At 42.1% G+C, this 72,089-nt stretch overlaps 3 protein-coding genes and 1 pseudogene across 4 annotated transcripts; 1 reads left to right on the forward strand and 3 right to left on the reverse strand.

Moving 5' to 3' along the window:
* Positions 1–32,558: 32,558 nt before the first annotated feature.
* Positions 32,559–34,927, reverse strand: LOC147459188 (uncharacterized). 2 transcript variants are annotated; one of them, XM_086510506.1, is made up of 3 exons: positions 34,603–34,927; positions 33,168–34,147; positions 32,559–33,087 (listed from the first exon to the last, which is right to left on the reverse strand). In XM_086510506.1, the coding sequence occupies exons 2-3, from the start codon at positions 33,881–33,883 to the stop codon at positions 33,084–33,086; spliced, it is 720 nt and encodes a 239-aa protein (XP_086366632.1). In that variant the 5' UTR covers positions 33,884–34,147; positions 34,603–34,927; the 3' UTR covers positions 32,559–33,083. The 2 variants fall into 2 exon arrangements, with proteins under 2 accessions (XP_086366632.1, XP_086366631.1); XM_086510505.1 differs by having other exon boundaries at positions 33,178–34,147; positions 34,603–34,926.
* Positions 34,928–35,285: 358 nt separating this feature from the next.
* LOC147459189 (uncharacterized) lies at positions 35,286–37,802 on the forward strand. Its single transcript, XM_086511560.1, has 6 exons — positions 35,286–35,706; positions 35,788–35,807; positions 35,929–36,093; positions 36,179–36,503; positions 36,604–36,742; positions 36,847–37,802. Exons 1-6 carry the CDS (start codon positions 35,286–35,288, stop codon positions 37,049–37,051), a joined length of 1,275 nt encoding a protein of 424 aa, XP_086367686.1. The 3' UTR covers positions 37,052–37,802.
* Positions 37,372–39,238, reverse strand: LOC147459190 (uncharacterized; annotated as a pseudogene).
* A 22,488-nt stretch (positions 39,239–61,726) lies between these two features.
* On the reverse strand, positions 61,727–65,695 carry LOC147459191 (pentatricopeptide repeat-containing protein At3g09040, mitochondrial-like). Its single transcript, XM_086510507.1, has one exon. It carries the CDS (start codon positions 65,389–65,391, stop codon positions 62,446–62,448), a length of 2,946 nt encoding a protein of 981 aa, XP_086366633.1. The 5' UTR covers positions 65,392–65,695; the 3' UTR covers positions 61,727–62,445.
* Positions 65,696–72,089: the final 6,394 nt, after the last annotated feature.

The raw sequence follows: 72,089 nt of genomic DNA on the forward strand, positions 1-72,089 counted from the left end.
TTAATGGAGTTTTCAAAGGTTCTGTGTTTATTCTCTGTGTATTAAGGTAGTTAGTTTTCTTTGTTAATAGAGATTTCAAAGGTTCTGTGTTTATTCTCTGTGTATTAAGGTAGTTAGTTTTCTGTGTACAGTAAGTAGGAAGTAGATTAGTGAGAGTTAATAGAGTGTGTTAGTGTGTAAGAGTGGGTGTATTAGTTAGAAGTAGGTAGAGAGAGTGTGTGTGTACTCTCGTGCAGGCCGCAGCGGCCTTATCCTTTTTTTTTCTTTTTCTTTTTTTTTAAAAAATTAATTTTTTTAAAAAAAATTAAAGGTAGGACCGGGATCGGGAATATCTCCCAGACCCAAGCCCAAGCTCACGCTCAGGCCTAGGCCTCAGTCGCCTTTTAAAAAAACGAATTTTAGCTTCACACGTAGCTAAAAATTGATTTTTGAGGACCAACGGAACGTCAGATGCCCGAAAATTATGTTGTAAAGCACACAGCGACCCATTAAGTGATACGCTCGTTTCGAGCTATCAGACACTTCAATCAAAAAAATCAAACATTAAAAAAACATCAAAAACAAAAAAAAATCAAGTAGAAAACGGGGTACAAAACACCCACAAAACAAAGCAAGTAACCTTTGAGGGTACTTGCCGACACTTGTAGGGCACCCAAAGCACACGTATCTACGCTCTGGTCGTATGCTAGAGTCCGAACAACTAGCTAGTGCTTCCATTTACGGGGGTACTCACTATCCTTCCACGCTAGGGTCTACGCCCTCGGCGGGGACCCAAGGTAGTGCAACCCAAGACCCAAATATAGCGGCTAGCAACTCTTCCTCTGACTACGATATTATGGAAGAGCATCTTACACAAAGCCCCAGGGGAACAAATGAAACCGTGCCTAGATGGGCCCAACAACATGGAACTAGTGTTTTTAGCCGTTTGATGGAAACTTTTAGTAGAGCTACGCGCTCTGAACATACGGCTAGTGAAGTAAATGAAGGGGGTGGGGAAGTAGAATCACCATTCACATCTTCTGTAGACCCCACACTCCCTCAGAGTGTCCACATGGATATTCTACCTACCTCATTTAATGAGGGCCCTACCGAGCTACCACCTTCCAAAGTCGCCTCTAAGGTAGCGGTGACCAAAAGTCAAAACACGGGAAGCAACAGTGCATCCACCTCACGGCAACCCTCTAGTACACCAAGTTTGGATGGGGTATTTGTCAATGAAAATTGGGAATATGACCTACACACGGAGACTTTGACCGACCTATACATGGGCTACACATACCATGTGGGTTGATTAGAAGTTGTACAATCCACATCTAGTGCCACTAGTCTAGAGGAACAACAACACATGATCTGCAATGTCATCCATAGGATTATCCAGGCCGAGAGACAAAATCGAGGAATAAACATACCTTCGACGGGTCCTATGCGATTTTTAGACACGGGCAAAGGGAAACAACCCACTCTATCACAAATGGAGACTCTCCCAGTGAGTCCCATCGATCCCCCATATGTTGTTTCGCCAGGGGTCTCAATGCAATCTGAGCCCACAAGTGATAGCTTTACTTTTCCAAGTCTAGCTCATCTTTCCGTTGATGACACCACGGCTACCATGCCTACCCCAATGATGGGCATGCCAAGAAACACGCCATGGACCTCGTTTGTTAGTAAAGCACCGCTACATGGTAGCTCAATGCCTGCAATAGGACCTACAAGTGCGAACCAATCATATGCACCTATGGGTCCACGTACTAATGTAGTCCCTACCCCTCCCATTGTTTCAACTACCTATGCTCCACAACCACAACACCCAAGTTCTTATTTCCATGGGACTATACCGGCTAGCATTAGCATGTCACATCCGACATCTGCTATGCCTAGGGCCACTCATATGAACTATGGACCACCACATGGCACAACATCGTACCCAACGTGGAGCCCAAGGTCTTTCTATGCGCCAAGCCCAATGCCAATACCTACTCCACATGTAGTCTCTGAGGCACCTTCACCCACGGTGCCTGCTCACTTAGGTGACTTGGCAACATTTTCTCAAGCTATTGGTCGATCTATTGCTGAGAATATGCGTAACACGCCTGATAGAGAGCCTAGAAGTAAAGCAGTACAAATAGCCAAGCTCACACAAAAATTTAGTGGAGACGGGGATGTGAGAAAGCATATCGAAGTGTTTGAACAAATATGAGATTCTCTAGGAGAACACAATGACCTACATAAGAGCAATGCTTAGAGCCTAACCTTAAGTGGAAAGGGTGGGGATTGGTATAGAACCCTAAGGGTGGAAGAAAAAACGATTTACCCTACTCTTAGGAGACTGTTCTTAAAGGAATACATACGAGAGGGAGTGCTTTGGGGTGTAGCCTCTTAGCTCCAGAAAGCCCAACGAGAGGAAGGAGAGTCGGTGAGATACTTTATAAGTCGCTTGAAGCATTTGAATTCTCGTTGTAATCCAAATGAGCGCTTCAACAATAACCAATTGCTTGATAGATTCATTAGGGGGTTACGACATGAGGATATCTACAATGGCCTAGTCATTAGAGGTATCACCACTTGGGAAGCAGTCACCACCAATGTGATCCAATTGGAGGATAATTTAATGATTCAAGGAGAAAGATTGTCTGTTGAGCCTAAATCTATTAGCTCGCAAGCATCAGGGCATCAACCAATGACCCTAAAGCCTATTGCTAAGGAGCCAAAAATATCTGAGATGACTTTAGAAAATCTCACCAAGGCTATTCAAGAGAGTCTTAGAGACAATCGTGCTCCGCAAAACAATCATATGTATCCAAGAAGGGAGCAGCAATGGTGCTTAGTATACTATGGACCGCATAGTACCAGTGAATGCCCTACTTTTAGAGTAAAATTCAATGGGAACTGCAATGCATGTGGGAGGTATGGTCATCAAGCTAAGGATTGCATAGTATTTAAGTGTGCGATGGCCAATAGACCAACCTTAGCATGGACAGACACACCTCGAGTGCCTACCTTGATGCCGGCCCCACCTCTTGAAAAAACAGCACAACACATGGTCCCTAGGGCCCAAAATGTTGTTCAAACAACACCCTTACCACCTCCAGTGCTAGGACCGCAACCACCACATCCGAGAATCACTTCTATGAATCAAGTGGATTGTGAGTCATCTATTTCTTGTTTGGAAGGCTATGAGGAAGATATAGATCCTAATATCGCCTATGGGATGGATGTGGTTGAAGAAAGTCCACAATACTACATGGAGGACTATTGGGGACAAGTCAAACCTGTATATCAAGTAGCTGTTCTTGCGGCAAGAGGACAAAATATCAATTACACCGCTAAGAGACCACCTCTTCAATGCTATGAGTGTGGAGGTCCACATCGTGTAGCCGAGTGTCCTATTAGGCTACAGAAGAACGCCACACTAATGCAAACCAATCAAGCGAGCACGTCTACAATGCCGATACTCATGTGTAATCAATGTGGCATAGATCATTTGATTGCCCAATGTCCAAATAATCCAAATGCACCGACGATCACGCCATTAAATTGATTGAAGTTACCGAGGAGCCATCACAAAGTACACCCGTGGTACCAGTAAACGTACTCACACGATCGATGCTCCAAAAACAAAATTATATTCTTGAGGAAAGAGACACGGCATCAATTTCCCAATCTCAGAAAAAGAAGAAAACACGAAGAAAGAGATCGCAAAAAGTAGTGAAGTCAGACCCCAGTTCAAAGACCAACATAGGGACTAGTGACGACCCCGTATATATGAACGACGCTGAAGAAGATTCTGATTCAGGTGAAACCATGGAGACCAAAACGACCACTAACATAGAAACCAACAAGGAAGATCTTCATGAGCCACAATGGCTAGGATCCAAAAAGAAGATAGGAACTTACCCAAATCCTACAGAGGAGATTGAGCGAGTCAAGCAATTAAGGAGTTTGGTAGAAGATACCCAAAGGGATCTAGAACCAGCATCTAGGAAGATCCAAATTACAGACACTGTGTTCCCTACGCAACAACAACCTCACCAAGTCCATAGACCCTTGGACATACCTAGTGTCATCCAAGAAGAAAGTGACTTAAAGTCATGGGAAAGTGGGCGTACTCACTTCTTGATGGAAAGAATGTTTATAGAGGGACTACCTGATCCTATCGAAGAAATGGAGATCCCATCTTCCCCACGTCAAGGGACTCAAGGCCAAAAGGTGCCGTTAAACATTGCCAAATTGATGGATTTCATGTCTTCAAAAGTTAGAACCACCATCATATCCAAACTATATAAAGACCCCGAGCTAGTCTCAGCCCTTCGAGCCTTCCTCAATGGAGAACTGAAGTTTGGACTACCACAATTTGCACAGATGGATGGAGCTGGGGAGATGCCAATAGAGGAGGAACACTTAGATCCACAACCCAACTTAGATGAGAACCTTGTTATAGAAATACCTGTTAACAAGTTGGGACAATACTTTGAGGGTGATGAATCTAATGCGACTATACCAATCACTACTAAGGGATTAACTATGAAGGGAATCCTTGATGGTGGCGCTGGGGTTAGCATTGTGACTAAAAATTGCTGGGAAACTATGGGAAGACCACAACCATAGTAGTGAAGATGGCCAATGGGTCTATTATTAAACCTATTGGGATGCTAGAAGATCTCAAGATCAAGGTCTTTGGACATAAAATAAGGATTACCTTTATTGTTATGGATTTCTCCAAACACACTATGGCATCGGAGATGATCTTAGGACGTCCTTTCATGAGGGAAGAAAAAATGGTGCATGACTGGTCTAAAAACCATGTCTACTTGCAGTTCCAAGATTCTGTCATTCGAGTGGATCTTGTGACAGGTCGAGCACATCCTCTAGGAAACAGGTTTAAAATTGATCATAGATCTGACACCACAGTTCACTCGGCCCCATTGCAGTATTGTTACACGTGTAAAGCGGACACTGATGTTGGGGAAGATTCTCCTTATATGGATTTACTACCTGGGATGACTGAGTCGGACAATGTGGATTGGGTCCACCTAGCAGCAACCATAGACACTTGGGGAAATAGGGGGACGACCTGGGTAACACCTGAGGGGGATAAAATACCACCACTTGTACCCTTAAACACGCTAGAAGCAATGCATATAGCTTCTGATGATCTACAAGATGAAAGTTTGACTGGCATTGAAACCAGTAGCGCCTCACAAAACTATAGCCCACACGATTTGGGGTCAGAATCATCAGTTGAAATTGACTCTGAGGACAAAGAATCTGAGTTAAATCTTAGTGCAAATGTGGGGACAAACCATTCAGGGCCCAGTGGTAACATAGATGATAATCTATCCAAGGGAGCAGAAGACACAAGTAGTGATTCATCTAGTGAGTCTTCACTAGAAATCGACCGTAATTGAGAATTAAACAAGAAGAGTAAGAGATATAAGAGGTGACGATATCGAGCAAATGTGCGTGCTAGAATAAATTAAAAGAAATCTACCGCAGAATGGCTTAATTATATAGGGGCATGTGATGCTCATCGAAAGTTGGTAGATAACTGGGGTGAATACCTTCAAAGCGTTATGTGGTGTAGTCCACAACCCATTGACATCGCACAACTAGAGGCTACAGAGAAGCCAAAGTTGAGCCGTACCGTAAGGAGACGACAAAATTGAGAGTTAGCTCAACAACAAAAGGAATCAGAAGTTAAATCACAGTCCACAGAACAACAGGACCCCACAGACTTACACCCTGCACCTGAACATTTCAAATCCTATACCGCAGAGGAACGTAAGGTTGTGTATACAAAGGTTCAAAGAAAACCTATCGATGGGAGCAATGGAGTCTATGATGGTCCAGCGATAGTTAAGGAAATAGAGTTAGCAGACCCAAGAGAAGAGTCTAAACCTGTTTTCATTGCCCAAGATCTGACCGAGATTGAGGAGTGTGTACTTAAAGAACTTCTCAAGGAATTCAGGGATATATTTGCCTGGACTTATCATGATATGAAAGGTGTTCCACCTTCCGTGGTGCAACACACAATCCCCATGAATAGCATGGCTAAACCAGTTCAACAACAACCCTACCCAATGAATCCTAAATATGCAAAGATCGTTCAAGAAGAGATTAAAAAGCTTGTGGAATGTGACTTCATATACCCTATTGAGCACTCAGAATGGGTGTCTCCAATAGTGATTATGCCAAAAAAGAATGGGAAACTCAGAGTGTGCGTGGATCTCAAGAAGGTCAATGCCGCCACTAGGAGGGACCATTACCCCTTGCCATATTCAGAACATGTGCTTGAAAGAGTTGCAGGGAAGGAAGCTTATAGATTTTTGGATGGGTACTCTGGCTACAATCAAATCACAATTGCGCTGGAGGACCAAGCTAAAACAGCCTTTATAACCGAATTTGGAGTGTTCGCATTTCGTGTTATGGCTTTTGGCTTAACCAATGCCCCGGCTACCTTTGAAAGATTAATAAACACTGCTTTTAGAGAATATTTGAGGGAGTTTTGTGAAGCTTTCTTAGATGACCTTTGTGTTTATTCCTCTTGAAACGAACATCTATCATGCTTACGAAAAGTGTTTGAGAAGTGTAGATTGTATCGCATCTCCTTAAACCCTTTCAAATGCCAATTTTGGGTTAAACATGGAGTCACTTTAGGGCATATAGTGTCCAAAAATGGGATTTCCACATATGAGAGCAAAATTAAAGCCATTGCAGAATTGCCACCACCTACAAACTATAAAGCAGTTCAAAGGTTCATGGGCCATGTTGGTTATTACCGACGGTTTATTTTAAACTTTGCCGAGATAGCTCGTCCTTTGTACAAGCTTCTTATTGAGTTCCAATGGACTACGGAGTGTGACCATGCTTATGAGTCATTGAAAAAGACCTTGACTAGCACTCCTATTCTACGAGTGCCCGATTGGAATGTAATTTTTCATGTGCATATTGATGCATCGAACTTTGCTATTGGGTGTGTTCTAGCTCAACCAGGAGAACATAAACTGGACTACCCCATTAGCTTTGCAAGTCGTCAGTTGAATGATGCCGAAAGAAACTACACCACTACAGAGCGAGAAGGTTTAGGTATGATTTATGTAGTGAAGAAATTTCGCTACTACCTTCTGGCCAACAAGTTTGTGTTCTATGTTTATCATCAAGCCTTGTTGTATCTAGTAAATAAACCTTGTTCCACGGGAAGAATTACAAGATGGTTGTTAATTCTCCTTGAGTTTGATTTTACCATTGTGGTGAGACCTGGTAAAAGACATGTCATGGCTGATCATTTGTCTCACATAACCAATGGTGAAGCCCCTACTAGAGTCGATGATGAATTGCCTGATACTTCTCTATTCCTAGTCGAAACCATACTTGAATGGAGTGAGAAGATTGTGAACTTTCTAGTTAATGGTTTTCCACCCAAAGAGCTTCGTAAGGACATAGCTCAAAAACTGTTAAAAGAATGTGAACCTTACTCTCTCATTGCAGGGACTCTCTACAGGCTAGGGAAGGATGATATTCTTAGACGTTGTGCCCATGAGGATGAGTATTTATACATACTGCAAGAAGCCCACATGGGTATAGGCGGAGGACATTTCTCAGGGAAACTAACAGCTAGAAAGGTATTGCAATGAGGCTATTGGTGGCCAACCTTATTTAAGAATGCATCACTTTTTGCAAAAGGATGTGATGAATGCCAACGTTACAAGATCACACAACAAAAGGATAGGATGCCCTTACATCCTGTTAAAGTGACTCAGCCATTTGAAAAATGGGGTTAGACTTTGTAGGCCCAATTAGTCCGGTAGCTCGTAGCACTCAATCTCGATATATTATCGTTGCCACTGACTATGTGACAAAGTGGGCGGAAGCCAGGGCGACACGTAAGGCCGATGCAAGGTCAACTGCCAAGTTTCTCTTTGAGAACATTGTTACAAGATTTGGTTGTCCCTTTGAGATTGTGAGTGACAATGGTACTCATTTTATAAATGGAGTAATAAAAGAACTCACCACCAAATTTATGATAGCTCACCATAAATCCACACCTTATTATCCACAAGCAAATGGCCAAGCTGAGAGCACCAATAAGACCTTAATCTCTATCTTAACCAAAACGGTGGAAGCTCATCGCACAGATTGGGATTTAAAGCTTACATCAGCTCTATGGGCTTATCGTACTACGTATAAAGTTGCCATTAACTGCACACCATTCAAGATGGTGTATGGCCAAGAAGCGGTTATGCCATGTCGTTCCTAGTCTTCAAGTAGCTTCTCAAGAAGGTTGGGATGGTAACCCCTTAGTTGAGCGATTATATATCCTTGAAAGGCTAAATGAAGAGAGGCAATTAGTTGTGAAAAATGCACTTGTGGAGAAAGATAGGAGGAAGAAATGGTTTGACCGTCATCTAAAGAACAAAGATATCAATGTTGGTGATAAAGTCCTTATGTATGGAGTGCGTAACGAAAAGAAAAAGTTGAAATATGCAGGAAAAGGACCATATAGAGTATGTGAGATCACCCCACAAGGAACCATTCGTGTGGAGACTCTTGATGGAGTTGAAACCATTGGATTCCTCAAGGGGAGCAAATTTAAAAGATACTATGATCCTTTAAGCCAAGAGGAGTTGCGTGCCATCCATACAAAAAAGGCAGCCAAGACACAAATAGAATTGAAGAAGATACAAGCTCAAGCTGAGGCTAAGGAGCGACAACAACGTATAAGACAACAATGAGAGGCTAACCTTGGAGTCACACATGCATTCCACGTTGAAATCGACGAGGATTGGTTGGACTCTGACACACCTCTACGATACCCTATTGAGCTAAATAGCACCTATGGAAAAGTGCTATATAACGCCTTATTGGACATGGGTGCTAAATATAATCTGCTATCATATGGGGTGTGGTGTTAGTTAGGGAAGCCACCTCTATCTGAGAGTATTATCCAAGTCAAGGGTGTCAACAAAAAAAAAAACTACGGTTTTTGAAATCTGGCATACTTCTGTCAGTTATGACAATGGGTTTGTAGCTCAAGACTTTTTGGTCATGCCTGTTGGAACTATGGAGGGTAATATAAACCTAGGACGTATGTGGATGATAGCCACCAAATGCACTATTGATTGGGGGACTAGGGGTGTCACAACGCAAAAACCAACTCTTATCCCTACCACTCAAGCCATAGTCCCTGAGATATTGCCTAAGGAAATAAAACCCAAGACATTGCATATCCAAGAGGTTGAACCATACGTCCCCATAGCCCAACTCTCTAGAGCTTCAACTGATGTAGTTGAAAGAAAGCTTGAGACACACAAGAACCATCCTAATATAACAAAGAAAACATACAAGTGGGTCCCTAAAGCCTCTTTAGTAACCATGGCTGATGCTAAAAAACGGAAGCCTCGTAAGAAACGTCCCCCTCACTCCAAGAAATGTAAAGAAACATTGCGTTGGATTCCTAAACGACTATTGGAAGCCCAAGGATACTATGAAGGAAATGATCAAATCTAGGTGCCCAAACGTAAATTGTACTCTTACCTGTCACCGAGCCCATGTGAGCTCAATCCTGTGGCTCCAAAACAAATTGAAGATCGTAGAAAGGAAAAAATCATAGAATGCGACACACCTGCTCCAGAGCTAGTTTGGGTACCAAAGAAAGAACGATTTTTCCACATAGCTCAGGAACAGGGAAAAGCTTCTTGCTCTTCATGTAGTTCCTATACGGAAATAGAAGCTTCGATACAACCTCCACCTACCATTGTACATATCCATACAAGCAAGAAAGAGTTTACACCTCTCGTTGTTGCAAATAAAATCATGGGAGAGTACCTTACCACCCTTGCAACTAGATGAAACGCATAGAGCGGTCGAAAACTATTGGTTAAAGTCTTCACCTATAACAACTTGGAACGACTGGTTTCAAAGGGTGACGACATCATTTCAAACGGTATGATCTACCCAAGGAAGGGGGGAGTGTTTGTTGACATCCATCATTCACTTGCTTCCCTCTCAACCTTTCTCCCTGACCTCTTAATCTCCAATCTTAGGGAATGTATATTTAAAGCCTTATACTCACAAAAACAAGATAAAAAAGTAAAAGAGCAAGAGCGACTAGCAACGAGAGAGCACCCTATTAGATCCTACACATAAGTCTAAATTCACCATGTCACATCAAGCAACACACAAAAACAACTCATGTTTTAAAGACCTGACCAAATCTATTTGTATTCTCAGAGATGGCTAGTTCACCAGAGGCATGCACTTCTATTTTTTATGAAAGGTACCCTTTTTATTTTTCTCAAGTGTTTCACATCTGCTACCCTGTACTTTCTTGCGAATGGGATTTGGTCGAGAGACTTGCACGTGAGCGAAATTTTGAGGAGTTAGAATGTCTGATACGTCTATGGATAACTAGTGATCCCTACCCAGTAGCGAATGTTTCTCCGGTGGCACATGCTTATTCTTTTGCACAGGATGAGTATCCACGCATCGCGAGGTTCTTGATTAACACGCTTGCGCAAGAGGATGATGAAGAAGAAATAATAGAGACCGAGGAAGACTATGGCCTCACGAAAAATGATTTCATTTATCTAGATGATGAGGATAGAGGCCTAGCCTTAGGGTGGCCACCCGGCTTATATAATATCCTCTTTCCTTGATTCTAAAAGGGATGACATATAGGTAGGTTAGGGGTCTAGATTGTGTTTTGAGTTTATTTTCTAGGAGTTTTAATTTTTTCACACTAACATGCCTCCTAGAGGTATAGTGCTTATTTTTTGGATGTGTTAGGTAGGACTTATATGGATCTCCATCCACATGACTGAGGACATCTGCTTCGACGAAATGAGCAACTCCATACCTCCAGGTGTACAGCTTTCCATGATTCATGTTGGTGGATATGTATAATTGCTAATAATGATTTTTCATGGTTTGTTTGAGTGCAATAGTTATGTTTGTTATCTGCCATTATAGATGTTTACATTTGTCTTTGCTTAAGTTGATGGAACTAGAGTTTAATCTTATGGATGAGCCTTGAGATTAGGAGACCGTGACTTTAGGTTAACTCACTTACTTGACCACTAGGCCTAGCTGATAAAATTATCTGAGTATTTGAGACCTTAGGAATGTTTAAGGTATAGAGAAGCTTGCTCACTTAAACAACAAAACACTAGTGAGAATACAAAGGAAATGGAAGCAAAAAACATAAGTGCCACAAATGAAAAATCTAATGCTGGAAGAGAAATCCTGGCTTGATTTGGTACTTCACTCACATGTATTGTCTATGGTACTAGAGCCCTAGAGGTTCCCAGTGTGGGCGCTTTTCCTTGAGAAGCAAAAAGCCCCGGACATACAAATAAGCACACACGTCAAATGATTGTGAACCAAAGTAAAAAAGAGAAAAAGAAAAAAATGTATGACATTTAAAAGACTTCCATCGAGCTTATAGTTAACATTTCAAGCTTTTTTTTGTAGCTGTGAGAGCTAGTTGGCTAATCAAAGCTAAAAAGCACAATTAGGGAATCTTGCATTTAGATAATCTTCTTAGCTTAGCTAGTACTAGAGTAGTACTAGAGTAGTTGTTTTAACCTTAGTCATAGCTAACTAATTGATAGACTCACCCATAAGCCCAAAACTCTTGATTAATTAATTTACTCAAAGTGCGATTTATTTGTCCTTAATGGCAGTCTAACATCTCATAAATCTGGCATTTACTCATTTCCACATGTACTGTACATTCCCCTCATGATTTATGGAAATATAATTCCGAATCTTGCATTTACTCATTTCCACGTGTACTTTACATTCCCCTCATGATTTATGGAAATATAATTCCGCTTGCTGAAACAGTGACTTTGCCTTGCAGATTCAAATGCAGATGCTCTACAACACGGACATAACAAGCTTCAACTCAATAGCTTCCGAGGACGGAATCTACATCAGGAAGGGGGGCATGTTAACCCTCACAGCTCACGGACACCCTATCACCTACGACGGACGTTCTAACCTACGGCGGACATTGTATTATTTATTTGGTAGAGTCAGGTACCAGGCTTGTCGGTCCAATAGGAAAAGGGTAAGAGTGATGGCCGATGAGAGGCGCACTCTAACTGGAACATTCAAGGGATTAGTTGGCTAAGCATGGGTGCCCAAGTGTGAATGGGGTGAGGCGTAGAGGCATCTCCTTCTTCTTCGCGGCAAGGAATCCTCCACGAAGCAAGTGTAGAGCGGTGAGTGACACACCATCGCCTTCTTTGAGCTTACTAGTTTAGGCTTGTTGTGTGCTTGGAGCCATTTGTGGCTCGCACACGGTGTATCGGCAAGTTCCTTGCATTGACACGTGCGACATACGCGCACACCATCACTTGACGATCGTTGGAGAGGAGAGGGACCGCAAGAGGGTTCTACACAAGAGGACCTCAAGACGACTCGAATGCTAGAGGAACACAAGAGGTAAACTTCTACAAAATCTCCCCTCCGCATTGTCTTAAACACACACACACACACACACACACATTAGAAAGTTAGGTTCAAAGATTTTGTACCTCTTTCATGTTTGATGTAGGTGCTTCTTGCTTGCTCGATTGACCTCACTTTGCTTGTTTGATTGATTGTTGTAGGTGGGTGATTAGTTCGTAGATACTTGCTTGCTTGCTTGGTGTGTAATGAGGGAGAGAGAAAAAGGAGAGAGGAAAAGAGAGGGAGAAAGAGAATTAGCGTAAATTTAATAGTTGAAGTTAATTAATGTTAAAGTAGAGATTAGCATAGATTTCATGATTAATGTTAAATAGATGTTTAAGTAGAGAGAGAAAAAGTCAAATTAAACATCACACCTACACATTAAACTTCTTGTATGTTTAGTGTTAAACTAGTTTTAACTTAGAGTGAATTGATATGTGGAAGATGTGTATATTAAATTAGATTTAAAATAGAGAGACAAAAAGAAAAAATTAAACATTAGGTATTAAACATTAGAAAAAAAAAGTGATAGAGTATGATAAACTGCACATTAGAAAAAGAGTTCTTGTATGTTTAGTGTTAAACTAGTTTTAACTTAGAGTGAATTGATATGTGGAAGATGTGTATATTAAATTAGATTTAAAATAGAGAGACAAAAAGAAAAAATTAAACATTAGGTATTAAACATTAGAAAAAAAAAGTGATAGAGTATGATAAACTGCACATTAGAAAAAGAGTTCAAAGAGAAATTAGAGAAATATTCAATTTAGTGTATGTGAAATTAGAGAGTGGAAGAGAGGAAAAGAAAGAGAGAGAGGAGAGAGAGAGAGAGAGAGAGAGAGAGAGAAGAGAGAAGAGCGATTAGGGGGGAGAAAAGAGATGAGAGAAAAGCAATTAGAGATGTTAAAATAGTGTAGATTGGATGAGAGAGAGAGAGAGAGAGAGAGAAGAAGAAAGATTAGAGAGAGGAAAAGAGGGATTGAGGGTGTAGAGAGAGTGGAGATAGAGAGGAAGTAGGGAGAGATTTGTAGATTAGAGAGATAAACAAGGATAGAGGGTGTAGAGAGAGTGTGTAGAGAGGGAAAGAGAGTAGATAAAGGGTATAGAGATAGAGATTATGTGGAGAGAGAGTCAAGATTAGAAGATAGAGAGAGTAGAGAGAAGGTAGAGATAGATATTAGGTAGAGAGTAGACAGATAAGGTTAGGGTTTATAAAGAAATTAGAGTGTAGAGAGGTGTACATATATTAGACAGAGAATACGTAGAGAAGGTGTAGAGATAGAGATTATGTAGAGAGAGAGAGAGAGAGAGAGAGACAGAGGTTAGGATGTAGAGGGAGATTAAAGAGAGGTTAGGATGTAGATAGAGAGCCAGAGGATACATAGAGTGTAGAGATAGATAGAGGGACAAGAGAGAGTGTAGAGATTTACCTCTATTTTAGTGCTCTCTCTATGTTTAAAAGATAAAGAGTCTGAGGGTAGATATAGAGATTAGGTATAGAGTAAATAGATAAGATTAGGATTTAAGAAGAGATCAGAGAGGTGTGGATAGAATAGATAGATATGGTGTAGAGTTTAGGTAGACTAGGTAGAGAGGGAGGATGCGTAAAGAGTGTAGATAGAGATTAAGTAGAGGGGGAGAATATGTAGAGAGTAGAAATAGAGAGTTTTGAGATTAGGAGATAGAGAGAGTAAAGAGAGGTTAGATATAGAGATTTGATAGATAAGATTAGGATTTAGAAAAAGATTAGGGTGTAGAGAGAGGTGTGAATAGAGTAGATAGAGAGGATTTAGAGATTAAGTAGATTAGGTAGAGAGTACGTAGATAAGGTGTAGAGATAGAGATTAGGTAGAGAGAGAGAGAGAGGTGTGGATAGAGGTTAGGATATAGAGGGAGATTAGAGAGTGGTTAGGATGTAGATAGAGAGACAGAGGATACATAGAGTGTAGAGATAGATAGAGGGACTAAAGAGAGTGTAGAGATTTATTTCTATTTAGCTCTCTCTCTATGTTTAGAAGGTAGAGAGTCTGAGGGTAGATATAAAGATTAAGTATAGAGTAAATAGATAAGATTAGGATTTAGGAAGAGATCAGAGAGGTGTGGATAGAGTAGATAGAGATGGTGTAAAGTTTAGGTAGAGAAGGAGGATACGTAGAGAGTGTAGATAGAGATTAAGTAGAGGGTAGATAGATAAAGTTAGTATTTAGCAAGAGATTAGGGTTTAGAGAGAGATACGGATAGAGTAGATAGAGGGAGTACAGACGGTGTAGATAGAAAGCAAACTTCTATTTCTTGCAGTTTGGGCCCTCATTCATTTTTGAATTGTAGCTCCATTAATCTGTAAATCATGGCGGAAGTGGAGCAAATGTTGGATGCAAGAAAGAATACACCGGAGAGTGTGAAAAGCACACTAAATGCAGCCCAAGTTCAACTACAAGTAAAAAGTCGGAGCATGTGGAAGATAGAGGGAACATCTTCAGATGCAGCAATGCTTCAAGGCCAATTGACCGAGCTTCAAACACTGAAAGACAGCATGGAGGGAGGAGCATGTGGTGCATCTGATTCTAAGCTAATGGTAATTGATGCAAAGATCATTGCTCTCTCAAGTGCATTGATAGCTCTATATGGTCAACATCGTCTCTAATCTTTGAGTTGCTTGCTTCAGCCATGCAATCATTAGGAAAGAAATGGACTCATTTTTGGGCCTTTTAGCTCTAGTGAGAGAATGCTCCTTAGCCAATAGGAAGAAGGCTAACGTTACGTTGAAAAAACCTTTTTTCTCATTTTGAAAATGTCCATGAAAACATTTTGGTAAAATGATCACTATCATCAAAAAAGTAAGGCGCTTGATAATGACGTCTTGCACAAGCACCGAATACCTTTTTATGACCCGTGGTTGCTACCCTATAAAGTGAAGCACTTGTACTTGTGCATCTCGCACAAGTATCAATCACCTTATTATGAAGTACTCGCAATTTAAATTCGAACAGATCGTACTTGATAGTGATTGATAGGTACTATTTAAAACTATGAAGGAGTCAGAACCAAGCGAATAGAGGCCCTTGAGGGGTCTTTGGGACCTCTATTTGCTTGGTTTTGACCTCATGAGGCCTTAGGATTAAGATATAGCATTTTTTAAGCCCACGGATGCATACGGAACGTCCAAAAACCTTAGGAAATCTCTTCAAGGGCCTCTATTCACTTGGTACTGACCTCATGAGGCCCTAGGCTTAAAAATGCTATATCTTGAGCTAGAGACGCTGAAATCTTAAAACGCTGAAATCTGACGTCTCTAGCTCAAGATATAGCATTTTTAAGCCTAGGGCCTCATGAGGTCAGTACCAAGTGAATAGAGGCCCTTGAAGAGCTGTCCTAAGGTTTTTGGACGTTCCGGATGCATCTATGGTATTATGTTTGTATTTTGAAAACAACTCTTATGTGTTTTTTCTCATCGCACATCACTACTCATTAAGATTCACAAACATGGATTTTTGTGTACACTTAAGTTGGGCTCTCGAAAAGCATTTTGTACGAGCATGCATTTAAGTGATTGAGCAAACTTTTACGTATGTACTATGAGAAATAGAATTCCAAAAAAAAACTTTTTCATTTTTCATAATTACCTCTCTCTATGCTGAGTTGGCGTTTCTTACAGGGCCCAAAATTGAGTCCAAGATTCTCCTAATGGTAAAACTAAACCTTGCATTTAGGTTTTTAAGTGCAATGTAACTACCATGTGAACTTTCTAAGTGGTTCATAGAGTTTTGGGATATTACCTGACACGTACAACTCTCAAGATTCAACACTTGACTTTGATTATGTTTTGCATGGTACTTTCCACAAGTCCCAATGGAGTTTTTTTGGTACTTAACAAAAGCACAAGTAGATAGAACTACACAAACTCCATCATCTAACAAGGATTAAATATGTCATGGTACTTTATATAAGTACCAATGAATCCGTATGGGTGCTTCATGCTATTACCCAGATGGATCAAATTAAGATTTAGGAAGAGATTAGGGTGTAGAGAGAGGTGTGGATAGAGTAGATAGAGAGGGTGTAGAGTTTAGGTAAATTAGGTAGAGAAGGAGGATACATAAAGAGTATAGATAGAGATTAAGTTGAGGGTAGACATATAAGATTAGGATTTAGGAAGCGATTAGGGTTTAGAGAGTGGTGTACATGGAGTAGATAAAGAGGATGTAAAGATTAGGTAGAGTGTTAACACAACCTTGTCCTCCCAACCAACACCGCCTTGCACACACATCTAATCATTCGTACGATTTTGACTTTGTTGAAGCCTCGGGGGGTTCACTATGTGTAAAACTACCATATCACGTGCGTTCAAGACATGTTTATAAAACCCTTTATCTATGAATTTTGTTAAGAATACAATGTACCTTTTTCTTTTAAAGTATGTAAGTTTTTTTCAAATTTGAAAAAATAATGCCCTTCTGTATATATATTTTTGTAAGTTTCAAGAACTTTAAATACCCTTCTGTTGAACTCACATGATAGGTTACATTTTTGTTAGGTGAGGGACTAGCCCAACCTCAACTTTTCCTGAGCTGCCCTCAACTCTCGACTCGTCTTGAGTACCAACTTTGACTCTATTCAAGTTGCCCGTGACTCTCTAGAAGTGATGCTTTGAGTCTCTTCATATGAAGCATGTGCCCATCATGGCCACTTGAGCCTCATCTCTCAAGGCAAGTCTACATTCTCCGGGGTCGTGGAAACACCACCAAAGACAAACAACCTAACACATAGGTCTTCAAAATGAAGTCAAGAAGCTTCCCAAGGAGAATGAGGAGCTGAAGTATAGACTCGTTGCCATCGAGGCTCGACTCACCATTGTGGAGAATTACAAAAAGGAAGAGATGGAAATCAAGCTCAATAACACAAAGGTGGAAGTAGAGACCACCTTCACAAAGGAGGTCAAAACCCAAGTGTAGGATATCGCCCTCAATGTTCGCATTCGTAGGCTTCCAAGTGACTGGAAAGAGAAGGGGGGCCTTAAGCTTAATAACACAAAGGCGGAAGTAGATACCACCCTTACAAAAGAGTTCAAAACCCAAGTGCAAGGTATTATCTTTGGTAAGGTTGAATATTGTGTAGTGTCCATGCTAGGTGAATGACAATGCCAAGAGGATTCGCCTTCAATGTTCCACAATTCCTTTGCTCACATCTAAACAACAGCCCACATGGTACAATGGAGTCAGCCATAATCACCTCTCTTACACACGAACATCGTACCAACCATGCGATCCTAATTTTCAAGACCAAGGCAAATCAAATCAAACTCCTTGAGCAATTGTAGCTTCTCAAGGACACCAAATTTTGGTTTGCAAAAGACCTAACGTCCGCCTAACTCAAACAGAAGAAGGAAGAACTCTAAAAGATGTGAGAAGCACACTCAATAGAGAAATGGTCAGTTTATCAAGAAGGTCACACCTCATCCATCCTTACTCCAATTGAGATGTTCCAACACTGATCCACAAAAATACCTATAGCACGTGCATTCAAGAGGTATTTTTAAAACCCCGGCTATACACACACACTTTATCACGAATTAAAAGACCCATCTTCCTTTATTCAGAAGGAACTTTGTAATGTTTTTTTTTTTGGTCCCATAGGTCATATCTGACCTTCATGAATGATAGTTAAATCTATTTGTCTATCTATATCTACCTATCATAGATGTCATAATGAGCAGAATTCATAATCATTGAGAATGCCAAATGGACGCCAACACAAACATGGCAATGGCAATGGAAATGCTACAAAGTTTCAAATACTATGCTTATCTTAAAGGTTATGAGTGTGCTCCTAGTACTAGAACTATGATCATGCACAAAGGTTCTTAAGTCAATCATCAACTCCATCAGCTTCCAAATCAATGGTTGATTTGGCTCACTCTTCAATGTCGAAGATGAGTATACAAAGCCCCTACAACAAATAGAGCTCCGTGTGAGAGAAGAGTATTAAGAAGAAGCGACCAATATTTGTTGATGTGAACTATGTGCTTGAAGAACACAGTCATAGACTAGATAACTTTATACAGGTCAACAATAAAGATGCTCATCTGGGCCATCCAAATTGGATGGACCAGATGAGCATCTTTATTTTTTGAAAATCCGTATGGCGGTAATATGCGCGGTAATATGTGAGGTAATATGCAAGGTAACATGTGAGGTAATATGCGCGGTAATATATACGGCAATATGCACGATAATATACACGGTAATAATCGCCGCTATATTACCGCTTCTGTTACCACGTATATTGTTCTCAAACCACTACCGCGTCCTTTGCCGCTATTATTTCCGCACATGTAATATTTTCTCTTTCTATTTTTCTTCGTTAATCCGCGGCAATGCTAGTGGTTTGGATTTTTCCTCCTATAGTGTCTCTCGTCTGACATCTACATTACAAAGAGCAATATAAGATTAAGCTTTCTATCCTACTTACTCATCTATAAATACGTACACAAGTATATTAGCACAGAAACACGTAGATACATATACATACTAGTACTAAGTAGACCTGAGTAGAGGCTAGTAGTGCCAAAGGTCAAGTGCACCTCTTTAGATATCATCAAAGTCTCAACAGTGGTAAAACCAAAGGTACACTGCGATAATCCATGCATGAGTGGATCAATGACCGCAATGCCACAATTAAAAAAGGACTATACCCAAGAGGAAGCATCTAACGTTTGGGTGCTATGCTCCCGTACTTAGTGCCTACATACATGCATAATCAAATATATATACATATACGTAATGTAGTCATCGTTTTGAGTAGAGATAAAGAGTTATGGTTGTAAATGTAGTCATCGTTTTGTGTTGTGCACAGTGCGGGAGTACTCTTGCTTCTGTAGAGTCTCTGTCGCACTTTGAGGCAGAGGATGAGCACATGTTCGACATGTGTAATGAGTTACTAGCTCATGAGCGCGACATGTGCGAGGAGGATTGTTAGCCCTGCACTAAGCAGACTGCCAAAATGGAGGATATATTGATGATGAGTGTCCAAACACCTCTTTACCACGGTGCACGATACTAGATGCTCCGAGCATCGTTGGAAGTCCTCAACTTGCAAGCAAAATTTGGTTGGAGTAATGCAAGTGTCAGTGCACTACTTTTGTAAGTATGGAATGTGGCTTTTATATACTCTCCACTTGCTTTATGGTGCCGTCTTCTAGCAATTATACTAATATGCATGTTTGTTGTAGTTTGATGGGAAAAACGTTACCAGAAGATCATCACACGCCTCCAGATCGTCGACGAGCTAGATCGTATGTCATTGCACTTAAAATGGAGTATGAGTGCATCCATGCGTGCGTGAACGATTGCATGCTATACCGCATGAGCATGCAAATGCTACCTCATGTCTGGTGTGCGGGGAGGCATAATACAAGACAAAATTGAGCAACGTGCACCTACCCCACAAGGTATTGAGACATTTTCTATTAATTCCTCACATCCAACACATGTTTAAAAGCAGGTCTATCGTGGAGCTTCTCGTGTGGCACGCGAACCATCACTCAAATGATGGAATGATGCGTGTCCCTGCCGATTCACCGTCATGGAGGCACATCGAAACTCAATGGCCAGAGTTTGGGATGGAGCCTCGACACTTAAGGCTTGGGTTAGCAAGTGATAATTTCAACCTCTTCGGCACTAAGTCTACTTCATGGAGCACTTGGCCTGTGATGATCGTCAACTACAATATTCCACCATGGAAGACAACCAAGAAGGGCAATATACTTCTCCCTTGCTTGTGCCAAGGAAGTACAAAGTGTCAAATATTGACGTCTACCTCGAGCCCCTCATCAAGGAGTTAGAGGAGTTATGGAGAGGCATTCTTGTTGTCGATATCTCACTTGCAAAGGGGGTAAGAGAGGCCATTGTGAGGGGAATTCTTATGTGGACTATGCACGACTATCCTGGGCTTGGAGAGATTTATGGTAACCCCCTTTCCTCTATCTCTCTCTCCATCTTTCCCTCTCTCCCTTTAGTTCAATTTAGTTCACTCATCTCCCTAACCATATGATATGTATGCAGGGTTGTCCACATTGGGGCACAATGCATGTCCTACTTGCGGGCCATCATTGGTGACGGAGAGGCCTGATTCCTTGCGCAAGGTAATCTATCCAAACAACCATCGTTTCTTACCCCAAGGGCATAACAAGCACAAGGCTCCAAAAAATGGGAAGACCCCTTTAAAGCTCACGATGGCAGATTGGGAAACCATTTGGGAAGAACACCACAACAACAATCCGGCTATGTGTCCTCCACTAAAAGGTATGTCAAGGTATTCCATATTTTTAAGGCTTGCATATTGGAAGGACTTAAAAATACAACACCTCTTGGATCCCATGCACATATTCAAGAATGTAGCCCAAACACTATAGGACCACAGTATTGGCAAGAAGGACTCTTTAGGTGTGAGGGAGGATCTGAGGCTTTTAAAATGTCTCTCCGCCTCTGCTACTAGGGATTTAATATTTACGTAATTACATCAAATTTTGTGTGATCACAAGGTCTTATTGACACATTTACATGATCATAGTAAACATAATCACACAGAACCCGGTTAATGGTGACCTGCAAACCCACAAAATTCCCGTCGGGCATTTTAGTATCCCCAGCGGGCCCGTTGGGATTGACCATTTTCCCTGCGGGCCCGTCAGGGATACTAAAAAGCCCGGCGGACTCTTAGCATTATATATGCGCGGTCCCAATCGGGCCCGCTGGGTGTATTTTTGTCTTGCTTTCATCTTCTAAGAGAGAGAGACAGAGAGAGAGAGAGAGAGAGAGAGAGAGAGAGAGAGAGAGAGAGAGAGCTTGCCACCACCTTTGCAGGTACGCCGAGAGGAGAGAGGAGAGAGGGAGAGAGGGGGTCGTGTGGGAGCCTGCTCTACATTGCAGTGCGCGACAGCAGCAGCAGAGTACCTGACCACACGATTCGGGTATGTGTTGTGTTGTGTGTGTGTATGCGTTCTGTGGTAGTGTGCCTTTTGTCGTAGTGCACGGCAGTAATAAGGTACCTTACCACACAATGGGAGTGTGTGTCTAAGCTGTTCTACGGAACAGTGCTTATCACGGGGGTATCACCTCGGTGACGCGGGGAAGATGGTGTTCTTGTGGTAAGTATTGGCTTACTGTCTGGGTACTACATCGGTAACGCGGAGAATCTAGTATCCTTATGGTAAGTCAACTTCCCTTCCCCTTTTCCAAAAAACATATGGGCATCGGTCGATAACGCGGCTATATGATGTTCGTATGTAGGCTATTGTTTTTCCTTAGATTCAGGCGGCACTCGATCGGTAACGCGGCTGATAGAGTGTCGTTTGTTAGAAGCATCTATTTTTGCATAAATGTGGCGTTCAAGTTGTTAACCCGGCCATATGAATGTCATATAATTTGTATGTACATGTGCAGTTAATTTTTTAAGTATTAAGTATATGAAATACTTGGTCGGTAACACGGCTGTGAAGAGTATTTCATATACAAACTGTATGAATTGTTTGATTTTGTTGTTTTTAACTGTCCATTTGAAATTATATACTAGCTAATCATATTCAAAAGAATACTTTATTCATCAATCATTGCTATTTTAAATGTTCCATTAATAAAATTACATGTAAAAAAAGTATTTGCCCACAAATTGCATGTTTAATATTCTTTTTTAATCTTTTTAAAGGACTCTCAAGCATTATCACTATTTTTAATGCTTCATTTACATAAATTCTCTGTAAAAAATCTAAATGCACACAATTTGCATGTTAAATATTCTTTTGTATCTTTTTAAAGAGCATCAATTATCATCGCTTTTTGATTGCTACATTTACATAAATTCTATGTAAAAAAGTGTGTGAACACAATTTTCTAGTTCAATTTGTATACTTCCAATGTTTTAAATGTTTTTGAAGTTTTTAAGTCGGTGTGTGCTTTGTTTGAATTAGTATGTGCGCACGGAGAAAAATATAAGTTAAAAATTCGATATATGCTGAAATGTGCCAGACTGTTAACATGTATTGTTTGATCCAAATTAAGTTCTTATAAACCACTTGTTTGAATTGCATTTTACACGTGTAACAGATTGCAATTTTAAGTGAAGATTATTTTCAATTTTTATCAATGTTTCCTTGCACATTTGTTAAAGTCTCCAAGTGGTGGTTAAGAGTTTACCTGAGATAGTATGAGAGTGTTAGTGTCATTAGCAACCATGAATTTGTATTTGATATGCTGTTTTTTTATTGTCCAGTGCAAATATGACGCCAGATCAAAAGAAATGAGGATTATGCGTGCCATTCGTAAAGAATGTATTTTGGCAATCTCATCATGTGCAATTGAACGCATACAGCAGATTAGTGAAAGCAATGTCTATATCAAAAACATCACTAGCGCTATATGGGAGAACACAGAGTGCGGGTTGCAACTTGAAGGCCAATACGAGTTGTTGCTTCCAGCTGGGATACGAGAATTTGACCTCCACCACAAGGGGTGAGGACAGCGTTAGGCAATATGAAAGTATGTTGCAGAGACTTAAAGGAAGATATCCCACCTACCTGCGACATGTCAAAATTAGAGCTCTGGGATAAATTGTGGGAAGAGAAGAAGGTAAAGATGAAGCATGTGAAAGCGCAAGACCAAGCAGTCTTACCCAAGAGATTGAAGATGGCCCAAGATGTGCAAGCAGCTTTGGGAGGTCGATCCGATGCTAGCGGCACCGCACAATCATGCGTACAATCTATCTCTTAGAAGATGAAAGCAAGACAAAAATACACCCAGCGGGCCCGATCGGGCCCGCATATATATAACACTAAGAACCCACCTCTTTTTAGTATCCCCGGCGGGCCCGCAGCGAAAATGGTGAATCCCGGCAGGCTCGCCGGGGATACTAAAAAGCCCGACGAGAATTTTGTGGGTTTGCAGGTCACCATTAACCGGGTTCTGTGTGATTATGTTTACTGTGATCATGTAAATGTGTCAATAAGACCTTGTGATCACACAAAATTTGACGTAATTACGTAAATACTAAATCCCTACAGATGGTGATGAAGCCAGGTACTGCGTAACTATTGAAAGGATACTAAAGGTTAATTTTAGAACCTTTCATACCTTCATCTTTGAGTGCAACTAGTTTGCAAATGTGTCTAGACGACATGAGAATGGCCTCTACATGGTGGAGTCTAGTGTGCATCACACAGGGAGGTATGACAATTTAGTTTTACCGCGCAATTGTGAGCAGGTGAGTTACATGTACCTTTTTTATTCTTATTTGCTTGTAGCGTTAGTTATACCAATGTTACTCACTTTGAGCTTCTATTTTATAGGTCATCTATATCCCAGCAATCCACCAACCAAAACCTTGGTTCGTAATTCCCGTAACACCTCGGGGGAGAACCATTTTTTCCACTAATGAAGTGGAGACTATCTTTTAACCCTCTTCCACCTCCGACTTTAAATGAGGTGGAAACAGAGGAGAGGGAGGTCGATGAATCAAGTCCGGCGGCAGCAAGTCTTAGCAAGGATGATTGTCATGATGATGAAGATGATGAGATGGAGGATGACGAACTCGAAGATAATGAAGGCAATGCATCCACAAATGACAATTCCGTTTCTCTCTTTATTGATTCAGGATCCATGGGTTTCGAATTGTATGATGCCTCATGTAGAGATCTTTTGTCAGATGATTCATAAACATTTTGCAGTTATGAAGTTTTTTGGTCGTGTAATCCATCCATCTCTCTCTCCCCCCTCTTCCTCGCTTTAGATTTGGGAATATGCTCAATTATGTTAATCAATTGATAGTGATTATTTTAGTTTTAACCAAGTGTAATCTTATATCTTCCCCCTCCTCCTCCTCCTCTCTCTCTCTCTCTCTCTCTCTCTCTCTCTCTCTCTCTCTCTCTCTCTCTCTCTTTCTTTCTCTTCTTTTTTAAATTTGAAAATTCTATACAATATTCTTTAATTTTTATTGAGAGGAGGGAAACACCAAAATTTGAAGGGGGAGGGAGGGTTAAGCCAAAATCTGAAAGTTTAGGCACTAAATTTGGTTGTCGGATATAACAGCGGTAATCTGTGCGGTAATAACATCGGTAATACACGTGGTAATAATAGCCAAAACAGTCGCGACAGTATTTTAAACACAAAAAAAACCCCTCGCCCTCCTCTCTCTTGTTTCTCTACTTGAATTTGTACCTTCTCTCTATAAAGCGCGGTAAAACAGTGCGGTAAACACTTGGAGATTTTCATAGTGTGCATTCCATATGGACGGCATCCCGCAACGCATTTGGCATACATATCTACCAAGGCATTGCGAAGCATAGAAATTTGTTACAACAACCCCTGACAAACAATTTCATAAGTGAATTTTTAAGCCCAAATCAGCATCTTACGTACAACCACATGCCTTCAAGATTCACGCTTATGTGATTGCATCTTGAGAGAGACCCTCGCCTTGCATCCGCTGAAAACAGTAGAGAGCTTTTTGGCCCTGCTCTTGTTGCGCACATCCCGCAATCAATGCTGACATTCCAGCAGGAAGGTTCTGAAGCAATTTTTGTGCTTTCTCAAGTGCACCACACTTGGTGTACATATTGACCAAGACAGTGCCAAGTATGACATCATTTCTTAACAATGTAATTGTGAATTTTTATGCACATACCAAGATCTTCCGTAGTTTTGTGCCCGGCATAAGGACCTATGTATAGGCATCAATATCCATGCTGAAATCATTGAATCCTAGCTACTTCTCCACAACAACGAGTTTAGTAGAGGCAGATACACGATGTGATTTTCCTGCGATTAAGAAAGCTTGTGATGTAGGTGATTGCATCTGGAGAGAATACCTCATTACGCATTTGCTGAAAATAGCCTAGAACTTTCTCGCCCACCCATATCAGCATCTTGAGTAGAGCAACATGCCTTCAAGAGGCATGCGTAGGTGATTGCACCTAGAGAGAGGCCCTCGCTTTGCATCTACTGAAAACATAGTAGAGCTTTCTAGCCCTGCTCTCAATGCCCTGCTCTCATTGAGAGCATCCTATAATTAGTCTAGATAGGAAGCTCCTGAAGCAATTTTTGTGTTTTCTCAAGCACACCACATTTCACATACATATCAACCAAGACGGCGCCAAGCACGATATCTTTTTGTAACAATGTGTATCAGCATCTTGCATAGAGCCACATGCCTTTGCGATGCCTATGTAGGTGATTGCATCTGGAGAGTTCTGGCCCTGCTCTTGTTGCACAATCATGCAATCAGTGCTTCCTTGCCACACGATCTTCATCAACCACAAAAACTAATGCGCAGTGAGCAAGCAAAAGCTGAGTACGCAGACGGTAAGGATAGGCGAGCTTAGTGAAAGTATAGGTGACTAAATTTGGAGAGATACTCTTGCTTTACACCTGCTGAAAACATCCTAGAGTTTTCTGGCCCTGGGCTTGTTGCGCACATCCCGCGATGAGTACATTCCAAGAGGCGACATTCCGCATAGGAAGCTCCTCAAGCACTTTTTGTGCATTACCACATTTGGCATACATATTAACCAAGACAATGTGCCAAGCACGACATCTGTTTACATCCCACAATAAGTGCATTCCAAGAGGCGATGTTCTGGACATAAAGCTCCTCAAGCACTTTTTGTGCTTTCTCTAGCGCACCACATTTGGCATACATATCGACCATGACGGTGCCACCCACACCATCTCTTTTCAACAGCCTCTGATTAACAGTATAACTGTGAATTTTTGTGCTCACATCAGCATCTTGCGTAGAACCACATGCCTTCAAGATGCATGCATAGATCCACATGCCTTCAACATGGCTACATAGGTGATTGCAGTTGGAGTACGTAGGTGATTGCATCTGGAGAGAGCTGGCCCTCGCTTGGCATCTGCTGAAAACAGACTACGTCCTTGCTACACGATGTTGCTTGGCATCTGTTGAAAACAACCTAGAGCTTTCTAGCCCTACTCTTGTTGAGCACATCCTGCAATCAGTCTAGACAGGAAGCTCTTGAAGAATTCTTTGTGCTTTCTCAAGCGCACCCCACATCAACCAAGAAGCAAAATTTGAGCGAGCAGATGAAAATAGCTGATAGCTAATAAAAATTAAAAAAGAGGACAGCCACATGGACGCTTGTCTTGCTCTCGTTGTGCACATTCCGGAATCATTGCATTCATTGGAAGTGGTGCCATTCCGGACAGGGAGCTCCTCAAGCACTGTTTGTCCATGCCACATGATGTTCATCAACCAGGAAGTAAAAGTTGAGCGCGCAAATGAAAATAGCTGATAGCTAATAAACGTTAAAAAAGAGCACATTCACATGGACGCTTGCCCTGCTCTCATTGTGAACATCCTAGAATCATTGCATTCATTGGAAGTGGTGGCATTTCGAACAGGAGCTCCTCAAGCACTATTTGTGCTTTCTCAAGCACACCACATTTGACATTCATATTGACCAAGATAGTAATAAGCACAACATCTTTTTTCAACAGTCTCCAACTAATTGTGAAGCTTTCTGCCCATATAATCATCTTGAGTAGAGCCACATGCCTTCAAGCGGCATGCATAGGTGATTGCACCTAGAGAGAGGCCCTCGCTTCGCATCTACTGAAAATATCCTAGAGCTTTTCAGTACTGCTCTCGTTGAGCACATCGTCCAATCAATGCATTCTAAGTGGCGACGTTCTGGATAGGAAGCTCCTCAAGCACTTTTTGTGCTTTCTCAAGCGCACCACATTGGCATACATATCGACCAATACAGTGCCAAGCACGACTTCTTTTTTCAATAGCCTCTTATTAACAATATAATTGTGAATTTCTGTGCCCTTATCAGCATCTTGCGTAGAACCACATGCCTTCAAGATGCATGCGTAGAGCCACATGCTTCACCATGTTGCATACATGATTGCAATTGGAGTACATAGGTGATTGCATCTGGAGAGAGGCCCTCGCTTCGCATCTACTAAGTGGCACACATATCGACCAAGATAGTGCCAAGAAAGACTTCTTTGTTCAACAGCCTCTGATTAACAATATAATTGTGAAATTCTGTGCCCACATCAACACCTTGCGTAGAACCACATGCCTCATGCGTAGAGCCACATGCCTTCACCATGCTGCATAGATGATTGTAGTTGGAGTACGTAGGTGATTGCATCTGGAGAGAGCTGGCCCTCGCTTGGCATCTGCTGAAAACAGACTACGTCCTTGCTACACGATGTTGCAAAAGTTGAGCTAGATGAAAATAGCCGATATAGCTGATAAACGTTTTCCCGTTAAAAAGTGTCGCCACGTGGACGAACCTCCAACCAAAATTTTAAATTTGCGTCTATGCTAACGAAGTAAATAAAATAAAGAGAAAATTACCAAAATACCGTTTAATTTGTGGAAATTCCCAAAATACCCCTCAAATTTTTAAAATTCCCAAAATGCCCTTGTATCTATTTTGGTTGGATTGTTCAAGATTTTTTAATCTTTATTCCTTTTTTAGAATTGAGATTTGTTTTTGCATGCTTAGCATGTAATTTGCCACAAATTACCTAGCAAAAAAAGGCAATTATGTCTAAAGATAATGAAGCAATTCATCTCCAAATTTTAGATTTAGCATGTTATATTGATAAGCAATATATTGATAATCAACTGAAATTTTAGATTTAGCATCTTATATTGATAAGCAATGAGTCTCCTTATGAAAAGCTTTAAAAAAATTAATCTTTGGAGAAATTTAATTTCACAACCAGGGATATTTTGGGAATTTTGAAAAATTAGAAACGCATTTTGGGCATTTATGACAAAATATTGTGGGTGTTTTGGGAATTTTTGAAATTTGAAGGGTATTTTGAGAATTTCCACAAATTAGAGGGGTATTTTGGTAATTTTCCCTAAAATAAAGAAGGCCTTGGCATCCACCTATAGATAGCGAGCATGCAATTGAGCGCCTAGCTGAGTTACACACTATCGAGAGGATATTCTGCACAGCTGGAAAGTGGAGCATGACTCTCATGAGCGGAGCACACTAGTGTTGATTGGCGGCAACTTCTTCCCCCATATTTGGGCAGCCTTGAGGTGTCGTCCAAAACCCTCCAAGTCTACATGCAAAACTTTAATTCACTTGGATTCTAAGAGGGCTCCCCCATAGGCCCCTTAAAGGGTGGTCCTATTAAAGGGTCCTTGGCCATTTAGCGGGCCCTTCATTTTGTGTGGCAACTCCCCATATACACATTCCACCTAATACGAGCCGGTAGTATTTGCGACGTTTGTCAAGCAGACCATCAGCACACTGGCACTACCTACGTCGCTCTCTCTGTCTCACACTCTCACTCTAGCACTTGCACTACCTGCACACAAGCAATTGACGTAAATGAAGGGCCTGTCACTCACCCACCAGCTATGTTGAACTCGTGCCTGCAGGGCCTTCTGCCAACCAAGAAACGAAACCCCATCACAACGTTCGTCCCCACACTGGGTGCAGAAAGAGAAAATTACCAAAATACCCTTTAATTTGTGGAAATTCCCAAAATACCCCTCAAATTTTTAAAATTCCCAAAATGCCCTTGTATCTATTTTGGTTGGATTGTTCAAGATTTTTTAATCTTTATTCCTTTTTTAGAATTGAGATTTGTTTTTGCATGCTTAGCATGTAATTTGCCACAAATTACCTAGCAAAAAAAGGCAATTATGTCTAAAGATAATGAAGCAATTCATCTCCAAATTTTAGATTTAGCATGTTATATTGATAAGCAATATATTGATAATCAACTGAAATTTTAGATTTAGCATCTTATATTGATAAGCAATGAGTCTCCTTATGAAAAGCTTTAAAAAAATTAATCTTTGGAGAAATTTAATTTCACAACCAGGGATATTTTGGGAATTTTGAAAAATTAGAAACGCATTTTGGGCATTTATGACAAAATATTGTGGGTGTTTTGGGAATTTTTGAAATTTGAAGGGTATTTTGAGAATTTCCACAAATTAGAGGGGCATTTTGGTAATTTTCCCTAAAATAAAGAAGGCCTTGGCATCCACCTATAGATAGCGGCATGCAATTGAGCGCCTAGCTGAGTTACACACTATCGAGAGGATATTCTGCACAGCTGGAAAGTGGAGCATGACTCTCATGAGCGGAGCACACTAGTGTTGATTGGCGGCAACTTCTTCCCCCATATTTGGGTAGCCTTGAGGTGTCGTCCAAAACCCTCCAAGTCTACATGCAAAACTTCAATTCACTTGGATTCTAAGAGGGCTCCCCCATAGGCCCCTTAAAGGGTGGTCCTATTAAAGGGTCCTTGGCCATTTAGCGGGCCCTTCATTTTGTGTGGCAACTCCCCATATACACATTCCACCTAATACGAGCCGGTAGTATTTGCGACGTTTGTCAAGCAGACCATCAGCACACTGGCACTACCTACGTCGCTCTCTCTGTCTCACACTCTCACTCTAGCACTTGCACTACCTGCACACAAGCAATTGACGTAAATGAAGGGCCTGTCACTCACCCACCAGCTATGTTGAACTCGTGCCTGCAGGGCCTTCTGCCAACCAAGAAACGAAACCCCATCACAACGTTCGTCCCCACACTGGGTGCAGTTTTGATCCATCAGCTCTGTCAATCCCCTGCAAGGCCCCACACTTTGAAATCTCCATCAAGACATCCCCACACCTTTCACACCTACACAGCCTACAGTTGTGCCGTAAGATGAAAGATCTCTCTCTCTCTCTCTCTCTCTCTCTCTCTCACACACACACACACACACACACACACACACAGTCACTCAGGAAAACAAAGCAAAGCGTGTTCTTCTACTGTTTCGTGCTCAAAGAAACACATGCCCACACAAATATACTTCTCTGTCCGACCCTAGGCTCTCAAGAAGTCGAACAACCTGCCTTATTGGTGCAAGCTTGCACCTCGGGTCTTCACCAAACGTATTTTAATCAAACTGTGGAGCAAGCCATTGGCATTGCCATCATGGCAGCAACTATAGCCCTCATGTATTGGCTCGAGACCATGGAGGTAACAGTTATCCTTTCAATGATTTTGATGGTGAAGAAGAAGATGAAGAGATAATTCACATGGTCCTCTCCAAAGTGATTCACCTATCTCTAGCTGCTTCTTCCCTCACCCAATGCCACCGCAAGAGCTCCGCAGTTGGAGTTTGGTATGGCAAGCCAAGGAGTCGGCATTTTTGGCAGACTTTTCTTCAATACACTCCGCAGTTGGAGTTTGGTATGGCAAGCCAAGGAGTCGGCATTTTTGGCAGACTTTTCTTCAATACACTCAGGGAGATGAAGTTCGCTTTGAGGAGAATGCCACGATCCTGCTTCTCATTTGTCTGCAACTTGGTGGCCACCGACTTGCAACAAAAACCTATCCCGCTACAAATTACTGAATCCGTGCAATCTAGAGTTTTGAGTGTCAAGAGGAAGGTGGCCATGTCCTTGCACCTACTTGGCATTGGTGGTCCTCTACACAATGTTGCAAACATGTATGGCATGGGCCGCTCCACAGTGAGCAAAGTGTTTTGTCAATTCATTACAGGGATCGTCAAACACAAATCGAGCTTCATCCATTGGCCAAGAACCCCTTTGGAGTTGGAGCAGGTGAAAAGAGGCTTTGAGGGAGCAAGGATTTCCCAATTGTTGTGGTGCAATTGACGCTACACACATCAACATGGATCTCCCACCGGGAGAAGTGCAGGCACATTGGTTTGATAGAAATCACAACTACTCCATGACACTACAGGCCATTGTCGATAGTGACATGCAATTCATGGATATCCTTTGCGGCATGCCTGGAGTTTGCAATGACATTCGAACTCTTAGAAACTCCACTTTCTACATGCCGGCTCAAAGTAATGTGATCTTGAATGAGATGGCAATTCTATATGGCCGGATACAGGAGTATATTCTTGGCGATGGTTGGTATCTAAACCTCCCCTGGCTGGTTATACCATTTCCTGCATCTGACATTGATGAGCACACAGAAATTCAACTTCAAGCTCTCAAGCACCAGAATTGTGGTGGAGAGAACATTTGGTCGCTTGAAGCAAAAAATGTGGGGCTATTTGCATCAACGAATCAAACAGCTAGATGTGGACTTGTTACCAAGGATAATTGCTGCATACTGCACAACATTTGGCTACAATTCAGGATCACATATGATTGTGATGAGCCCGACATAGTTGAGGAACAAATGAGACATAACCCTAGGCCAAATGTAGCTATAACAGATGACACTAGGGAGATTTTATTCTCCTACATGCGAGACGGTCACATGGGTTAATGTGTTATTCTTCATTATATTGTTTACGTATCAATGATGTCTTGATTTGGAAGATAATATACTTGGTTTTGTAGACAACACTATTGCACATTGTAGAGTCATTGTGAGCCTTTGTGCCAATCTACTGTCTCATGTTTTCAAATGCGGTGATATGTTGCTTGTAATCAACTTTGAAGGTTTTGCAAAGATCCTAAGACAAGTTTACATTTTTGTCGTAGATATCCACAATTTTGTGTGCAAGATAATACAACAATAGTCTTCCAAAGTAAACACCCCCCTTTCTTGTCAAATTCACAATGGTAGTTGAAATGTGAAAATGAAAAGACCAACTCGTTTTTGAGTGGTACTTCAAGGGTCTATCCAAATTATACCACCAATTTGATTAAAACCTGGAAGCAAAGTGTACACTATACAATGGCTGGGCCATATACTACTTAAAACTTTTGAGAATTCCACAATCTTGATGATTCCTATTAATGCTATTATTGATAATGGGTTTTACTTCCAGAACAAGCGCTCTGAGCTTACCCTCGAGCCATTTTCTCCATTATCAAGAATTTCTAAATGTTGGAGAATGTACAGCTAGATTGCAAACAAACACCAATGCAGCTTTCATCTCCTCATCCCAAAAAAGATATAGATGCACGTCATGTGCACACAAAAAAGGGACGTTTCAAACACTAATTTGGAGATTACCAATGCACTTGCCACAATTTCAAAGATAATGGAAAAAAGACATGGGAATTTTCTACAAAAGTGGAAATGATAAGCTGGAAAAGCTACTCCAAAGATTACCAACAAAATGAAGTGATGTTGAAGATCATAGCGTAGTTGGATTAAATGAGCAGATACATTGAAATTAGATGCACTAACCTCTAACATAGCATACCTACTAATGAAAAGAAAACTCTAGTACAAAATATATGACCATATTATGACAACGGCCCATGCATGATTGTTATCACGTACAATCCCAAGTGACCTAATGGAGTCTGCCACGTTGTCCAAGGAAGAGCATATTGATCGGGTGTTGTCTCGTTGTACTTGGTGCCGCATTGCTTCAAGTTCTTCTAATTTCTTCCCGCGAGCTTCCTCTCTAGTGTCCTTCCTATCTTCGATCGTGTCCATGAAGGATGCCATCCTGCTGGCAGACTCTGCAATCTCCTTTAGGGTGCTCACATTAGTTCATTCTCGTTGCTTTCGCTTGATTCCTTCGGATTACGCATCAGCAGTGGTATCACTGCTAGCCCCCGGGACAGGTGCTCCTTGTGGTGGTGGTGTTTGAGGTTCCGATGCTGCAGAAGGTTGCTCGACCTGCACATTCTCGGGTCCATCACCTGCATTGACCACAAAAGCTTTCATAAAAACTTAACAAGCATCAAACAAAAAAATAAATTTGTAGTGCAGAAAGCGTTACATGTACACACTCATTGGGACCGTGTCATCATCGAGCGAGTCGTACAGAAGTCCAGCCACATCCACATTTCGCCTACCACCAAAAAGATTCTCCATCTTATCATATACCTCGAAGGGGAAGTCCTCGGTCGGTAGGCCCCTCGTGCGCCACTCGATCACATCCATTTGCCAATAACTATTGCAGCCATATGGTATTTTGCACTCGTAGTCACAAACCCTGGTGAACAAGGTGTGAAGCCGCTCCCACTTTGTCTTGCATTGGCTCTTGGAGCGATGCACTCCACGAGACCAACAAGCTTCTGCAATCATGTGCCAACGATCGAAGGACCTAATGTAGATGCCTCCCTCTTGTCGCACGTCCAGATCCTTTTTGGCTTCGACAAGGACCATTGCCTCTTGTAGACACCAATTGGCACGGGATGAGGATTGTGTCTGGGCCCCCAATCTGGTACCCCCAATTGATGGGTTTTCATCATTCAAGGAGGGGGAGGGGGTTGAAGCAATTCTAGGGGTAGTAGAGTTGGGAACTGGTGGCATAGATGGAGGAGTAGTTGCTGGTATAGGGCTGCCACCAATTGGGGTGCCTAGAGGGAAACGAGGCAACACAGGTGGACGGACAGCAGGTGTCAATGTAGGTCGCATGGACCGTGAGTATGCCATGGGGGGTGTCTCACATCGAAGCATTGGGTTCCCCATAGGAGACACTAAGACAGGCATTGGTGGGGGGGGTGTATCTGGTGCAATTCCTTGCCATAGTGGCTGATTGTGCAGTTGATGTCCTATGCGCCCGTCAAATAGTGAGGAAAGAGGGGCATCAGCAGCCCCAAGGACCGCCGTGACATCGTCGTCAATGCAATCTCGGTGTCTTCAACTTGGGATTTTCCGGGCAACGAGGAGGGTATCGAAACCGCATCTTCCATCTAGGCATTGTTCAGGTCCATGGGCGCAGCCCGAGATGCCATCAATTCAAAGTCATAGTCCCTGGAATTATGCAAACGTAAATTCAAATGCTTCTGGAGCTAATGAACTGCGCCATTCATGCATTCTCAATCACAGGCTCCATGGATACAATGCTGTGAATAGAACTCATCGTGTGATGGACAAAAAGCAAACAGGTCCTTCAAGCCAAATATTGAGCTGTAAGAGGGAGTTGTGTGGAGTTTAATAATTGCACGCAGTACAAGCAGCACAGAAATTGAATATAGTATATGCCAGAGCATGCATCTCAAGAAGCCTCTACTGTGTGTACAGGCAGATTAAATGCATATATGGTTGATCAAACGCAGCTGAATACTCATCCTTCCATAAGCAGAAGCTTGTTAATGACGGAAATGATTTCATGCAGATGCAAATGCAGTCGAACAGTCAAGTGTGATGAGCAAGGAGGGTAGGGAATGATTGCTAGCAATGGTGTAAACATGAGAGTTCAGTGTTACCTCTGTGTCTCTGCTGGATTGCCCACGATTGAAGCGCTGGATCGTAAACGAGGTATTGTGCAGGGGACGATAGACGTAAGAGGCCTCCAAAAACTGAATGAAGCAAACCATGCAGTGAATGCTAAATTTGAAGTGCGCACTTGTCATCAATCACGCAAAAATCACCGCGCACCGCCTACAGCCAATTTCTAAAAGCGTTTCTATAATGTGGGGGGTGGATGAAGCACCCCCTGTCGGAAAAGTAGCGGCTACCATTCAAATGGCGAAAGGTGTTTCTGCGTCACCCTTTGTTGGTCTATAGGTCTCAAAAATTGTTGTATAGGGCCCTTCAAAACAACCTTTAAGGGGAGCCCTCTAACATATACCGGGCGATGGTTGTAGTGTGAAGCGGCCAAAGTGTTTCTTGCAGGTATATATATTTCGCATGATTTTTCCTATGTTTGCAGAGAGAGAGAGAGAGAGAGAGAGAGAGAGAGAGCGCTAGCGGTGCACGCGTTGGAGGAGCGATTGCAGAGAAATAAAGTGTTTCTTGCAGTCGACAACGTATGGGATGAATATAACTCACATACAGGCTTTGAGTTATACGCCAAGAGGATCATGCTCATGAAATACATGCCAGGAACCAAAGTCATGGTCACAAGCCGGAGTAGGAGGATTGTGACTTAAAAAAGGAAGTAGCAGCCATGAATGCCGATCGTGAGGTGAAGCCAGACAATGGGGCTAGATCAGTGCATCGACCAATGACTAGTTGTGTAGTGCCTGTCCCCAGCCTTGTCGAGGCCGAAGCTGTGCAAGCACTCAAGGCTTACAGTTGCTTGTCATCTTTCATCCCTGAGAAGTACTTGCAGAAGCTTGCCCGTACCTGTTTTTTTGAAGGGAAATGCCATCCACTCTGTCTGAAGCTCAATATGGGAGCCGAGCTTCGCCAAAAGGGTAGAGCCTCATTCAATGATGAGCAATGGAGCAACCTCATTAATTCCAGCCTAGATGCCAAGAACAGCAGCAGCATGAGTGAGAAAGCTGTTTTGAGTGTTGTTAATAAAAGCTTCGATGCATTACCTTCCAACTTTCAAAACATCTTTATCGACTTGGCCACATTCAGCTGTTCATATTTAGAAGAGTGTTAGGGTGATTATAATTCGCCTGCATGGACCAAACTGCGGCTCCATTATGATGATTGCACAGTGAATGACATGTATGCTCAGGTATAGCACCTTAATTAATCGGTTAGTCTGGTTCTTTCTTGAAACCTGAAACGCTTATGCAACACAATGCAACACATGGTTAGTTACTCTAATACTCATATTGCACACTGCATGCTGTTAGTTGATTACAAATTGCAGCTTCTTGCCAACGTTGGAGTATCATGGTCTGCTAGACCTGCAACTTGCTGATGTGGATCGGGAGCGATTTAACCCTCTGAAGCATGATAAAGTAGTCATTCATGATTTGCACAGGCTCCTGGCTGAGTCGAAACTTGCCCTTCCAAATGTTCATGCTCTTGCAAAATCTGTAATATATCCTTTTCCATCTTCAACAAAATCTTCAATCTTAAAAAAGTCTGAGTTACAACCAGATTGGTCACTTGCAAATTGCCAATGAGATACTGAAGAATAAGCATGTCAGTGGAAAGTTTGACATGGATATGGTGAAAGCTCTGTTTGGAGGGGGAAATGGTTTTCTTAAAATAAAAAAAATTCTCCGATACAGAGATCCATTAATTCAAGTTCAGACTCGATGGTTGAGCGTAGACTGCGTACGATCAGGGGATGATATAAATTCTTGTTTTCCAGTATATCGGAGCCGCAATGTACATCTGATGCTTAATAGAGAAGGGAGAAATATGGAGGCTCTCCGAGTGTTGCGATTATTTGGTTGTGTAGGAGTTTCCTGTATCACAGGTTGGGAAGGGGTTCCGAACCTTGTGTGGCTCATCTTGGAATACTTGAGAGATTTGACATCCAATATGGGGCCTTTACGTGGGCTGCCTGAAGCGGTCAGAAAAGCTGCAATTGACCTATTGTGAGAACCTGAAATTACAAAGTCTAGCAGAGGGTGGCCCTGATCATGAGATTGGGTCAGGATGGAGCCTAATTGTAAGCAACTGTTTGCGAAAGCTAGATGATGATCAGCAGTGCTGGTACAATTTTGTATTTTCTGCAATTGATTAAGTTGCATGCTTGTAATTTGATGTTTTCCCAGCCTTGACAGATAGTTCCATTTGATCATGTACTCGTAGTGCAGTTGGAGCCTTGTGAACGCGGATGATTGCGTGCCAAATCTGCAGGAACTGGAAGTGAAGGATCTTACTCATTTGGTGGATGTGGGATTACTGTCTCATGCTTTCCGTGCCTTAACTATATTGATATTGAGTCGCTGCGACAAGCTGGATCCCGGAGCGCATCCCCGACCTAAAATCATTGAGCAGGTTACTCTCTCTTCAGCTTAACGAACGGAGTGTCCCTTGCTGGTAAACTTATTTGGAGGCGCAAATTTTGTAATGGTGCCTTGTTGGCACTGCCTGCTTGCAGGTAGTGATATAGGCGTGATGCCTATCAGATGCTGTACACAATTTTTAGGCTTTTTACACAAATAAAAATAGCAATGCTTTGTAAAAGAAATAGCACTTGGAGCTTTGCCAGCGCGAGGAGTGCAGAGACGAGACGAGAGCACGCGATCTCTGCAGAGCAGAAATGCAAGGTATGCAAATCACTACGTGTGTGTGTGTGTGTGCACGCGCACGCGCATGCGACCCAAATGTGTAGAATTTTACAGAGAATCAAAAAAGGGAGATTCGCCATCCTTGTTACTATGGCTCTCTTGCCAAGCTTGGTCTTGTTCCACATCCCCATCTTGCCAAGCCTGATCTTGTTCAGGGTAGCTTATTGCTTCCATTGCATCTCGGTGGACTTGGTTAGGGCTTTCAGTTATGTCTGCATTCACACGAACATGTGTGTAAAGGTTTTGAGCATGATCATTAGAAACTGAACTTGTTAAGTTGTGTGGCCCCCATGCCTACTTTGAGAGTTCCTTCTTGATTTATGGCGCTATATTTCCATCAGGAAATAACTCAGAAGAATCTTCCTTCATAATGTCTTCTAATTGTCTTTTCGACGCCATGCCAACAAGATGTAGCTTAGCATCGCCTACTAATTCCATTTGTTGGTCTAAATTACCTGCTGCATCCAACTTCCCCAATTGGCTGTAGAGAGGTTTGGATTCGACACTGCTATGTCTTCGACGAGTTTCGTGAAACTTAACACCTGCTCGAGAGGGTGAGTAAGAGTGACTCCCAGCTTCCATAGCCTTTGTCGCTCCCCGCCAGAAGGAAGACCACGTTGTTCAGGCAAAAACAGGGCATATTATATATCTCTACTTGTATGTCATGCAATGACAATGCCACCTTTATTTTGGCATGGCCAACTAGATGTGACACCCAGTTACTGCAGAGTGATGGGCTTAGAAGAGTGCACTCTTGAGTCCTAGGTGAAAGAATCCACAAGATTTCAAGGACATGGAATCTTCTTGTTGCTTTTGCATGCATTAGGCATGTAGTTTTGTGAAATCTTTCGAGGATGAGAGAGCTCTTGTTTTGATGCGACGTGTGATGGACAAACTTTGAGGCCTTGATGGTGATGGAGACATAGTAGCTGCCTGAAATCTGCTTGAAATTAAGCTATGAAGATTTCTTGCTCCATAGCTGCAATTTCTTGGGCAGCAGGAAGGAATCTATGCATTATGAAATTTGGCATAGAAGGCTCTTCTTTGTCAATGTGATCTTGACGCAAATGCTCATGTAAGCTTACCATGCAGAGCATAATAACACACTTCCAGTCGAGGTGTGCGCACAAGCAACAGCAACCGCCAAAGAAATGGCCGATATGGAGCTTTCCTCCTCCCAACTTGTCTTCCTTGTTGCAGTTACTGCAGAGCGATGGGCCTAGAAGAGTGCACTCTTCATTCCCAGGCAAAAGAATCCACAAGATTTCAAGGACATGGCATCTTCTTGTTGTTTTGCATGCATTAGGCATGTAGTTGTGGAACCTTTCGAGGTGTGACGAACGGTCTTTGAGACCTTGATGGCAATGGAGACATAGCAGTTGTTCGATTTTTGCTTGCAATTAAAGCTATGAGCTTTCTTGCTCTATAACTGCAATTTCTTGGCCAGCGGGAACGAATCTATGCATTATGAAATTTGGCATAGAAGGCTCTTTTCTGTCAATGTGATCTTGACGCAAATGCTCATGTAAGCTTACCACGTAGATCATGATAACACACTTCCAATCGAGGTGTGCGCGCAAGCATCCGCAACCGCCAATGAAATGGCCAATATGGAGCTTGCATCTGACGACAACGAGCTTGTATCTCAGGTCAACAACATAGACTGTCAAGAATTGCATTCATGCATCTCAACTCCATCCATAAGAACCCATGATACAAAGCATACTGTACAGATGGAAGATATTAGCCTAGAGATCTGCACCCTCACCCTCTGCACAAGTACAATTCTCGGGCCTTTGACATCTCTTGCTTCATCGGCAAGGCTGCTCCTCGCAATTTGTCTGATTGGAGACTCATGCAAAGGATTGGAAGGATGAGGAATCTCTTGTGACTCTTCATGTATGCTTAGAGGATAATTGCTCTGTACAATGTTGTTCTCACTCTGAATTGGCCAAAAATTGTGTAAATGACTCTTGCAACTCCAAGCCTTTCTCAAAAAACATGTCTGTCTCTATCTCTCTCTCTCTCTCTATGTCTCCCCTACGTGTATGTATGTGTGTATGTGTCTACACTCCAATGCAACAAATGGGACCATTTTCCTCTGTTTCTATGACTAAGTGTAAGCATCTCTCTCTCTCTCTCTCTCTCTCTCTCTCTCTCTCTCTCTCTCTCTCTCTCTCTCTCTCTCTCTCTCTCTCTCTCTCTCTCTCTCTCTCTCTCTCTCTCAGGCAGTGCCACCGTTGGCAAGTTAGTGCCAACCTTGTTATACTGGTATTGTGATGGGCTAAATCTGGCAGCGGGACTGCGTGCAGGTAAGAATCTTTGTGGATGCGAAGGGCTCTCTCGCTGGCCTGACGTCCTTACACCGGCTATCTCTAGAGTCTAGAATATTGCAAATTATTGACAGACGCGTCCGGCGTGGCTGCCCTTACAGGCTTACAGCCTTGACACACCTTGGATTGAACGGGTGCACTTCATTGGGCGATGTATGACGTTTGGCTTCTTTAACATCTTTGACATTCCTTGATTTAAGAGGGTGCACGTCATTAAGAGATGTGTTAGGTTTGGCTGCCCTTTCATTGCACTACATTGACAAATGTGTCAGGTGGCTGGCCTTACAGGCTTGGAATTCCTTGAGGTGAGGCATTGCAGGTGTGGTTGGCCTACCAACTTTGAGCAGATTCGCACGTGGGGGTTCTACTACCCGCCTTGCGCACAAGAAGTTTTGGACAAATTCTCACAATATTTCCCACATTGTGACTTACCTCAACATCATGAGCTTCTGTGAGGGAGGCGTCGTATACCTAGCTAGGTACGATTGGGGGTAGGGAACCGTCGGCCCGGTGGAGGCCACCTTACTGCCACTTTTGAGAGGAAGATTATTGCCCGACTTCGTTTGCACTAGGCTTCAGTGTTCGAAAAAAATGTGTCCCAGCTTAATATCATGTCATTTTCAATTTCCAAAATGTCGGTTGACCGCAAGGGGATGAGGAGAAATTCCGCCCCAAAATAGAAAAGTATAGTGTAAAAACCTAAAAAAATAACCTACTTTTTAAAAATTTCCTCTTGACAAATTCAAGGAAAGGAATTTTATATGTTTGAAAAATTGATTTTTCCCGAACATTGCTAGGCTTCCTTCATAAATACGACATGCCAGTATGTGGTTCTAATTTTGCAAGCAGGTGAAATTAACAGGAATCTAGGAAGATGCTTTCTTTGGGTTGAAGGTAAAACTCAAAGAATTAAAGAGGAATGCTCATTGTCAGAGGCGAGGGCGGTGACGCATGGAGAGAGAGAGAGAGAGAGAGAGAGAGAGAGAGAGAGAGAGAGAGAGAGATCTTTTTCTTTTTCTCTGCGTGTGTGTGTGTGTGTGTGTGTGTGTGTGTGTGTGTGTGTGTGTGTGTGTGTGTGTGTGTGTGTGTGTGTGTGTGTGTGTGTGTGTGTGTGTGTGTGTGTGTGTGTGTGTGTGTGTGGCGACGGACGTGAGTGAGGGTAGGCCTGCATTCCTATTATATGGTGGTGATAAAACCATTGGGTGCTCATCGGCCATAGCAACCTCTGCACTCCAAACAGGGACAGTGAATGGCGAGGCTGAGGCGGAGGTAGGTACAGGATGAGTAGAGGCATACGCAAGGCTCTCTCTCTCTCTCTCTCTCTCTCTCTCTCTCTCTCTCTCTCTCTCTCTCTCTCTCTCTCTCTCTCTCTCTCTATGCAGGTGAGTGCAGAGCTCTGAGTGGAGAGAGACTCACTGTGCATAACACATGGGTATGTAGGTTACATGGGGGGCTTGAGAGGAGAATTAGGTGCATGAAGGAGGGTGGCAATGGAGAAAAAAGGAATCAAGGCCGTTGGAGGGGCATAGAGCAGGGTAGGCGTCAGCAGCCCGATAATGGAGGGGGAGGTTGTGTGCTATTGGGAGCCGCCAATAGCACACACGGATGGCTGATGGTTTCATGCAAGCATGGGGCCTATGAGGAAGGCAATAAGCAGAAAATGACGGTGGTATTTGGGGAATACCGAGTTCTGCAGGAGGCTCAACACAAAACACATCCTCTTGTTTGAGATTCCGCAGAGAAGCAAGGGAGGATTGATGCGCAGGAACTAGAGCAAAGAATATAAACTTTACTTTGTCTAGAGTGGGAGAGGGAATCTGCTACTCTAATTAATTAATAGATTGAGTAGTAGACCGAGTATGTGTCCCTAATCTTTGAAAGCAGGTCAAATTAGGAGGAATCTTGTGAGATACTCCATTTCGCCTTGGGGTCAAAAAGGGGAGAATGGCACGTGCACAGGGGGGGGAGAGGCGGCAAAGAAAGCAGCATATAGTAAATGCCATCTGTCGCCTTTGAACGCAGGCACACCCGGAGAGAGAGAGAGAGAGAGAGAGAGAGAGAGTATTTTTCCTCTGCGTCACAATGAGCGAGGGAGAGAGTATTTTTTCTCTGTGTCACAATGTCTGTTTCGGTCGTGCGGCTGCATCCATGTCGATGGCCAGAGAGAGAGAGAGAGAGAGAGAGAGAGAGAGAGAGAGAGAGAGAGAGAGAGAGAGAGAGAGAGAGAGAGAGAGAGAGAGAGAGAGAGAGAGAGAGAGAGAGAGAGAGAGAGAGAGAGGGGGGGCTCATCACGTGCAGCAATGGCCACGAGCAGGTCGCAGGTCGAGCGATGGCCTGAGATCAGAGCGATCCATCGTTGAGAGCACAGAGAGAGAGAGAGAGAGAGAGAGAGAGAGAGAGAGAGAGAGAGAGAGAGAGAGAGAGAGAGAGAGAGAGAGAGATGGCTCATCACGTGCAGCAATGGCCATGAGCAAGTCGCAGACGAAGGCGAAAGCCATGCAAGGGATGTGAATCTCTAGATGGGGGAGGTGCAAGCCAGCGGATCAGGTGCCATGGTGAAAGAGGGAGAGTGCAGACCAGAGAGAGAGAGAGAGAGAGAGAGAGAGAGAGAGAGAGAGAGGGATAGAGAGAGAGAGAGACGTGTACTCGAAAGTGGGAACCACCGCTGGCTCGTTTAGAAGCTTAGAAAAGATTACGTGGATGGAATCTTCGTAACTAATTAATACAAACCTTTCAATTCGACCCAGTAGTGAAAACGGGTGTTGTAAAGTAGTGCTACCCAGGGCTGGAAAAATACATTTTTCCTAACCGAAGAAAATAAGGGCAAGCTTGAAATTCTCCCGGTTTTTAAGTCAAAATTTAAAGCTTTTGCCAGTAATTACACTAAAACTTGTGAAAACATTCCGGTTTTCTTTGAGGCAAGCTCAAAAGCTAACCGGGATTTTAGGATTTTAGCCGGTTAAAATACACTGGACCAGTTTTTTTCCAACACTGGTGCTACCAAAGGACCAAAGGACTCTTGAGGACACCACTTTTGGGTATCGCCAATACTTGCTTTGACCCTTTTAGAACTTTACACAATTCTTTTTGTAGAAGAAAACTTTGGAAAAGTAAGCTAATTTTGTACACTTTTTGCTTTCTAAAAGAAGCCTTAGAGTTGGGTTGGGTTAGGCATACTTTCAATGTTTTCTATGATGATTGAAACTTACATCAAATGTTATTTCAATTTTAAAATAGTAAATGGATCTTTTCATTTCATATCCTGATATGTCTTGACTTTTTTTTTCCATAAAGGGCGAGAGCAGATTTATATTATAGAAAGAGCGCTATTACAAAAAACTACTGCAAAGGGTATGGTTCGGTCAATAGTTACAAAAACTTGGTGTTCAAAATTACATTCTACTCTATCAAGTTTTCCAAAAAATCATGCAGGCGAGCAACTAGCCGGATTCCATTACTATGTAGCCTTCTTAATCTTTCCCCATCTGCTCTGCATTCGTCCAGCATTCTCTATAGGTGTGTATAGGAGTCATCGAGAAGTACCTCTTGATGTTTGTTGATATTTGCACTGTTGTAGTAGCTCATATTGTTTCACTGCTTTTCCCTTCAAGTGAATCAACTAAAGCTTGATCAATGTCGAGTGTATGAAGCCAGCTTCAAGATACATGTCTTGACTTTTCAATAGAATGTTAAAGTGAAACTTCACTTGCATAATTCTAGTAAATCCTATGGGGACACACACACACACACATATATATATATATATATATATATATTAATGAGTACTTTTTTATTTCACATTTCATTTTCTTACATTCTATAACTTAATTCTAGTCAATATTAAAGAAAGTCGCTTTTATCAAGTGATCGTCGGTTGAGTTTCCTCCCCACAAAGAAACGAACCGAAAATACTAGCATAAATCTAAAATTTGTAGGATTTTTGAACTTTTTTTTCACAGATTTCACCAGTTTTTCTGGCCTTTACCATGGTTTGCAACTAGTTAGTCTCCATTTTCAATCGGCTCAAGGCTACGCAAAGGCAATCCTTTCTTAAACATTGATTCTACTTAAACTCAACCTAATGATTTTATCACGTTCTAATTGTTTTAGAAAGCCACCGTGATTCTTTCACTTGTTTCCTCAAAATCTAGACGGGGTTTTTTCTTTATTCTTGCTCTCAAAGAAACATTTTTAATTTCAAAGTTGAACTATTGTACTATCGTAATATAGTGGTCACATGAGACATAGTTATCATGTCCTAGCAATCGTCACGCAAGCCGTTGTATCGAAGCATAACATAACTATTCTTTACGTTTTGCAACCATGTCGAGTATGGGGTACCCAATCACAGAAAATCATAAATTATAAAGAATCAAACACGATACCAAGGAATTGGGCAGCGCGGTAGTGAGAGAGAAGGGAAAGGGGATTAGGCCATGTGAAAGCAGGACCTTTGTTTCCTTTTTCATCTCTCTCTCTCTCTCTCTCTCTCTCTCTCTCTCTCACACACACACACACACACACACACACACACACACACACACACACACGAATTACGGGACTCGTCTCCTCTGCAACTTGCCTCTGCATGTGCACCACTCGACCTACCTTGTCGTCCCTCTCTGTCTCTTTGCATGCCATTGATCGCCTCCTCTTTCCATGCTTCTGCAGTGCGTGAGAGCCATGGACACGCCTGTAGCCCTTGAGGGTCTCTCTCTCTCTCTCTCTCTCTCTCTCTCTCTCTCTCTCTCTCTCTCTCTCTCTCTCTCTCTCTCAGAATGTGTGATGCAAGAGGGAGGAGAGGATGACAGGATTGGTCAGCACGCCAAGGGTATGAGGAGAGGCGCCCAAGGGAAAAGGGCCATAGACAGTACGATAGTGGGCAAAGAGCGAGCCGACGGAGATGCCATAGCTGGAGAGTGGGGCTGTAGTGAGAGGAGGGGGAATATTCTCAAGTTTTGAGGTGTTTTTATTTAAACACAGCCAGTAGGAGCCAGTTAATTATTTGTTTTAAAAGGAGAAATACTATAGATGAGGAGAAGAACTATAAAGTTGGGAAGGGTTAAACCTTAAAAAAACTTTTAGAACTTCTCTCTCTATAAAATCACACATGACAAAATTTTCATGTTTGATTTCACACGAGAAAAAACATTCCTTGTGAGAAAAGTAATGCTAAAGCAATTTTCTCACGTTAGGAAAACACTTCCTTATGTGAAAATCATTCTTGTTGAAAAAGGGCTTCCCACTTCACCTGTGAGAAAAAAAAACTCACTTGTGAGAATTTTGAAGTTTTCTTCTTTTAAAAAATGCTATGATATGTATATTCACACAAAAAGCTCCTCAAATTGCATATATCCTCTCACACAAATACTCTCCAATACATGCACATATCTTAAAATTCTGTTATCAACTCCATATCCTTGGTGAGCCAATTTACTGTTTCAAATCTTCATAATTTTAAGGTACCTTTATGTGTGTGTAAATGTAAGAAAAATATCTCCCTCTACTGTAATGACCCCCCCCCCCCCCCAAAAAAAAACAATTTTGTGATGAATATTAGAAGGCATTTTTTTGTCGGCATTTTTTTGTCTTTCATTTTATACTTTGGTAAATGTGATCAGCTTTTAGTTTGTTATACAAGCACTTTGTTAGTCGAGTCTTTGATAAGGCATGTAGTTATTCTACTATAGCACATGGTCTAGCTAGATTATTCTCTTATTAATCATTTTGTCTGTGATTAATGGGAAATATATGCTTCCAATTAATCTTGAGTGAAGCACAATAATTTTTTGTGAATATTGTCTTGTTGTTCGAATTCGACACAAATCTACGATTAAAGGCTATTGTTGCATACTCAAGTCATAGTCATAAATCATGTGAGAAAAACTCATGGATATCCAGGTGAGTTTATCCCTGAGTATACACATCGTCGTCACCATTGCTTTTTCTCCTCTTTTATCTCCCTTGACCCTCTCTCTCTATCTCTCTCTCTATCCCCCTAACACGTCCGTCTCTCTCTCTCTCTCTCTCTCTCTCTCTCTCTCTCTCTCTCTCTCTCTCTCTCTCTCTCTCTCTCACACACACACACACACACACACACAAAGAGAAGTATACACTTAAATCAATTTACATCAAGATTATTGCTAACAAAAAGAGAAGTTGCCTCTGATGCTACAGTCCATGGTGGTTCGACGCTCGTCAATGTGGCGTGTACAAAAGTGTCGACCCTTTGACCACATAGAGTTAAAAGAAAAGCACTACAAAACAAGAAGATATATTTTATCAATTACAAAGATAAAATCAAGAAAAAAAATACAATATGGTGTAAGTATATGAGTACTCTACCTGGTATACAACGTCGTGCATACTCCCATTCTTTGTCGGTGATGTCTTCTCCGCATGCTTTTGCTTTGATCATTCTCTCATAAATACACTCGGCACTAATGAGTTCTAGGAAACATGCAAGGTGTCGAGGCATTAGGGGCTCCCTCCTGCCTCCATGGGCTTGCTTCCATCGTTCCCTCTCCTGCAAACACCTTGCCTTTGCTATTTTCCACAAGTCAACCCACTTGGTCATAACCTTTGTATTGAGGATACAAAAGTTATTGACCACTCGGGATAGATCCATATCCATGTTAAATAGTTTTCCCTTTTCACTTGAAAGTGTGAAGTCATCTTTGCATCCTCCTCGTTTGACCCCATGCAAGGCATTGAGGGATCAACTTGTGCCAAAAACTCTGAAATATAAACAAATACCTCTTGTACGATCCACCCTTCAGCCATATATGCCTCTGGCTGGGACTGTAGCCGCACAAAATCTTTGAGAGTCTTTAAAATCCTCTGTAAATAGAACATCCATCGTGCATTCACTACTCCACATATAACGATCTCCTCAACCATGTGAACCAAGAGATGGATTTGGCTAAGAAGAACAGATCGAGGAAATGCATCCTCAATGGCACACACGATTTCCATTGCAAGTGTTTGAGTAGAAGGGATGGCATGTATTTCAATTTCTTTAGAGCTTACAAATCTACAAGAAAACACACAAGAGTACACTAAGTGCTTATTGAGGGTATTGTGTACACAAAAAAGTTTAGTTGAGTAGAGACGTGGTGTACCTTACTAACTCTCTGAGCTTGAAAATAGCTTCTCTCACTTTCTTGTCCCGGCGTATGCACATACTCACCGGCAAAAGGAACTACAATGTCAAAATAGTAAATGAGAAAGTGAGAGAAAGTCATACACACAAATCAATATCTAAACAAAATGAGGTAGAGGGGGGGAATTGCAAGAAAGAATTACTTGTAGCATCTTGTGCCAATCATGGGACTTCAACCCAGACAATTGAACGCTTCCACTTTTCTTTGCTTTTGTGAAAGCTCCCTTAAGTGATCTCATGTATCATGTTGGTGTGCGAATAGACGCAATGGAACCCTTCACTTTATCTAGCTCTTCTTTTGTTAGCATTCGTGGTGCTTTAGGAAGCACAATCTTCCCTTTGGGAGCTCGATGGGGAGTGACAGAAGCGGGGAGATGTTTCAAGGTCCTCAAATCCTCCCTCACTCCCAATGAGTCTTTTCGACCAATGATGTGGTCCCACAGGGTGTGAGCTACATTCTTGAATATGTGCATAGGATCCAAGAGGTGTTGTATTTTTAAGTCCTTCCAATATGAAAGCCTTAAAAATATGGAATACCTTGACATACCTTTTGGTGGAGTTTCGGGGCCGGATCACTATTATAGTACTCATCCTAAATAGTTTCCCAATCTTCCATCGTGCGCTTTAGAGGCATCTTTCAAATTGTTGGAGCCTTGTATTTGCTATGACCTTGGGATAAGAAATGATGGTTGTTTAGATAGATTACCTTGCGCTAGGCATCTGGCCTCTCCCATCACCAATGACGGACCGCAAGTAGGGCATGCATTGTGGCCCACCTGCATACATTTCACATTGTTAGATAGAAGCTTCAAACTACAAATGGTAACTACAGATGAGAATGAAAATAGCATATTGAAAATCTCTCCAAGCCCAAGATAGTCGTGCATAGTCCACATAAGGATTCCCCTCACAATGGCTTAGATAGAAGCTTCAAACTACAAATGGTAACTACAGATGAGAATGAAAATAGCATATTGAAAATCTCTCCAAGCCCAAGATAGTCGTGCATAGTCGTGCATAGTCCACATAAGGATTCCCCTCACAATGGCTTCTCTCCTCTCCTTTGGAAGTGAGACATCTACTAGGGATACCTTCCACAACTCCTCTAACTCCTCAATGAGGGGATTGAGGTAGACATCAATATTCATCTTCGTGAACCAATAACTCATCAACAATGTCGAACATGTGCTCATACTCAAGCTCAAAGTATCCATGAGACGCGCATGAAGGAGCTGTCAAAGTAGAGCTAGTGGGAGGGTCACCATGCGCTATGCCTTCACCCAATAGCTCTTGTAGTTGTCTTTTGGCCTTGCATGCTAGAGCACCACCACCGAACACAGACCAATGGGGAACCTCTTCAAGAGAGGGATGGGTGGTGCTCTCATCTACTTGAACACTTTTTTGAGGATGCCAAAGCCTTTCGTTCTCCACGTGCTCCAAAGCAATGTGTCTCAAGCAATGGATTGCCTATTTGGACTTGGCGCAAGGACAAGTGAGTTTGTCCTTGAGCCATCGATCACATTTACGAAAATTCAGAGGGCCACGATCATCCTAGTGATCCTGCACACGCGTGAAAGAGAGCTGGAATTAAAGAGAACTATAATAAAGTTTTAAAAATCTTCAAAATAGTTTTAAAAATACATGGGCATTGTAGTTAGAATAGCTACTAGAGTAAATGGCTAAATTTTCAATAGTAAGTGGTAAAAAAGAATAAAAAATTAGCACTAAAATTAGTAGAAATAAACATGTGCTCTATACACCAAATAGTTACTAGAATAGATGGCTAATTTTTCAATAGTATGCTAGTACAAAAGTAACTAAACTATCAATATTTGTTAAAAAAATATTTATTAAAAGACTATAGATAGGATATCATATAATCTAAGGGTAGAGGGAGGTGGTTTGTACCCCCCTGCTACCTTGGATACTTTTGTATCCATTTGAAAAGGCCTCGCAATAATTGTTGTGGTAATAGTGACGATAATAACTGGCACCTAAAAAAGAAGGAAAGAGCAGAGTATGCCATGTATTTGCAGCATACCCTGCTCAAACTCTCCCCCACCATTGCACTTGCATCCCCAAGCTTCTCCCCTATTCTACCTCTCCCCAATCTCTCTCTCTCTCTCTCTCTCTCTCTCTCTCTCTCTCTCTCTCTCTCTCTCTCTCACACACACACACACACACACACAAAAACTGTCTTGGATCGCTTTTGAAGGAGTTTTCTTAGAGGGGGGCTTATCCGCGAACTACTTTTGACACACAACCTAACTGTCAACCATCTCTACAAGTCAAGGTAAACACATACCCCCCCTTTCCCTATTGTATTCTACTACTACTACTACTAGTACACACACACACACACACACACACACACACACACACACACACACACACACACACACGCACACAGACATTAACGCAAGAAGAGATAGAGAAAGTGTACGATCAAATTAAGATTAGGGTTTATGGTTTTTTGTTGTAGGTTATTTGGGTAGGGTAGATTAATCTCCCCGCAATCATTGTAAATTTAAAAATGGCTCTTTGTTTATAAATGGATATGCTTGTAGAGTAAGTTTGTTTGAGATTGTGTAAAATAGTTAAAGATTAGAATTAAAAAGAAAGAAAAATTAAAGTAGAAAAAAGAAAGATTAAAGGAAAGAAAAGAATAGAGGAAAAAAAACATTAGATAAAAAGAGAGAGAATGGAGAGAGAAAAGTGGAAAGAGAGAAATAATGATGGAGAGAAGGAGAGGGAGATTAGAGAGGAGAAGAGAAAGTATAAAAAGAGAAGAAAATATAGGTTTAAATAGATATAGTGGAGAGAGAATATAGAGTAGAGAGAGGTAAAAATAAACAGATATATAAAGAGAGAGAGAGAGAGAGAGAGAGAGAGTGGAGATAGAGAGAGTAGAGATCAAGAGAGGGAGAGAAAGAGAGAGTAGAGATAGAGAGAGATGTAGAGAGGGAGAGGGATAGAGGTAGAGAGAGAGAGAGAGAGAGGGAGAGAGGTAGAATAGGAAAGAAAGAGAGAATAGAGATAGAGAGAAAGAGAGAGAAAAAGGGAGAGAAAGTGAGGTAGAAATAGAGAGAGGGAGGTGGAGAGGTCAAAATAGAGAGAAAGAGAGAGAGGGAGAGAGGGAGAGAAAGAGAGAGTAGATATATATATATATATATATATATATATATATATATATATATATATATATATATATATATATATATATATAGAGAGAGAGAGAGAGAGAGAGAGAGAGAGAGAGAGAGAGAGAGAGAGAGGTGTAGAGGGAGAGAGGGAGATAAAGAGAGAGTTTAGATAGGGAGAGAGGTAGGGAAAGAGAGGGAAAAATAGAGAGGTAGAGAAAGAGGGAGAGAGAGAAATAGAAAGAGAGGGATAGAGGGAGAGGGAGAGATAGAGGGGGAAAGAGGGAGAGGGAAATGGATAGAGATGGAGAGATATATAGGTAGAGAAAGAGAGAGTAGAGAGGGAGAAAGAGAGTAGAGTAGAGAGGGAAAGAGAGAGAGAGAAATAGATAGAGGGGGAGAGAAAGAGAAATAGGAGTAGATAAATCTCCCCTTGCTCTCTCTTTACTCTATTGCCTCATCCTACCCCTCTCTACGTCTATATACAGAGAGTGTAGAGATAGATAGTTAGTGATGATTAGAGCTTATGTTTTTTTCTTCTCTGTCTAAGAAGAGATGCACTCCCTAGTCTATGAAAGATTGGAATTGTTCATTGCAATAGGGTAAGTGGGACTGGGATCTATTACCGCGATTGGCATGCCTATTTACAGGGTTCATGGGACACCATCGAGAACTATGGTCTTAATAATGGAGTCTTTTTAGACTTTCCTATGGCTTAACCATTATTGAGCTATTAGCAAGCTTGACAGGAACTATTAGGAAATAGGACGTAGCTAAGTAGATACCTGAGTAGTTTACTTAATGGAGAGAGATAATTTTCATATATAAGAGATTATAGAGTAGAGTAGAGAGTAGAGAGAGAGAGAGAGCATACACGATATACGTGGTTCACCCAATGTGGGCTATGTCCACAGGAAAGCAGCCACTCAATGTCTTTAGTAATTCAAAACAAGAAGTAGATTACAAAGGGATTATACCCGTTTGGAGCTGCCACCTTGCTTCACTCTCACCACCTCACATCAACTTCACAATTCACCACAATGCTTCACAATCCATTTTTTTGTGTAAAAGAGGCCTCTATTTATAGGCCAAAAGGGTTGCCCTCTCATGAGAGGCAGCCGTGTGCAGCCGCCCTTGTGTTGATAAGTCCGACTTGGACACTCCAACGCGCCCAGGCCGTCCTTGAGAAGACAAGTCTATCTTGAAATCGACCACTAGCCATTGAATTTGGACACTAGCCACCGGTCATTGACTATCAGCGGCCATCGACCAACTGACCGGCCGTTTTTCGACCACTTTCCGACCGTCAACCAACCATAATATTCCGATGAAAATGAATATTCCGATGAAGTCAATCTTGAGCAAAGCTCGAGACTGGCCGTGAAAATTTTGGTTTTCGACGAGTGATTTTTCTTCACGCACGATGGCTTCTCCTTATAACGGGGGCCTTACAAATGTGCGTTCTTAATACAAAAAAAATTACAAGGAGTAAATCAGGCTCCATACTTAACAGGAACCGGTGTCAACTTAGCACTATTAAACCCACTCTAAACTTTGCAATAAACATTATTCTAAACAACAAGTATAGTTACTTGAGTGCATTTTTTTGAAGGCTAGAAGTAGTAACGGAAGCTTTAATCTCTATCTATCTCTACCCTCTCTATACATTAGAGAGAGAGAGTGTGTGTATGTGTGTAAAGGGGTAGATATAGAGAGAGATATAAAGGGGTAGATGCATACATATGTTTAGGTTTAGGTATATGTATGTTTAGGTGTAGAGAGAGGATTGGATGTAAACATGTAGAGGTATGCAGATTAGATATAGTGCTAAGTCCTAATACTTATCAACCTTCAATGTGGATGTCAGACAAGAGACCATCTAGTGAGGAGCAATCATCGCATTCTTCTTTTGGTTGATTCGTATCCCAGATGGGCTCCCATCTAGGGTGGATGTCATCTCTAGTGGACCCGAGTCTTGAGGTGGTAAGTCTAAGCATTGAAATTAAGCTTATCTGTAGCTAGTTTTTCGTGAGCATGAATATAGGTTTCTCTTTGTTATTTGCAAGCATGGCTCTCCTATACCTACGAAGGTGCCGGTCCATGTACCCAAGTTCCTTCTCCGGTGGTAGATCTAGACCTCCAATGCACACTCTCTTTGTGAAACGAGTACCTCCGTTTGACGGAGGGATTGTTTGGCCGCTACACTCCTCGGCAGCTTAAGCCCTACGGTATTTCTCAGTAGACTACACCACGGGGGAGCTAGAGAGGAACTCCCTACATCCATAGCCTCGTACCCACGACACCTCTTTCTATGGTCCCTTCTTACCGGGCCTACTGTCCTCCCATCGCAAGGTCCCACTCCCCTTCCAACACAAAGCCCCACACCACTCCATTCCACTCCTGCTTCACCCGAGCATCATTGACAGCGCCCCATAGCTGCTTGACGCACTTGTTTTGGCAGCATGCATCTACGTTCATCTTAGGGAAGAGCGTCGAGAGAGGCGGAGCAACGGGGGATCTTGTGGATTTGCTTGTTTTGGTAGTGGGGGGGGGGGATGTAGTTTCCTATTTTAGAGCGTGTCGCCTTAGATGCAGAGGATGAGGATACTAACGCACCCGTGCTAGACATGCATGGATGCTACTATAGAGTAAAGTTTGGCAGCAAAGTGGACTTTGGTACAGCATAGGGCTTGGTATTTTGATGTCATCTTCAAATTCTTATACACGACATATAAGAATTGTTTTGTAAATAAAGTTCAGAGACCAACAACCCGATCATGCATCTACATCAAGGAAGTGTTGCATGCTCGATTCCCATTAGGAAAAATTTGAACTCTCAAAAGGGCCCTATAAGTAGGTTTGAATTTGCCTCTCTTATCCAAAGTGGGCAACTCGGTGAAGTACATAAACACTTTGTCAAAACTTTATCCACCATATAGGAAAGATCTTAAAAAGTATGTTCTAAATCCCCAAACTCCGACAATTTAGAGTTGATTTGTAGAAATTATGGCCTCCCCACTGAAACTGAAATATGGGGAGATATTTCATTTATAAGACAGAGTTGTCACATCAAAAAATGAAATCTTCTAGAATATAAGGAATCTGATGGCATGCTATATGTCAATGGAATGATCTCGATGAGTACATTCTAATTCCAAAAGGTCCGACAAGTTTTGATTTCATTTATAAAAAATTTACCATGCACCCATTTTGGACAAGAGAGAGAAAGTCAAAGTCCTTATAGGGCCCCTTTGAGAGTCCAAATTTTCCCTAATGAAATGCCCCCAATGAGCATTTTTCAGCACAGTGGTTAGACATACATTAAAACATTTTTGAAAAACAAACAATCAAGTATACAACGCGCACTGGCCAACCAAATCCAAACAAGAGCTATCGCGGAGGCAACATGGCAGATGTAGAGTGGGAGTGGGCCATTCATGAAGAGGGCAAACAAGCTGCAACGATCTCATCCTATAGACAACAGCGTGAAGCTCGGGCCAGACAAACTCCCACACACTATGGTTCGGGAGACAAAGCAGCTTGGAAGGACAAATATATAAGTTTTTTTCACTTGGAGCTTAAACTGTTCAAAAAAGGTTTTAGTTTATGATTTTCTTTTGTTATTGCTAACTTAGGAAAATATGGTTTGAGTCACCCGACCAGAGAGATGGTCAAGTACTAAGAGCGGCACACAAAATTTGATACTTGGTGATAGTTGTTGGAGAACCATCACATCTCTCGCGAGAAATACGACTCAATAATCAGATCTCTATAGGTGGTATATCTAAACAAATCATCTTTTATTAATTATTGTGAGTTGTTAATTTGGTTTTGGTTAATGTAGAGGCAGGGTGATCAAACATATGAATTTATGGATGATGACAAAGAGGAGGAGGAGGACTTGGACAGATAGAAAATTATTTGTAGTCCTCTCCTAAAATCCAAATGTGGCACAAGAAAAACTCTATGAGCATATGTATATACAATTGAACTAAAACTTATATTTTATTTAAAAAAAATTTAAATTATTAGTCTTTTGTACTTTAAATTGTCAAAGTAAGGTATATTCAAACTCTATTGTTTTCTTTTTTTTACATTGTTCCAAAATGAAATTGATGTTTCAATTGTTTTATGCAGATCAAAAATAAAGGTGCTCATTTGGGCCACCCAAAATTGGGTGGCTCAAGTGAGCACCTTTTTATTTTTGAATAGGTGCATAGTGGTAATATATACGATAATATACATGGCAATATATGCAATAATAATCGCGGGTATATACCCACGACTATTACGGCACATACTGCTGACAAACCATTGCCGCGTCTATTGCCGCTTCTATTACCGCCAACACAGTTTTTTCTCTCTCCTTTATCATTTGTTATTATGTGGTAATAGGAGTGCTTCTCAAATTTTCCTCTTATAGTGCATGCTTGCCTTCATGGCCTAGACCTGATAAGCCAGCCTTATTTCTTGAGGGTAAGATGCTAAGAGAGCCTTGTTCTCTATCTCTTTCTAGTACTACATTGACCACAACTTCTTGAAAGTTGAAATGGACTTTTAAGAGGGGAGTCAATTGCACCATTGTGAAATGGGCTACAACTTTGATAAAAATATACTCATTTTTCACTGATCATTGCAAAGGGAGATGATTGGGGTACACCATGATATACCTAATATTCATGATCCTCCGACAATTTAAGATGCAAATTTGCTAAAACTTATTCATCATTGAAGATGCTCCAAAAAAACTCAAAAAAACTATGCATAATGAATAAGGACCTATCCCTTCCCTATCTTCCAAGAGAAAGTAGTAGGCCCACTAAAACACATCGTGCGGATTTGATGACTATACCGACTAGAATAAAGAACTTATAAAAATCCAAGGCACCGATATACATGTCGGTATGGTATTGTCAGTATAACTGTCAGTATACAGGGTGTCGATATATGTGTAGGAAAAAAACGATGCTTAGATCCACACGTATAGCAATGCCTTTATGGACGTCAATATCAACGCAGGAACCTGCAAATTTTTTTTATTGAAGAGGGTTGACAATTGATGCTGAATGTACTGCAGTACCCAAACTAGCCCTCTCTACTCAAAGGAAAGAGTTCAAAAGCAACCTCACTCCACCTTCATTTTGCTTGAAAATTGAGCAGATATGTGAGTACATATTGACAATGTAACCATTACCATAACAAAATTTTGGAACTATAACTATGACGACATTCACAAACAATAACTATAACAAGACTCACAAACCATAACCACAAAAAAAATCATAAATCATAACCATATCAAGGTTCCAAAATCATAAGCATAAGCATAACACGATTTCATAACCACAACCAAAGAGCAATTTCATAACTATGACCATACCATGGCTCCAAAACCATAACCATATTAATCATAAGTGGATTCCAAAACCATAACCATAATCTTAAGCGGATTCAAGCACCATAACCATAACTTTAAGTAGATTTTCTAATCATAACCATAACCATAACCATAACCATAATCTTAAGCGTATTTCAAAACCATAACCATAACCTTAAGCGGATTCCAAAACTATAACCATAACTTTAAGTGGATTCCAAAACCATTGCCATGACCATAACTTTAAGCGATTTCAAAACCATAACCATAATCAAATTCTCAAATCATAACCATAACCATAATAAGATTATAAAGCCATAACCATAACCAAATTCTTAAACCATAATCATAACCTTAAGAGGATTCCAAAGCCATAATCATAACCTTAAGCAGATTCCATAACCATAACTTTAAGCGGATTTCAAAAACATAGCCATAACCAAATTCTCAAACCATAACCATAACCTCAAGCGGATTCCAAAACCATAACCATAACCAGATTCTCAAACCATAATCGTAACTTTAAGCGGATTCCAAAACCATAACCATAACCTTAAGCAGATTCCAAAATCATAACCAAAACCAAATTCTCAAACATTAACCATAACCTTAAGAGAATTCCAAAACCATAGCCATCACCATAATCTTAAGCAGATTACAAAACCCTAATCCTAACCAATTTCTCAAACCATGACCATAATCATGACATGATTTCTAAACCATAACTATAACCAAATTCAAAACCTTAACACGATTAAAACCATAACCATAACAATGTTCATAATCATAACCAAAATCAAAACTCAGCATACATGAATATATCCAAAAGGATAACCGATGTCTAAGTATACATGAACCAAAAGCATAAACATAACTAGCTATACATTAATTGTACTCGATGAAAATATATAAGTAACCATACTCATCAAGGTAATGCCTCCCAATTGACCTCCTCTCCCTCATCCTGAAGCTGGAAAACAAGAGCTAATAATCCATGCTTGAATCCATATTTTTCTTCTCTGCATGTCAGAGGACGCTTCATGAAAAGCTCTTGTAATATAAACACTTAACCATAAGATTAACATTAGAAAAACATATGCACATATGTTATTTAAATAGTGTATGACACTTCCAAACTCATGTCGAAGAGTTTCGTAGTCTCCACTACCAAGATGAGAAGATCATATAGACTCCAAGCATGCTCTGGCTCCATCTTGCTGCTGCTACTGAAACCTGTCTGGATGCTCCCAGGCCTTTTGTGCAATTCCTGCCCACTCCTCTACATCCAACCATGCCAGCTTTGGCTCATATTTTTTGTATCTATCTCATGCCTTTTATCGATGATGTAACACCATCACAATAGCCACATCGAAGATCCAGTCAAACTGGAGATAGGGTCGTATCCATCTGTTTGCATGTACTCTCTGTGAATGGCATCAATGATATAATTCTTTCTCTCCTGATCCTAAGAATCCCAATGCTCCATCACAGAGTGCCCAAATTGCACCGTATACAGCTGGGAACCCTCTATCACATGGTCTTTTTGGCCCTATCCATAACCGGTGCCCCATCCTTAGTTTTGTACACCTTGCTAGGATCAAACTCATGTGATTCCGAAGGTGTACGTGGTGTGCTAAGAGGTGTATTATATATCAATGAGAGAGGTGGAGACTCTCTCGATGGTCTAGACACATCAATAGAGCCACTACCACAACAACCACCGCCACCACCGCCTTAACAACGATACCTTCGTCGTCTCAAAGAAGAATGAGATAGCGCAGTCTCTGGTATAGCTCGATTTCTTGGTGTAATTAGGACGCTTGTTGAAGGTGTGGCACCACCAGTATGTGTGATTGGAATGTTGGTCGAGGGGTCAGAGAAACTGTATTTGGTCTAGAAGGACCGAATACGTTTGGTCTAGAAGGACCAACTCTCCAAAATTGTTGTGCGTATGCACACTACTTTGGGACAAACTATGAGAACAAAGTGCACACTACTCTGGGACAAACTATGCGAACAAAATTGTTGTGCGTATGCACACTACTCTAGAACAAACTATGAGAACAAAGTGCACATTTTCTCAAGTGACATCTGATTGTTACATAACATTTAATGGCCTAGTAACTTGTGTGTAGCAGAAAATAGCATAAACATAGTGAGCATTTCATTACAATAGATTCCTAATGAGCATAGCAAGAGTGCTTGGATGGAGAGAGCAACAAAAAGCATAACACCTAGTTAGATAGACATGAACCATACTTCAAAAGAGAGAGAAATTAAGCTATTGACAATAGTTGAGGACCATATTTATATAGAGCCGGTTTCCCCTTTAAAAGGCTTTGTATTATAGGTTTCTCCCATCAAGGGAGACATTTTACAATAGAATTCTTTGTGTTCCTTCAATAACTAGCTAGTGCAATGAAGATGGAAACTTCAAGCACTAAGCAAACACTTATAAAACACCACGTCAATTCCCTCACGGTCTCAGACCCAAGACCTCACACACCTTCAAAGATGGTGAGAGCTAGCGGGGTATGAGAGTAGAAGGAGTAGTCTTACGAGAAAGAAAAATATCTCCTCACATAATCAGTTATAATAGCTTAGCATAGCTTAGTAATTAGCATGGTAGAGGAGATTAGCATGCATTGAAGCTTGGCTCTTGGTTGGATTTGCATCACAAAGCCAAGAGTTGTTGGTGTAGGCCTCCCTTCTCACAAGCTTAGAGTAGATGATAAGCTTTCCATTAAAGCTTGAGAAGGAGAGAGAGAGAGAGTCTTCTTGCTTCACACATGAGATTGTGTGAGTGTGTGTGTGATAATGCCTTGCCAAAATCAGCCCCCTCTCTCTCTTGGTCGACCCCTCTTGCAGAATACTCATGTTGGCACCCCATTGGACCCTGCAAAGCTTAGCCAATGAAAATTGAGAAGCATAAGTGATAGCCTTGTGACATGCGTCCCCTTTCCCCTTTTGTGAGAGATTTAGGTAATTAAATAATGCAACTAAACTCTCATTGGACCCTTTGTCTTCTGGCCAATAGGAAGCAGGCAAGCCATTGGGCTGTTGAATGATCATTGGACCCCTTGGGAGACTATCCAATAGTCTTCTAGAGAGCTTAATTCTTATTGGTTTTTTTATTAAGTGTTTTTAAATGAATTAAACTAGATTTAATCTATCCTAATTCTCATTGGTCCACCTCTATGGCCATCCAATAGGATTTGAGTGCACCTTGTGGATAATTGACCTAGGGAGCTGACATGTGTCCACTATGCCCTTTGTGTAAAGGGGCTTGCATGAGTGTGTGTGTGTGTGTGTGTGTGTGTGTGTGTGTGTGTGTGTTTCTCTCTCATCCCCTACTAAAAGGACTCTCCCCCTCCTATGTAGGAGCTTGCAAAGACTTTTGTGTACACTCAAAGCATCCAATTTTCCCTAGGGTTGGACCATTGGACATAACCTTTGAATTTTGGAACCTTAGCATTTTGGAAGTGTTAATGGCTAAACCTTAGGGTCTTTGAAGCCCATTGTTGCACATTGCTCTTTTGCAGATGGCCACCTCTTTGGATCCCTATTTTCCCTCCTTTGGATCCCTACTGTGGCCGGTCTGCCAGCTTAACCAATATTCCCTAGCCTCAATCCCAAGACCTCACACACCTTCAAAAATAGTGAGAGCTACCAGGGAAAGAGGATAGATTGAGAGGAAGAAGATGTATCTTACGAGAAAGAAGTATTCTCCTCACATAATCACTCTAATAGCATAGCTTAGCTTAGTAATTAGCATGGTAGAGGAGATGGCATGCAATTGAAGCTTGGCTCTTGGTTAGATTTGCATTCCATAGCCAAGACTTGTTGATGTAGGCCTCTACTTCTCAATTCTTGGAGAAGGAGATGGAGTTCTTGCTCAACACATAACTTGTGTGTGTGTGTAGCAAAATGTGTAAGACTAAAAATGCCAAGCTTTCTCTCTCTTGGTCAACGCCTCTTGCTTTTTGCTCATGTTGGCCTCTCATTGGCTCCTGCAAAAATAGTGAGAGCTACCAGGGAAAGAGGATAGATTGAGAGGAAGAAGATGTATCTTACAAGAAAGAAGTATTCTCCTCACATAATCACTCTAATAGCATAGCTTAGCTTAGTAATTAGCATGGTAGAGGAGATGGCATGCAATTGAAGCTTGGCTCTTGGTTAGATTTGCATTCCATAGCCAAGACTTGTTGATGTAGGCCTCTACTTCTCAATTCTTGGAGAAGGAGATGGAGTTCTTGCTCAACACATAACTTGTGTGTGTGTAGCAAAATGTGTAAGACTAAAAATGCCAAGCTTTCTCTCTCTTGGTCAACCCCTCTTGCTTTTTGCTCATGTTGGCCTCTCATTGGCTCTTGCAAAGATTAGCTAATCACAAATTAGAAGTATAATTGATAGCCTTGTGACAGGAAAGAACTTAATTGGAACAAACTTTAGCACTTCAAACACAACGAGAGAGAGAGAGAGAGAGAGAGAGAGAGAGAGAGAGAGAGAGAGAGAGAGAGCCCATAGGGTAGAGAGAGAGTAATAGAGTTCCACTCTCAAATACACAAGCCCCAAACCGTGGCATCTCTTTCGGTAATTCTTTTATATTGTTGAGGAAAAGCTACAACTATTCGGGAGCCGTTCTTTGCAACCACGAACATTGCAATGCCAAAAGAGACCCCAAGGCTAATATTTAAACACCCTAGGCCAAAAAACATCATATATGAAAAGCTGACACCCTTTGGGCTATTTCCAAAAGCTCAAAGATTTATGTACAACTCTATGATCTACGACACGATTTCTAGGATGTCCGTACATGTCACGTCATCATATTTTAAGGTTTTAAACATGTTTGGATTATTCTAACCACTTCCAGGCGCTTAAAACAAGTCCTCTTTAGTGGAGTAGGCCACATCATTACTTTATGACAACCGAGTTGCTATGCCAACAACTCGGTTGTACATATAATATATGAGAAGAGGGGACATTTCGCTCTCCCAGCAACTCGGTTGTACATATAAGATATGAGAAGAGAAGACATTTCACTCTCCCAAAGTAAAACATAAATACCATCACCCTCAAACTAGAGTGTGTTATCCATATAAGTACGCTTCAAAGTAGGTCTTAAGCTATACATCCACTCATACCCAAGAATTACATTAGCTCATCATAACCTAAAATTTGATTTTTATTAGATTGCCTTGGACTTCCAGTGGCACATTCTTAACCATAGTGCCGTAAGCATCTAAGCCTTGCCCGTGTATATAAGACAATGTAATTGTGTGCTCTCTTCATCTATAAACCTGAGCAAATTGGAAAGATGGATTTCACTATAATAACTAAACAATAAAGCAATGTCCTTATTTTTTATTGCCTTGTTCTCATTGCCCTTTGCCTTATTTTGCTTTGTGCTTCCATTCAAAGGACAATCTTGCTTGGTATGCTTGCTGAGGAGACTTGAAGCAAAGATTATCCTTCTTTGCCTTGGCACAATCTGTTATAGACAAAGAACTTTGAGGGTTCTTAGCCTTCTTTGCAACTTCTTAATCATGAGAAGACATTCTGCATTTATGGTTGTGGTTTCTATGAGAAGAAGTGCAAGTATGTACTACAGCCGTCAAGCTCGTAGCTCTTTCTCATTCATATCATACACTAATGCTTCAAAAATAGCATCTTCCAAAAATTAGGATGCATGTGAGTTATCTTTACTTTAACTTTCGGGTGCAATCCTCATATGAATCCCCACACATCGTGAAATTCGTTGAGGTTATCCAACTTGAGGATTACTTCTCTATATCGAGAAATATAATTGGTCAAAGATGACGCATGTATGAATCACTCATCCCAAGCTTGCCAATTTATGTCATCTTTGTTGCTTTGTTGCTAGAAAGGATCTCTTTCTGGGAGATAACTTGGAATTGTTGCCAATTTCTAAGGCTTTTTTTCTGGTATCAACACATCTACTACTCGTAGGCCTTGTCTTGAAGTACTAAACTCGCTTCAAGAAAATGGCATGCGTCTGGAGTAGCACGCAAATGGACATGTGCAAAAAGATATTCCCAATATCTTTGTTCCTCTCTTTGTCTTCGCCTCTATACACCAATGGTCATTATGTTTCATCCAAGATGAAGTCTTCTTATTCTTGTGGTCATTCCGAGATTTTGCGAGGGATCCCTGGCCATTTGCATCATAAAGTTGTTAACTAACTTCATGAGCGTAGTTAAGTTTGCATTGATGGCCACCAAATTCTTTTCTATTTGATCCATACGGTGGCAGAGAGCAAATATTGACGAATCCATGGTTGTCATGCAATCCATCACTTTCCTCAACCCGCACATCCTCCATAGCTGTGTCCGTCCTCGAAGGCAAAGCAATCTTGAAATCAAATCAGTGACTTATGGAAAGCAGTTGATCCGACAATGTCTCGCCGTGCTTTAAATGTGAAATTATATGGATAATTTAATTCTCTAACTTTTCCTTGCTTACCAATCTTTGGACACCGCTTGAAGGCAATTTCCGTAGAGCTCTCAAGAGATTTGAGCTTTGAGGGCTTCGAATCCTCTGTTGTGTGGAAAAAACCTCCTTGAAGGGAAGGGCCAAAAAACAGGCTTTTAACTAACCCCTAAAGGGGAGTGCCCCTGTGCCCATGTGTTGAGGAGGTTGGCTATGGTGTACAAAGGCATTGACAGCACAAGGGAGAGAAGAAAAGCTTGTAGCGCCCACTGTGAGTCTCATATGAGCGCTGTGAAGGAGGCAAAGTTGCTCAGCTCACCTAGGGACCCACTTTGGAGCTACTCCCGTTTGCTTTCACGCCATCGACCTTCCTCCTCCCTTGTGTGAATGGTGCCATGTCCACCTTGCATGAGCGTGCAACCCCTGCAAAAGCCACGGCTCTCGTCAACCATGCTCTGATACCACTGAAAGGCCACAAGCCTTTGGGGGTGACGACTAACACTCATCCCAACCAAGCCCTCCTTAGTTTTATAGCCCCTGGCCTAGGGAGATTCATTGTCTGTGTGTGGCCGTGCCCACTTGTCCATGCTTAGGACCTTAGGACCTTTCTCTTGACATCAGAACAAACCTATTCATGCTTCCCCATGCCTTCAACTTTCAAGATGTAAGCATAGCTTTCAAGACCAAAGCATAGGTAATTTCATCTGGAGAGATGCCCTCACTTTGCATCTGCTGAAAACAGCCCAAAGCTTCCTGGCCCTGCCCCTGTTCGGCAAATCCTGCAATCAGTGTGTTCCAAGAGTCGACATTACGTACAGGAAGCTCCTCAAGCACTTTCTGTGCTTTCTGAAGTACACCATATTTGGCATACATGTCGATCAAGGCAATGCCAAGCATCGTTTCTTTTTTCAACAGCCCTTGACTAACAATATCATCGTGAATTTTGTTGCCCATATCAGCGTCTTGCATAGTGCTACATGTCTTCAAGATGCAAACGTAAGTGATTTCATCTGGAGAGACACCCTCCCCTTGCATCCGCTGAAAACAGCCCATAGCTTCCTTGGCCTGCCCCTGTTGGACGTATCCCGCAATCAATGTGTTCCAAGAGATGACATTCCGAACAGGAAGCTCATCAAGCACTTTTTGTGCTTTCTGAAGTTCAGCACATTTGGCATACATGTCGACCAAGGCAGTGCCAAGCACAACATTTTCTTTCCATAGCCCCTGACTAACTATATCATTGTGAATTCTTATGCCCATATCAACGTCTTGCATAGTGCCACATGCCTTCAAGATGCAAATGTAGGTGATTGCATCTGGAGAGATGCCCTCGTTGCGCATTTGCTGAAAACAGCCCAGAGCTTCCTGGCCCTGCCCCTGGTGGGCATATCCCGCAATCAATGCACTCCAAGAGACAACATCCCGAACAGATAACTCCTCAAGAACTTTTTGTGCTTTCTGAAGTACACCACATTTGGCATACATATCAACCAACGCAGTGCCAAGCATGGCATTTTTTTTCAACAGCCCTTGACTAACAATATCATCATGAATTCTTTTGCCCATATCAGCATCTTCCATATTGCCACATGCCTTCAAGATGCAAGCATAGGTGATCGCATCCGGAGAGATGCGGTCGGTTCGCATCAGCTGAAAACAGCTCAGAGCTTCCTGGCCCCGCCCTTGTTCGGCATATCCCGCAATCAGTGCACTCCAAGAGATGACATCCCGGAAAGGCAGTTGATCAAGCACGGTTTGTGCTTTCTGAAGTTCACCACATTTGGCATACATGTCAACCAAGGCAGAGCCAAGCACAACGTTTTTTTTCAATAGCCCCTGACTAACAATATCCTCATGAATTGTTTTACCAATATCAGCGTCTTGCATAGTGCCACATGCCTTCAAGATGCAAGCATAGGTGATTGCATCTGGAGAGATGCCCTCGCTTCGCATCCGCTGGAAACAGGCCAGAGCTTCCTGGCCCTGCTCCTGTTGCGCATATCCCGCAATCAGTGCATTCCAAGAGTCAACATTCCGGACAAGAAGCTCCTCAAGAACCTTTTGTGCTTTCTGAAGTACACCACATCTGGCATACATGTCAACCAAGGCAGTGCCAAGCACGATGTTTTGTTTCAACAGCCCCTGATTAACAATCTCATCGTGAATTCTGTTGCCCATATTGGCGTCCTGCGTAGTGCCACATGCCTTCAAGATGCAAGCATAGGTGATTGCATCCGGAGAAATGCCCTCACTCCGCATCTGCTGCAAACAGCCCAGAGCTTTCTGGCCCTGCCCCTGTTGAGTATATCCCGCAATCAGTGCATTCCAAGAGATGACATTCCGGACAGGAAGCTCCTCAAGCACTTTTTGTGCTTTCTCAAGTACACCACATCTGGCATACATGTCGACCAAGGCAGTATCAAGCACGATGTTCTGTTTCAACAGTCCTTGTCTAACAATATCATTGTAAATCCTGTTGCCCATATCGATGTCCTGCGTAGTGCCACATGCCTTCAAGATGCAAGCATAGGTGATTGCATCTGGAGAAATGCCCTCACTTCGCATCCGCTGAAAACAGCCCAGAGCATCTTGGCCCTGCCCTTGTTGGGAATATCCTGCAATTAGGGCGTTCCAAGAGACGACATTTCGGACTGGAAGCTCATCAAGCACTTTGTGTGCTTTCTGAAGTAAACCACATTTGGCATACATGTCAACCAAGGCATTTCCAAGCACGATGTCTTTTTTCAACAGCCCTTGACTAAAAATATCATTGTGAATTCTTTTGCCCATATCAATGTCTTGTGTAATGCCACATGCCTTCAAGATGGAAGTATAGGTGATTGCATTTGGAGAGATGCCCTCTCTTTGCATCTGCTGAAAACAGTCCAGAGCTTCCTGGCCCTGCCCTTGTTGGGCATATCCCGCAATCAATGCACTCCAAGAGACGACATTCCGGACAGGAAGCTCCTGCAGTAAGTTTTGTGCTCTCTGAAGTACCCCACATTTGGCATACATGTCGACCAAGGCAGTGCCAAGCACAACATTTTTTCTTAACAAGCCCTCACTGACAATATCATCATGAATTTTTTGGCCCAAATCAGCATCTTGCATAGTGCCACATGCCTTCAAAATGCAAGCGTAGGTGATAGCATCTGGAAAGATGCCCTCACTTCTCATCCGCTGAAAACAGCCCATAGCTTCTAGGCCCTGCCCCAGTTGCGCATATCCTGCAATCAGTGCGTTCCAAGAGACGACGTTCCGGACAAGTAGCTCGTCAACGACTTGTTGAGCTCTGACAAGTGCACCGCACTTGACATACATACTGACTAATGTGTTGCCTAAGTATGTGTTCTTTTCAAGTAAACCGCTATCGCGAATATCAGCATGTACCCTACTGCCTTGGTACAAATCCTTCTTCATAGCACAGTCTTTAAGTGAGGTGACAAAAGAAAGACTCATTCTCTTCCTCTCCATGTTAGCTTGCGTACAAGATATTGCTGCTTTCTTGGCGCTGCTCTGTGTGCATGAAACCAGTGGTGCTAAGAGAGAAAATGAATCGAGTGCATGTGTGCGGGCCCGTGCGCGTGTGGCGCACCGTTCCATGGACCCTCTGTGGAACAACGAACCTTAGAAATGAACAACTCTGTCAAGAGCTTTCAACAAGGACTGTGTCAAAGATTGGGCAAAGCCCATTACTATTCCCAAACCTTTTGGCCTCCACACCCCCTTATGCATGATCAAAGTGCTATGCTTTGCTGCCGAGGGGAAAGCCTGTAAAGCCTTGAACATGTATGCCCATTGTTTGCTGCTCCCGTTCACTCTCCACTTCTTGTTTAAGGTTGATTTGAGGGAGTCTTCCACTGAGCCGGGATTTCAAAACTGCTTGTAAATGCCCTTGTAAGGTATATAAATATATGTGTGTGTGTGTGTGTGTGTGTGTGTGTGTGTGTGTGTGTGTGTGTGTGTGTACATTCTCTTCTTTTCTCCCTTGTTGGCATCCTTCACCACACCACCTCTCTCTCTCTCTCTCTCTCTCTCTCTCTCTCTCTCTCTCTCCCCCCCCCTTGTTGGCATCTATCACCACACCACCTGTGCGTGCGTGTGTGTGTGTGCGCGCGCGTGTGTCCGCGTGCACACGTGCGCACTCTCTCCCTTGTTGGCATCTCTCACCACACCACATGTGTGTGTGTGTGTGTGTGTGTGTGTGTGCACGTGCGCATGTGCATGCGCACACACAGAGAGAGAGAGAGAGAGAGAGAGAGAGAGAATGGAAGACCAAAGTAATGAAAGCTCGGTTACCATATACATGTGGTAGTGATGTGTGTGAACACACTAGGACCGCCGGGGCATTTTTTCCCTCTTTAGGAGGTTTTTTCCCCCGAGCATTGTATATACGCACATCACTCTAGGGCTATCTATCTTTCCATTGCACACTAAGTAACACACTCTCTATTGTGTGCCTTGAGCTTCCTTCGTCTTCTCCAAGCTGTGTGTGTTTCTCTGCAACCCTACTTCCAACAATTGGTATCAGAGCAGGTTGTGTCCTCCCAGGCTTAGTCGCCAGCTGCTCCAGCACATGCCTGCTCACTTTCTCCGATTTCAGTGAGCTTTGGCGAGCGTTCACAGGTCGAAAAGTATTTCGGAAGGAATCGTAGAGCTTAGTCTGCTCAGATTTCTGATTCGGGCTCATTTCGGCCTCTGTTTCCACTACAGGCAGTGCTGCACAGGCTATTTCGTCATTTTGTGCAGAATTTTCGTCAGTGCCATTTTCTGTATAACATGTGCCTTACAATCGTCTATGGTTTGTGCTATATAGCACGTGTTGTTCCCGCTTCATTTCTTCTCTTTTCGGACAGTTTTCACATCAGGTGCAGCATTTACAATGGCTGACAACAACACAGATGTCTTCAAGATGTTTGCTGCTAAGGACAGGTTGGATGGGGACAATTACCCTATGTGGGTTTATATGATGCAACACGTTCTTGTGTCAAAGGGCTTCGTCTATGGTTTGTGCTATATAGCACGTGTTGTTCCCGCTTCATTTCTTCTCTTTTCGGACAGTTTTCACATCAGGTGCAGCATTTACAATGGCTGACAACAACACAGATGTCTTCAAGATGTTTGCTGCTAAGGACATGTTGGATGGGGACAATTACCCTATGTGGGTTTATATGATGCAACACGTTCTTGTGTCAAAGGGCGTCTGGAATATTGTGCAAGGCATTGATGTACGTCCTGGTTCTAAGGATACAGGCGATGTTGAGGATGTTGCAGGTCTTGCTGCAAGGATTGCTGCTATTAGAGTTGTTTTGCCTAGGCAGAACAAGCTCGTTGGGATGTAAAGGATGCGCAGGCTCATGCATTGATTGCGTTGTCTGTGAAGCGCACCATTGTTCCTCACATCCGTTCAGCAAAATTTGCAAAACAGGCTTGGGATATTCTAGCAGGTCTTTATGCAAGCCGCAATGAGGCTAAAATTGCTTTGCTGCGTAAAGAGCTGGAGTCAAAGATTATGCATTAGGAAGATGATATGGACACTTTTCTTGCTGGTGTCAAGGATATCAATGAGCAACTTATTTCTACGGGTGAAGTCATTTCAGACAGTTCCCTTGTGCAGACTGTTCTTGATGCCTTACCAGATTCTTACCCGACTTTTGCTAGTACTTGGAGACTTTATGACCCAAGGAAATCCATAAGTTGTCAAGTTTGATGCATTATGCACATTGCTGCTGCAAGAGTCACTTTCCAGAAAAAACAGGACTAGACAGCGTGCAGTTGAACAGGCTTGTATTGCTTCTCAAAGAAAGGGTGGTAACAGCAATGCAGCCACTTCTTATAGTTTTGCTATGAGTGGCAAAACTTCTGTTCCTAATGCTTCTGCCGGCAGCAATTCGTCTCGAAATTCTGGTGATAAGGGCAAAAAGAAGATGTGTTGCCATTATTGTAAAGCTAATGATCACTTGATCAAGTCTTGTCTAAGTTGAAGGCCAAAGAGGCTAAGAAGAAAGAGGGTGGTTCATCTGCAAATGCTGGTTCCACTACAAATGCAGCCATTGTTGAGTCTTCTGTGAGAAAGGAGACTGTGTTGCTGATGTTGATGCAGAATGGGCTTTTAGTGTAGAGTGCACCTACAATCCTGTTGTCCATGATGCATGCTTGTCAGTTGCTGCAGATTCACATGTGTGGTATTTCGACAGTGGTGCTACAAAGCACATTACCTCACATCGTGAATTGTTCACCTCTCTCGAGTCTGTCCCTCATGGGAATTCAGCCACTTGTGCCAACAATGCCTCTTATCCGGTTCTAGGAGTTGGAAAGATTGTGCTTATTGCTGCAAATGGCAGTTCTTTCACACTTGTTGATGCACTTTATATACATGGGATCAAGAAGAATCTTTTGTCTGTATCTGCACTTCCTAGACTTGGACTTGTAATCAAATTTGTGGATCACAGATGTACAGTTCATGATCTCAGTTTTGTTGATGAAATTGTTGCATCTGGGCTTTTGTGTCGTGGGCGGTATAAGCTCACCTTGTATGACAAGTGTGGACAAAATTTTGCAAATGCAGTTGCAAATTCAAGGGCTATTTCAGATGCAAAACTTTGGCATGCACGTTTTGGTCATTTGAATTTTGCCAGTTTGCTACGTTTGCAGAAATCTGATATGGTTTCTTCTTTGCCGCCTCTTGAAGCACCTGTCAAACATGTTTGTGAAGGCTGTATTTTGGGTAAGATGCAGCGTTCTAAGTTTCCAAAGGATGGTTCAGTTCGGGCCACATGCAGGTTGCAGCTTGTGCATAGTGATGTTTGTGGGCCCATGCAAACTCCGTCCTTGGGCAATTACCTTTACTTCGTGACTTTCATTGATGATTACTCAGGCATGCATGGGTATTTCCGCTTAAAGCGAAGTCCGAAGTTTTTATGTGTTTCAAACAATTTCTAGCTATGGTTGAAAATGTCTCGAAATGTACTATGGGCACCCCTCGTTCCCATCGAGGGGGGGAGTATATGTCTCATGAATTCAATGCATTTCTGGCTAGTCGTGGGATAAAACACCAATGTATAGTGCCTTATACACCTCAGCAAAATGGTGTTGCTGAGAGGAAAAATAGGTCACTTACGAAAATGGCACGATGTATGGTCAAAAGTCAAGCTTTGCCGCATTCTTTTTGGCTTGAGGCCATCATGTGTGCCACTTATGTACTAAACAGGTGTCCTACAAAGGCTTTGCAGTCTATTACTCCATATGAAGCATGGCATGATAGAAAGCCTTCTATTGAGCACATGCGTGTTTTTGGTTGTTTGGCATATGCTTTGGTTGGGATGTACATCAATCAGACATAAGTTACTGCTTTCTTGAATGGTGACATATTTGAGGAAGTTTATGTAACGCAGCCTCGCGGTTTTGTCAAGAAAGGACAAGAGGACAAAGTGTGCAGATGTAAGAAGGCTTTGTATGGGTTGAAGCAATCTCCTAGTGCTTGGTATGAGAAAGCTGACACTCGTTTGGTCAAACAGGGCATTCGTAATAGTCCAACAGAAAGCACATTGTATGTAAACCGTGAGGGTGATATACTTCTCATTGTGGTTCTTTATGTAGATGATTTCTTGATCATTGGACCAAATGAGAGACATATTGCTGAATTTAAGGCTGATTTAAATGCTACTTTCAAGATGAAAGATTTGGGGTTGTTGCATCATTATTTGGGCATACAGTTTAAGCAGTGTGATGGTGGTATTGCCTTGTGTCAGAACAGTTACATAGAGACATTGCTATGTAAGTTTGGGCTTGAGGATTGCAAACCTATTGCCACTCCCATGGAAACAGGTTTGAAGTTGAGTCTACATGATGCTGGTGATCCTGCTGATGTCACTCTTTACCAAACTTCTGTTGGCTGCCTCATTTATGTATGCAACACGAGGCCAGATATTCAGTTTGCAGTCTCACATGTCAGCAGATTTATGCATAGCCCAGGGTCTAAGTATAGGCAGGCTATCAAGAGAATTTTTCGCTACCTTAGTGGCACTTTACATCTTGGCTTGTTTTATCCCAAGGGGGGATCATTGCCGCCAGACTTACATGCTTTTTCGGACTCAAATTGGGCTGGTTGTTTTGACACACGAGTGTCCACAAGTGGTTTTTGTTTCATGCTTGGCAGTTCATGTATATCATGGTTGAGCAAGAAGCAACCTACTGTGGCCACTTCGATTTGTGAGGCTGAGTACAGGGCAGTCTTCACAGCTACGGTTGAGTGTGTATAGCTCAGACGCCTTATGGCTGATTTGGGTGTTGGACAAGACATTGCCAACACTATCTACACTAACAGTCAGAGCGCATTAGCAGTTGCAAGGAACCCCGTTTTTCATGCTCGCACAAAGCACATTGAGGTGCATTACCACTATGTCAGGGAGAGGCTTTCAGCAGGAGAGATCAGCTTGGCTAATGTGCCAACATAGGACAACCTTGCAGATCTTTTCACTAAGGCATTGTCTCGTGAGAAGCTTGAAGCTTTTCGTAAAGCTTTGGGCTTACTCCCCTTTGTGGACTGATCATGTCCTCAGGGCATGGCACTTCCCTTTACTCATGTGCCAGCTCTCGTTCACCGCATCACTCCAGGGGGGATTTGTTACCATATACATGTGGTAGTGATGTGTGTGAACACACTAGGACTGCCGGGGCAATTTTTCCCTCTTTAGGAGGTTTTTTCCCCCGAGCATTGTATATACGCCCATCACTCTAGGGCTATCTATCTTTCCATTGCACACTAAGTAACACACTCTCTATTGTGTGCCTTGAGCTTCCTTCATCTTCTCCAAGCTGTGTGCATTTCTCTGCAACCCTAATTCCAACAAGCTCTCTGTGTACGCGTGCGCGCGCGCGCGCGTGTGTGTGTGTGTGTGTGTGTGTGTGTGTGTGTGTGTGTGTGTGTGTGTGTGTGTGTGTGTGTTGTTAGGAAATAAGACGTAGCTAAATAGATAATTGAGTAGATTACTTAATGGAGAGAGACAGATTTACATACACGAGATTATAGAGTAGAGAGAGAGAGAGAGAGAGAGAGAGAGAGAGAGAGAGAGAGAGAGAGAGTACACATGATATACGTGGTTCACCCAATGTGGGCTACGTCCACGAGAAAGCAGCCACTCAATGGCTTTAGTACTTCAAAACAAGAAGTAGTTTACAAAGGGATAATACCCTTAATGGAGCTCCCGCCTTGCTTCACTCTCACCACCTCACACTCACCTTGTTGCATCAACTTCACACTCTGAAATGTGTGTAGAACTAGCCATCACAAGGCTGTCCCAACTATCCGGTAGAGATGATAGTATAAGGAGAGCTCGCACTTCGTCATCGAAATTGATTTTCACCGATCGAAGTTGACTTATGTTTGTGTTAAAGTCATTTAGATGTTCTACAACTGAACCATTCTCTGCCATCTTTAGATTGAACAAGCGCTTCATAAGAAATACCTTATTGGATGCCGATGGTTTCTCGTAGAAGTCGTGAAGTGACTTCATCAAGTCCTCTGTGGTCTTCATCTCCGAAACATTGAAGGCCACCGTTGACGCCAAGCTTAACCGGATTGTTCCCAGTGCCTTTCGATCAAGGACACTCCATTCTTCATCTGCCATTGTTGCGGGCTTCTTCGCAAGACCGCCTAGTGGCAAATAGAGGTCCTTCTGGTAGAGATAGTCTTCAATCTGCATCTTCCAATGTTGGTAGTTTTTGCCGTTGAACTTCTCAATCTTGAGCTTCCCTTCCTCCGCCATAACTCCCACTCAATTCAAGGAATCCTTTCCTTGAGATAATTTAGCTACGAGCAAACCTTGCTCTGATACTAGTTGTTAGGAAATAAGACGTAGCTAAATAGATAATTGAGTAGATTACTTAATGGAGAGAGACAGATTTACATACACGAGATTATAGAGTAGAGAGAGAGAGAGAGAGTACACACGATATACGTGGTTCACCCAATGTGGGCTACGTCCACGGGAAAGCAGCCACTCAATGGCTTTAGTACTTCAAAACAAGAAGTAGTTTACAAAGGGATTATACCCTTAATGGAGCTCCCGCCTTGCTTCACTCTCACCACCTCACACTCACCTTGTTGCATCACCTTCACACTCTGAAATGTGTGTAGAACTGGCCTCCTTTTATAGGCCAAAAGGGATGCCCACTCTTATGAGAGGCAGCCATGTGTAGCCGCCCTTGTGCGAATAAGTCCAAATCGGACCCTCCAATCCGCCCATGTGTGGCCGCCCTTGAGAAGACAAGTCCGCTTTTGAATTCGGCCACCGGCCATT

This window comes from Adiantum capillus-veneris, chromosome 4, assembly GCF_014529385.1.
Source record: "Adiantum capillus-veneris isolate H3 chromosome 4, ASM1452938v2, whole genome shotgun sequence".
NCBI lineage: Eukaryota > Viridiplantae > Streptophyta > Polypodiopsida > Polypodiales > Pteridaceae > Adiantum > Adiantum capillus-veneris.

Bases quoted from the DNA above. Each gene is read 5' to 3' on its own strand.
- LOC147459188 (XM_086510505.1), bottom strand. From the start codon at position 33,883: ATGCCTGTCTTAGTGTCTCCTATGGGGAACCCAATGCTTCGATGTGAG. The intron at 33,088-33,177 runs GTGTGTACATGT...TGGTCAATGCAG, and splicing joins TGATGACACGGTCCCAATGA to GTGATGGACCCGAGAATGTG.
- LOC147459189 (XM_086511560.1), top strand. From the start codon at position 35,286: ATGAATGCCGATCGTGAGGTGAAGCCAGACAATGGGGCTAGATCAGTG. The intron at 35,707-35,787 runs GTTCATATTTAG...ATGATTGCACAG, and splicing joins CGACTTGGCCACATTCAGCT to TGAATGACATGTATGCTCAG. The intron at 36,504-36,603 runs GTTGGGAAGGGG...TGAAGCGGTCAG, and splicing joins AGGAGTTTCCTGTATCACAG to AAAAGCTGCAATTGACCTAT.
- LOC147459191 (XM_086510507.1), bottom strand. From the start codon at position 65,391: ATGGAACGGTGCGCCACACGCGCACGGGCCCGCACACATGCACTCGAT.